The sequence below is a fragment of the Centropristis striata genome, chromosome 4 (genome assembly GCF_030273125.1).
Source record: "Centropristis striata isolate RG_2023a ecotype Rhode Island chromosome 4, C.striata_1.0, whole genome shotgun sequence".
Classification (NCBI taxonomy): Eukaryota; Metazoa; Chordata; class Actinopteri; order Perciformes; family Serranidae; genus Centropristis; species Centropristis striata.
Window position 1 is genome coordinate 21,684,860 of NC_081520.1, and position 60,948 is coordinate 21,745,807.

A 60,948-nucleotide genomic window follows, 5' to 3' on the forward strand; every position below is an offset into this window, starting at 1 on the left:
AATGTTCAAGATCAGAGTGTGAGCAGCAACATTAAAACTTTTCAACATTCTCACTTTGTAATACAATTTAAAGACAGATCACAAGTGCATGGATGTTTTCAAACATCAGGGTTTTAAAAATCATTCACAATCACAATCACATTAGTAAAAAAAAAAAAAAAATCAACTCAATTGAATGAAACTAATGAATCAGAGTGTAATATAATCCAGGACACTAAAGACCTGAGGTATGCATTTATTGATCAAAGGCCTGAAAAATACATGGAGAAAAATAGAATGCCTCCTTATAGGACACAATGTGTCTTCACAGATCTAAAGCCGACTGAACATTATGGTGGAGTGTGTTTTTTCAGCTACAGGTGAGACAAAAAGTCCAATATGCATAACAGATGCCAACCTTGTCTCCTAAAAATTACTTACCCATGTGTTGAAACTAACTTTGTGAAATGGCTGCAGTTCGGTTAAGTTTAGGTACCAAAACGAATTGATTAGGTTCAGGAAAAGATCATGGTTTGGGTTTAAATAAGTATGTTTGTTACGTAACTTATGTGACGTAAGTTACACACAATTATAACAAGTAAAAGTCGACTGCCACCGACATCTATTTCTGTCATCATCCATGGCTAAAAATTATTATTATCATTTTTGCTATTTTGTTGTGAAAGTCCTAGATACATCAGAAAACCAAACACGGTCATGTCTGTTTTTTTATAACACCATCTGGATCACACAACTCAGTGAACTTCACCGCCTTGTCGAGGGGACCTGATGTTGCTGTTGCAGCAGTATAAACCAATAACAAACATATTTTTCTGTGATTGAATGGTAATAAACAGATGTAATGGATGCCAAAATAACTACATCATGATACCGATTTGTAAAAGTCTAAATTAGGCCAATAACCAAATGAGGGAATATCTTTTGGAAGAATGCAATAAAGTTTCAAATAAGAAGGCTCAAAATCAAACAACACCTTACAAATAAACTTTTTGTTGGATTTCCCTTTACTTTGTCATATTTTAAGATATAATAACATTAAAAAAAACTCAAGTAAAAGATTGGCTTATGAGTAGTAATGACTACTGTGAACTTGCAGCTCTGGTGCAGCTGGCTCTGTTCAGATTGCAAGAGAGAAACATTTTGCCAAGAAAGACCATGGAGACAGATGATACCACTGATACCTGAGGAATCAGAATAAAAGGCTTTGCCCATGAGCCTCTCCCACTGTTTAACCGCAACCTTGTGTTTTTCTGCAGGACTTTAAGTAATCCATACTGCTCAGTGGTGACTCATTTTTGGTTTCTAAAGTTGCCTATTAATGGCTTTACATCTTATATCATTTAAAAATGTTTTTTGGGTCATATAAATGATACAAATCTATATTAACTCCACAGTAACTACTACTTATTGATACTGTTCATGCTAGAAATAAACATCTCAGTGTAAGAGAGTTAGCATATGATAAAATGTAAATGTTTCCTGTTAACATGGAAGACAGGAAGCACTAATTGAGACAAGTCACATCAAGATCTAGTGATAAGAACAACCCCATCAAGAGCAAAGAGCAAAGACCCATTTCACAGTTAACAAAATATGTGACATCACACAGGAGGTAAGGTTGTTATCTTTCTGCAGGGCGTGTTACATGCCGCACAATCTGGGCGCAAAGTGTGGCGCAGGAGGCAAAGGGGGGTGGTATTTTGCCTCATAATCAGTCATAGGCTTGTTTTGGGCATAATATGAATCAAACCAATCAAATTGTTATCTCCCATTCCTTTTAAAACTACATGTACCTGCACCTGGTGCAACGATATTTATAGTGGATTCTGCAAACTGGAGGAGCAAGCGGACCTCTGCCTCCACCATCACCCAGTCATGCAAATGCACTGATAACCTATTTATCCGAGGAGCTGCACGTGTGGAGTGGATTGGACATCATGAATCTGCGAGTATCCATAAATCATCCACCTGTCACATGCAAATTAATTATTTTGTCTGATTTAGAGACCTGCACCCACATGTACATTTCACTCCCCCTCTACTAGTCCCTGTAGGCTTTGTTATGTATGTAATTATGTATTATTTCTGTATGTTTCCATGCATGTCACGACAGCAATTATAGTGGGACATGTAAGCAGAAAAACTAAAAACTGTAGTTATACACTTGACAGAGGAAACAGAACTATACTTGACAAGACTCTGACATAAGTTTCTTGTTGATCTTTCCATTTTAATTAATATTTAATATTTATTATGTTTTATTTCACCCACCCATAACTATGAGGAGCGGTATAGGCCATATTTCATTCTTCCCTGTCACATACACAGGAAATACCACTCACGTTCACAATTTTATCTCTCACATACACAACAAATGTGGGAATGTGAGAGATAAAATTGTGAATAGGGGAGGTAAAATTGTGAATGTGAGAGGTAAAATTGTGAATGTGAGAGGTAAAATTTTGTATGAGAGAGGAGAAACTGTGTATGTGAGGGGAAAGAATGAATTTTGGCCTATACAGCCTCTCATACATAACCTAATCACTATTAATCAGAATGTTTTAACGACCTGACCCATGGTGCCCACAGCTACAACTGCAGTCTCAGAGAACACACATTGTAAACCCTGTAGCAGATACTGCGCCATTGACTTTAGACCAGGTTTTTGTTGGTTGGTAAAGTCAGTGCAGCGAAGGATCATTTTCTGGCACTTTAACATAACAATGTCTCAGACCACCCCACATTTCACATTTGGTGCTAAGCATGAAAATGACAACTGCGTCAATCAAAAAATAGCAATGACAGTCTCACTCTGCCGCTTTGCGCTGGGTCCATGGGGTGTCTCACACTTTCGGCATTCAGAAGTGAGTTTCACCAGCTGAAATTTTATTAATACTATTGGAATGTGGATCAAAGTGTGGAGAACTTCTAACATGATTACTGAAATTACTGCTTAGAGACCCAGAGTGACCAGAGCAGCACAAATCTGTCAAACGCCAACATCAGACTCCACACATATCTTTCATCTGTCTCATCTATTTTTGTTGCTGTCTTGAAATTGCACAGTGAGGGTGTTTCAATGAGTTTTGATTTCACTGGTCCTTTGAAGGACAGCATGACATCAGAGAATATTTCCAGATGTAAAAGGAAAATCTGGGACACAATGATCTAAACAGGTCTTATGCCATTACGGTACATTCAATCATTCTACCATCAGTTTTAAATTCTCATTTCACTGTAATGTAATGTATATATGACCTGGACAGATGACATAGCATTACACTCATCTACCAAACAGCAAATTTAGAATAAAACTACATGAATGGAGCACACAGGAGACAAAAATCATGAGGATCAATGCAAGAAACCAGGAGAGAATTCGGATCAATGGTTCTTTAGGTCCTTTAAGTAGGACCTAAAGAACAGACTCTCAAAAGCAAGAGGTGCATTCATCAGATTTAAAAAGACCTGGAGCTCCAACAGCATCTCAATAAGAACAAAGCTAAGACTGTAGTGGCACCAGTATTGATATACGGATGTGAAACATGGAAAATGAACAAGGAAGACAACAAGACAGTGTTAAAATAATTGATTATTTTCTATATTGGTAAATGATTTTATGCTTGATTTCTGCTTCTCTGTTGTTTGACTTCCTGGTGTCTGTCCCTGTGTCTGTCTCTGTTGTCTGACTCTGTGTCTGTCTCTGTGCATGACTATCAGGTCAGCCTTGGTAAATATCTCTATGCATTTATATTAAATCAGGCAACATGATTTTGATACAATGATTATGTTTGTGTGTTAATTTTGGTTTAGAAAACTTTGACTACATATATTTCATTGTCTGTTTCATATTTTTTTAGACTTTTAGAATCCATGTTAGACAGTGAAAATCCTTTGACTCTGTAAGACATGATATCTTTGTAAGACATAACAAGGCAGGAGGTTTTTGTTGAATGTTCTGGAGAAGAGGCCAGGGCAGGATCGCCTTGTCTGGGGCAGCAAGCAACCAGGTGGCATGACGTGCCGTTGTATTAATTAAAACTGGCGAATCAGCGATCAAGAAGGCGGGACTTCCTGGAAGAAATCGACCAGCATGTTTTGTAAACAAATGTTAGTATTTAATGGGTTCAGGGAGAGAGTCGTGGTTCAGACTTCACGAACTGAAACCCGTCTGTGTGTATCAGGGACATGAGTTTTTGAACCTGGAGATCTCTGTAAAGTACACATTTTTTGACATATTGTAATAAACTTTTGTTAAACTGAGAACTTGGACGTCTCCAGCTCTTTATTTCCCCATCAACGATCTGCGCAGAAAAATGGTGAGGTTTTTTCTGTTGGTGACAGATTATCAATTTTCAAGGTTTCCTCATGCAATTTTTCTAACAACAGTTGATGTGTTCCATAATAGGTGCCTACCAAGAATACTCTGTATAAGTTGACAAGATCATATCAGTACTGAAGAGCTGCTAGAAAGAGCTTAGATGAATCCGCTGAGTGAGAAAGTAAAGTTGCCTAGATGTAAAATGATTGGACACATATCATATGACTTGGGCGCCATAAGGAGAAAGAAGAAAAGGAGGACTTTGATGGTATTCTCCTTTTCCCTTTGACACGAGGTGGACATTTGTGGTTATGACTGATATGTGTCAACAGCTATTGTAAGGATTGCTATGAAAATGACATATAATGTCGTGTCTAACCACAACGTGGCTGGTGATTTTCATTTTGACTAGTTTTTGTTCTATAAGTGACCTTTTACCTCAACACCTCAACCTTTGCACCTCCTCCCATAGGAGATGGGCATTGTTGGACAGCACACATTTCCTCCCATTTTCCTCCCATGACTCCCATCCGTTCTCACACTCCGGCAGACCCTTGAGTAAAAGTCTGCAAGGGATGCATTGTGTCAGCAGCTATTTTTGCCCCCATCTACCTCTAAAGCGCCTAAATGGAATATATGTTATACCATCTTGAATGAGGAGGAATCTCAGATTCAGGAGAAGAAACTAGCGGTGATATAAATGGCATGCCGCCCACATCTCAAAGGAATGCAGTCACCACTCATTTCCACACTGCACTGTTTCTGCTCTGCTGTAAATGAGTCACATGGGAAATATGAACATTGGCCAAACTATATATAATCAGAGCAAACTATTCAATGTAATTGCAATCAACACTGTATGACACTGACCATCTTATGTAATGGTCTAAAGGTGTCAACTGCCCATTGATTGAACAAATATTTGGTCAGGATGGATCGATAAATGTTTAAATATTTAGATAAATATCAGATATCAAGTCATCTGATATGATGGAGGTTCCTGCTTGACCACAGCTGCAAGCTCCTTTCCTGTTTTATTGCTCTATTTCTCTTGGTCGATAATGATTTTAATTAATATAAAACAGGTTGTGAATCCAACAATTTGGCAGTGGAGATTTAGTGAAGATGTTTAATGTTTTAAATGCTAGTATCAGCCTTGTTCAAACCCTGATATTTGTTCTCAGTTTCCTCTGTGTCTCCTCATATCAGTTAACATCCACTTTTGAACTCTGGGTGCTGGAGATGCTGAGTGCTGGTCTCTGCTGACCGTTCACTGTGACTGAAACCAGAGCGTCCACAATAATGGCATCATTGATCACTGGCCATCTTTTCTCTGTCGCTACCTTCCACCGCCATGTGAAATAATTCCGAAACAGCAAAGCAAACTGTATCTTGGTAAGAGGCTTTATCCTGTCATCTCTTACCCTATGACGAAGGCCTAATGTACTTTTAGTCCTCATTCTTTCTCTGACCTTCAGGCAAAGATAATGTGTCTGCTTGCTGAGGGGCTTCTGTCTTCTCTCTGCGATACAGCAGCTGCTTCATTTACCAGTATGAATTAAATGAGAATCCAGCCCCTTTCAGTGCTGCATAGTAGCACAGTGTTAATGAGCTAAACAGTTAGCACAGTACAGTATTAAATATCACGGCTTGAAACAGCAGTCTGAAAGGGGTTTTCAACCGATATACCAACATAGGAGGCTGTTTGAATCTGCTATACAGAGTCTATTTTTCTTATTGTAAGGTATGAAAGATTGACTGTATACCACTCACCATGGTACCCCTTGTAGACGATGGTCGCAAATTAGCCTCAAACCTTTTCGATCACATACATGGAAGAATTTCAATTTCAAATTTAATTTCAAAGCCCTGTTACAGCAAATGTGTGTGTTTAATTACTATTATGACCAGTTATACCTAATATCACTAATTTGTATCATACCTACATTTATATCCATTATACAATAAAAAAATATCCACAAAATTTAGCATCTGCTTGAAAGCAAAAACACAAATAATTATTATTATTTATATAATTGTAAATACATTTAAGCAGTAAGTGGTTTATCCAGACAAATTCAAGCTATGAAAACCAGTCCTGATAGTGTCTGAGTCTGATTTTTTTGCTGTTTTCCTTTTTATTTTCCGGTTTATCTGTTCTGAAAGTGGCAGAGAAATTACAACCAACTGGGCCACTTCCCTGGAGCCTCAAACCCCCCAGGGCCATTAAGGCTCAATTTTAACTGCTTTGTACTAATTTAATGGAAAATGGGTTTATAATATGCACCAAACCTCATGTTGCGTGACATGATTAGGGGGACATGTCAAAATCTAGTTTTCAGTTTAAGCTTTTAAATGTGTTTTTTGTACATTATATACCTTTGAAGTAGTCAAAAATAATTGTGGTGTCTGGTGACCTGCAATTCCAACTGTGGCCACTACTCTAAACTATGCATTGTATAGACAGGTTATTTGGGGCCCAGCAGGCCATATTTGCAGCAGGGCCCTGTAGCAGGTTAATGCAATGTTTATTTATTTACTGTATATTGTAGTGCAATACCAATAAAAAGGAAAATAACAAAAGCTTACATTCACAATTGGTCTCTCAAGTACTATACTGTCTAAACATTAGCACCTTTTTAAAGAAGATTTTCGTTGAAAGATTTTTTTTCTGTATAATCACATCAGATTATGGCATTGAAACATGCAGGGCTGTGACTTTATCACATTCATAGGCCTTTGTAGCTTTGATGTGTAGGTACAGACCGTACGCTAACCTCAGACATGCAAATCTCAGATAATTTATTTTTTTCCATTGCAGTAACTAGGCCAAATGTCATGTGTGGCAAGCTGGGGGCTCTTGGTAAGAAGTATTTCTTCTAACTGTGAGAGATTAACCCAAATATTAACCATCTCAATTATTTTGAGGCAGTGTAAATGAACACCAGGGAGCAACATCATATTTAGATTTATATACAGATGCAGGGATTTGACTGGATATATTACATAATGTATAATTTTGCATTCAGATGATTAATTATGTATTTAAAAAATAACTATTTAAAATAGTTTACAATCACTACATACAGAAGTTATTAATCAGTGGTGGAACGTAACTAAGTACATTTACTTAATTACTGTACTTAAGTAAAATTGTACTTTACTTGAGCATTTCCATTTTATGTAACTTTATACTTCTACTTCACTACATATTTAGGTAAATATTGTACTTTTTACTCCACTACATTTAGCTGACAGCTTTAGTTACTTTTGAAATTAAATCATGATAAATTTAAAGTGATAAGATGTTTTTAAAAAAAATTAAACCTCATACCAGTATATTAAGAAGCTAAAATGAGCCCTATCTTGAGGAAATTAAAACAATGCTTACACAAATGCATCAATACAAATAATCTAATAAAATATTTAGAATACAGGTGCATCTCAATAAATTAGAATATCATAGAAAAGTTTATTTATGTCTGTCATTAAATTCAAAAAGTTGATATAACACGTAATATAAATCCATTATACACACAATTAAATATTTCATGTCTAAATTTATTTAATTTCTTCTAATTATAATGAATATGGCTTACATTTAATGAAGACCTAAAATTCAGTGTCTCAAAAAAATTGAATATTACAAAAGACCAATTTTAAAAAGTATGTTTAATATATAAATGTTGTCCTCTGAAAAGTATGTCCATCTATATGCACTCAATACTTGGTTGGGGCTATTTGACTTGAACTACTGGAAATGGACTTTTCCATCATATTCTAATGTATTGAGATGCACCTGTATGTAAAACAATCTGAGCGGTTGCATTCTGAATGACGAATACTTTTACTTTTGATACTTTAAGTACATTTTGGTGCTAATACTTTTGTACTAAGTAAGTTTTGAATGCAGGACGTTTATCCGTAGTGGAGTAATTTCACAATGTGTTATAAGTACTTTTACTTGAGTAAGGGATCTGAACACTTTTTCCACCTCTGCTATTAATGAAGTTTAATTGATCATTGCCTTCTTGTTGAACCCGAAATATGCGTCATTATGCGTGTACTGTGCCTTTAAATCTACCATAGATCCGCCCTACATCATACGACCAATCAGCAGCTATGACACAGAACCCTCTGAATAACAGACCAATCACAGCTCGCCTTTCAACAGCAGTGGAGCAGTCCAGTTGTAACAGTCTGCTCGGTATCAGCTCCAGTCTACCACTACCAGCGCAACAAGCCTGTCCACTGTGCGACTGACACGGTCTGTCTACACAGAAAATGCCTGGAAAGTGACCCGAGAGGACGGCAGGACTGTCCTTACATTGGCACTGGATTCCGTGGATGTTTTCTGACCGACAGACCCGAGTCTCCTGCGCCGTATCAGCAGCATTAGGTAGGTTTTTTTTGGCGCTGTGGTGTTGTTGCAATGTCCCCTCTTCTCTCCTTCCATCGGCCCAGGAGCTGCGACAATTAAACGCACATTTTTGGGCAGGGGGGGCTCGAGTAACTGTAATACGTCGTTTTCTAAAACCTTGTCACAGCTACTTTTAATCTTAACTTAAATGCGGTTTACGTAATTACCAGAGTATGGCATGTCTACTGTGGAGATTGGAAAGATTCCCCCGGCTGATACAATCACAGGCTACAAATAAACGCTAAGCCCATGTCAAATAAATACATTTAGCCGGGGATGTGTGTTGACAGACAGCGCAGTTACGTGCCGCCCTCGCAATGCCGCGCTGAGCTGCATCAAAAAGAATCTGCCTCATATCGACAAACGTAGTTAGGTCACACACCTAGAAGACCACTAAAGACATTTTTTACAAATGTTAAGAAGTAACTCTTTCTCTCGACATACGGCTGGGCCGACAGGCATGACGCACTATTTCAATTAAATACAACCAAAAAAAAACATCCACGGTGCTGCTCCTATTGCGCTTTCTATCCAGACAGTGATGGGTGCGGTAAATAGCACTTTTATCAAAATATAAAGTTATTGAAGTCTACAATTGAAGCCTCAGTGATTCACATACGTGTGTTAGATTCCATTGCCATAAATCATGCTCTTTTGGTGATGAACGAGGTACCTTTTAAAATTGTTTTGAGGTCACGTAGGCCTATAACATGAATAGATAATGGGTTGTGTTGGTGTTACATATATACATGTTAAGGCCTGTGAGTGCTGTGAAGGTTGGAAAAAATGATCCAGCCTCAGTTAATGCTACTGGGCAGAGTAGCCTGCACAATACTTGTTTTCTTACCTAACAGTCACCACTTATTCCACAACAGACTTGCTCTTGTGGACCAAAGAGATCTGGTCTCAGTGAAGTTTGTCAATAAATGGGTATCGGACTTTTTCTGTTAGGTCATTATTAGTTGTTGATAAAATTATAATTAATGATAATGATAATGATAATAATAATAATAATAATAATAATGATCAAATCCTATTTTGTGTGCTTATATGATTCTTTTTGCCATGGTATCTCAAATGTAAGTGTTTTTTTTTAAACTAGTATGTATCAAAGTTAACATTTCTGTCATCTTCTCAATTCATTCCAATGTAGGCCTAATACTGAAATTTTCCATTTTTTCCAGACAGCAGTGTTATTTACTACTGCTGTGTCCTGGACTGCTGATGATTATCACCACTGATAGCTCAATATTATTCTCCATTGCTTATTGATGATGTAAGACTAACAAGAAAATATAGGAAATATACTTGTCTGCCTGCAGGCTTACAATGATAAATTAAGATGTTTTGTACCAGTCTTAGAAAGCTGATAAAGCAGTTTCCAGTGACCAGCGAGGGGGCATATAGACTACCAGTGTGTTGGTAGTCAGGAGCACATCTGCTGCATGCAGGTGGTCCAGGGGGGGAAAAAAGACTCGTCCAGTGAATTCAGTGAATTGCTCAGTGCTGGCTGCTCTCAGTGGGCCAGCTTCCACAGCTGCAGAGCTGGATCAGTTGGACTCAAGCTCACTTATACTCTCATTTCCTTGTCTGAAAAAAACACCCACTGCTGCATCACAATTATTATATTCAGTCAAGCAGCTGTCTGACCGCTGAGCCCAGCCAGAGTTTCAACTGCAGAGCAGGGCCCATATTTATGAAGTTCCTCAAAAAAGCTGCTGCTGCTCAAGGACTTACTGGTGTGGGTGCCCGCATTTATAAAACCTCCAGGAATAGCAGTACTGATGGCCGAAGACTTCAGTAGATCTCCTTCACAGCTCATTTATACTGTAAAAAAATGAATTGATGGAGGAATAAGTCTTCAATGGTGCTTCTAGTCTGGGCTACAATGTCTAAAGACATGAGATGTTATGTTGTAATGTGGAACTTAAAGCTGGCCAAAAAGATCTCTAACTTGAACAGAGCATGCAGTAATGGCACTATCGAGAAGGACACTGCTGAGCCATCTGTTTCTGTGAAATCATGATGTTGCACTCCATAATTCTTTATTAATCAGTGATGATCTGAAGCCATCGTTCAACAATTTTGTTCACCAGGGACTGCACATTTTTAAGGGAAATGCTGGGTTATGATAGCAAATGATTAATTAGCTTTAGGCCTCAACTCCTCTGTTTTTGTTTACGGTCTCTACATCACTGGCCAGCAGAGTCCAATTGGCCAGTGATGTCTCTTGTGTCGTTAACAGTAACTAAAACTGGGCAACAGTATGCATCCTACATCATACCATTGCTTATTTTCATCCCACGGCAGTTAAAAACCTATATGTGCAACAGTCTGGTTTGAATAAATTCTGTTTTTGTTAAACTTAAATTTTTTTGTGATTCCCGCCCTTTTGCATGCAAATTTAAAAGAAACCACAAATGAATATAAATGATTAATGTTATCATGCAAAAATATATTGCAGAGACTATTAGAATCATCATACTGGTGTGATTGTATGCATCAAAGTATACGTCATGTTGATTTTTCATGAAGTGCTTTAAAAGAAATTGCAAAATACTAAGATATTTATATATATTGATTAGAGGTGGGGAAAAAACAGATGCAGCATAGTATTGTGATATTTTGCGTGCCAATATTATATTGATTCATGGCCGCCGAGCATCGATATTTAGCATTCCAACGGCCTTCAGTATTTCTGCCTTTTTTGTTTTTTCTGGATGACGTAGCGGGCTCACTTTTGGGAATATACTGGAGATACTTGTATCAGAAATAACGTTGCAAACTTTTTTGATGTTTCATGGTGTTTTTCAAAGCAGTCATGTGACCTCTGATGTCAGACTATCTCAATGAAATTAGGCTCTCTTCTCCACATGGCTGCCGCCCAATTCAGAACACACAAAGAAAATAACACAACCCAAAAAATGCTTAAAATCGCAATAATATATTGGGATAAAATCTTATTGTGGGGCCTCTGGTGATTCACACCTCTAATCATCACTGATGCTCATGCCAGTGGATTCTTCTTGTCGGTAGTCTATATGAAAAAAAACCCAGCCAAATCTGAATCTAATATTATTCTGACTCAGGTATACAGCTGGTAGAATGTGAGAAATCACCGCCTTCCTGGAAAACACAGTTCTGTATGATTTTAAGATATTCAGCAGTGAAGCATGTAGAATTCATTGTAAATACTGTAGCCTAATAACATGCAAACCCTTATTTGGGTCCTGGAAGAATCAGAGTAAAAACAGTCTCCAGAGCAACACTCCTACGCTGTAAACCCTGGCAGCCCAGATTGCGTCTCACTGCCTTACAAATTGTATTCATACTGGTTGACTAAAGGCTGCCCACTCAGTACACAGACACCCCACCCAGTAACACACTGTCTAGTCTTTGGCAGATTTACTCCACTGTTTTTCTCAGTCAGTCACTTTACTGATTAGTGATGTGTCATTCAATCTTTATAACCCCTGCACTGTGATAGTGTGCAGACTATCTGCTGGGTTCTCAGGAGAAGCTGATTTACCTGAGTGTTGCATTGCTTTAACAGGGGATATTGAAACAGACATATTCTGACGCATGCAGGACTGCGAAAATGTGACCACTTCCTGTGTGAACTGGAAGTAAGCATGTGCTGACATTGTGAATTTAGTGACGGTGAGTAGTTTAGTTGAATTGTGGGGGGTGACAGTTTACCCAATTTAACCCATGATCGAGGAAGAGGATCGAGCAGAGGCAGTGTGGTAGCGTATTGCAATTCTGCAATGATGAAACGTTGACAAAACAAAAATCAAGCAGAAGTCTACTCGGCGTTCACATTCAGATCAGAGCACACATCTACCATCATCATACAAATGGGTCAGGGGGGGACTTTAATGCAGGCTGGCCCAGAAAAACAGAAACTGGATGCCATTACTCCTCTATATCTTTTAGAGGTGTGAACCACCAGAGCCCCACAATATTATTTTATCCCGATAGTTGGTTGGTGTTAGCAGGCTAGTGTTAGCTTACAACAAAGTCATTAAAATCTTGCGTTCAGCGTGTTAATAAGAACGTAATACCCGTCCATAGCGATAAAAAACGAGCAGCACAGATGTGTTGTACATGTCGTGTTTGGATCCCAATGTGGTCTCGCAAAGTCCAGAGTAACATTTGTAAAGAGACAATGTAGTCTGCTGTTGTTGTTTTTTACTTGCTAACAGAGCAGTGTATACAGACGTAATCGTTGAAGTTCGCAAGTTGCACCAACTGCAAACCAGCACCATCCCTGCAAAAGAACTAGGTTCACGTTGGTGGAAAAGGGGTATAAGAGTAAGAAGTTTGTGAAAACAATCTATATTCCATATAGAAGTGGTGTACAACATGTGAAAGCTGGGAACATCAGCTCAGCATGGTGTCCGCTATCCTAGTTAGCATTTTGTCCTTTGTAGCGCTCAGCTTTTCTCCAAGGGTGAGCAGCCCATTTCTGCTGCTCCCTTGAGAAAGTTGCCCATGTGATGGTTATGCATTATCACCCTGGCACAACTAATGATTTTTATAAATGCCAACCTTTTGACTATAAGCTCAGGCACCCACTGCTGGTTCTTCCTTTTCAAATGAAACTGACTGTAATGTGATATCAGAGTTCAGTCTAAGTCAGAGGTGAACATTTGTCACATTTTGAGTTTAATTTGGGTCATTTGCAGCATGCGAGAGTTTTTCCATCACAAGTCGGTAATCTTACCCTGTGAGTAAATGACAATAAAGCAGCCTCTCCCTCTATTATTCAGCCATTGAGTCTTTATCCCTTCCTCATCCTTTACTTGTGATTTCATGGGTGTGTGTGATATTTTATGTGGAAAAAGGGACGCAGGCATAACATTACATTCAAAACACCTAATTAATTTGGCTCAAACATTTAGGCTGACTGTGAAGATAATAGAGCTCAAATAAGACAAATATTTTTCCGTGGCTACAGGTCCAGTGACTAAACAAACGTTTAAATCACATTAAAGGAGGCAAATCTTGCCAAGGGGCAGGGTTTTTCCAATCTATAGAAATGTCAGATTGTCTCAGCTTTAATTGCACACCATCCATTCTGCACACGCAGACCAGGTCCCTGCAGGTCATAAACCGTGTGACAGGTGCATAAGCAAATGAAATCTCTCGGGAACCCAAGGTTGACGCAAGGTTTGTACAAATAATGGGGGAGGAGGACAACTGTGTTTGCCCTTATCCCTAGTTTATTTGCAGTGTGTTCCCTACAGATAATGCTTGGATGCAGAATAACAGTAGCCATGCATAGAAAGCAGACAGTCACACCGTTGGAGTAGTTTGCACATGCCAGATCATGACTTTATTCCAACTGGAATGAGACTTTCTTGCCTGCAGGGACACTTCTCCCTGTCAAACAGTCTAGCTGGGGGTTGATTGTGTGTGTTCATAGCCTGTGATTTATGCCAGAGCCTTGGGGGCAGAGGTTGTGGACAGGGTAATGGCCACAGTCCTGCTGATTGATCCTGCAGTGGTGTGGAAGTTCAGGAATGTAGCAGATCCCAGATCTGACTGGAAACTTAATAAAGGATGGATCATTTGTCAGCAAGAGGACGGCAGTAGGAGAAGAGTCCTGCACAAACACAGCCACTGTAATGGCTTGTATCTCGTTGTAGCACTGCAATTTAGCTTCTTCTTCTTATTGTTGAATCTGTGTTGCATTTGTGTAGTGTTGGAATAATCAGATAAACAAGTTCCTGCCTGTGAAAATTCACATACACACCTCCTAAAGTTGGAACAACAGCTCAGAAAGTCTGTGAACATTTTTCATAGTACAGGCCCATAGTATGGCCCTGTACTATGAAAAAGCAACATACCCAGGGTATATTTTTGTTATTTGGCTTCACTAAATCTAATGCAATCACAGTGAGCACATGATAAGTCACATGATGGTGGTCGGCAACTAACAAAGCTAACCCAGGGTTTCCCAATCTCGTTATGGCATACAAGGACAAGTCTGTTTGCAGCAGAGCGGCAGACTATACAAATGAAGAGCAAACTATAATATTAGTAAAATATGAAGAAGTTAAAGACATGATGGTAAATGGACCTGCACTTATATAGCGATTTTCTAGTCGCTTTGCAACCATTCAAAGCGCTTTACACTACAGACTGCACTCATTCACCCATTCACACACACATTCATACTGGTGGCAGAGGCTACCCTAAACGGTGCCACCTGCCACCATTGGGAATTCATTCACACACACAGATGAACGCAGCATTGGGAGCAATGCATCCGTTCGGTGGACATACCACTCTACCACATATGATCCAGGCTAAAAGCAGCAACGACAACTGGAAAATCAGTGTGAGTCATAGACTTCATATAAGTCTACTTCCCGCTAAAAAAGTAAGGCAAAACCATGACACCACTATGCATACATTTCGTGGGATACAAAAACTGCAAACTAAAAACACTCTTGCTTTTGTAGTACAGGGCACAGACCAATCCAGTATCATCTGTTGTGCAGAGATTCAGCATCAATGTCAGACATGCACATGTTTAAACTGCAATCCCAGTTGTTTCTGTGCCACCTTTAGGCAAGGAAAGGAACAGTATCAGCAGGTGCAGCTATAGAAGCTGCTATAAAACATAATCTGGAACATTTATCACAGCTACACCTGAGCTGTCATGTCCAGCAGCCTTTACACACATCAAAACACATATGCTTATGCAGAATGCTGCTGGGAGTGAAAAATGTCATCTTTAAAAAAGGCTCATATCTTTCCAAAACTTCAGCTAATTTACAGTATATAATGGAAGAAGTGCTTTATCACACTGCATTTCTTCCTTCCCTTTTATTTATTCTGCCTTAACTCCTGACAAACCAACAGCAGCACTGCAGCAGAGCAGCCTATAAACAAAGTGATGGATCTCTCAGCTGCATCGTGTCTGTGAAGAATGGACAGAAGTTTAGAGCTGTCTCAGAAGAACTTTAATTACTTTAAATTCAACTTTTAAACAGATTCACTGCCAGTTTATCAGTTGGACAGTTTCTTGTGAAGACGTACAAGCAGCTCTTCTGTTCTTGTTGCTGCCAAGATGGCTGGCATGAAGTTTCACCAAATAGAGGGAAATGGAAATGGATTCACTGTGTGCTGGGATGGCTGTGCACGGTGAATTCTGAATATTGGAGAACTGTTAATGTTACAGTCATGGAAAAAATTATTAGACCACCCATGTTTTCTTCAATTTATTGTTCATTTAATGCCTGGTACAACTAAAGGTACATTTGTTTGGACAAATATAATGACAACAACAAAAATAGCTCATAAGAGTTTAATTTAAGAGCTGCTATCTAGACATTTTCCATGGTTTTCTTCATAATGATTTTGGTTATTATCAAGCAAACCATGGAAATTGGCTAGATATCAGCTCTTAAATTAAACTCTTATGAGCTTTTTGTTGTTATTATATTTTTCCAAACAAATGTACCTTTAGTTGAACCAGGCATTAAAATGAACAATAAATTGAAGAAAAGGGTTGTCTAATAATTATTTCCATGACTGTATATGCATGTTGGAGTCTTTGTGAAATAAGATATAGTTTACTGTCTACTTAATATAAGTTACTGAGGATTCGGCATTGGAACACAACACAGTAAATTAAAAATTAAGTCTTTAGTCAGCTACAATAGGTCAGAACATTTAATCAAAGAAACACTTTAACCTGGCTGTCATTTTTATTAAGCAATTCATCTCAGGTCAGGAATTATGAAAGTTAAGAATCCTGGTTTTTCTGCTGTTATTTGCTTTTCCTCTCTCAGCAGCGCTTCACGAGGTGCAGTCGCTCTCGTTATTAAGTGCTGATGTGGTTTGGTTTCACCGTTGCTCCGTGGAGAGCAGCCTCAGCCTCCACTGCTTCCCCTAACAGATCAATGGAAAAAATAATCTGCAAGGAGGATAAAATATCAGTAACAGTAGAGAGGAGAGCCTCAATTAATTTAACACAAACACATTTAAGCCCCTCTGCGAGATGTAACACGGCACTGCTCCGAATCTCAACTGCAGTTTGTTATCAGTCAGGCTTCACCTCTGAAGGGACTCTAGCTCAAATCTTTGGGTCCATTTCCATTTTTCCTTCACATATTTTAATAGATATATCAATAGTGCTACACGTTCTGATTTAAGACCAAAGTACACCAGGTGACCCTAATAAACCCACCACTTGTAATGCCCATACAGTTATGGGAAGTAGTTTAGGATAATGAATGAAAATCACGCTCATCCAAACAATAAATTCTAGGATAATTCTAGGAGCTGGATAAAAGAGATGGAGAAATAGAGTCTACCCCACCAATTAATATATATATGTATTTATTTTACCACTGAGGTGACATTTCATGAATCATGCTCCTCTTCACACCAGTACCATGTTGTTTTCTTTTTTGATATCTGAAATTACAACAATTTAATAATAACAAATGAGACACAAAATGAACATACATAAACATAAATAAACATTGATTTAACTATGTTATTGCATGCATTGTCTCATAAGTAGATCTGCACTTACTAAGTAGATGTTGACAGCTCATCAAAAAACTTTAAAATAAAAAAAATTTGAAATCCATAAGAAGCCTTTCTACTTATGGATTTAAATTGTTTAGTGCACTTAACAACTGCATTGAGCAACATATAGCAGCATCTCCTTGTTTTGTAAAGAGAACCGAAATTTGCAACTCACATAAGCAATACACACACACACACACACACACACACACACACACACACACACACACACACACACACACCATAGAGATCTGTGATGCCTTTTCGCCATAGGACATTCACACTGATTCAGGGACGGCTTGATATTGGGGTTCATTCACATGAAGTGGGAGGAGATTGTAGCAGCGTTTAACAGTTTGTGGTGGAATTCAAGGAAAGATTCCTTTGTGAGAACTGAAAAGTGTTTAAGAACTTGCTTGACTAAGTATTTTCAATACATGATAATATATTGAAAAGATTATAATGAGTATTCAAGTCTGTAAACAGAGTCACGTCATACTGTACAGCTGAATAGGGATGGTTCAATCACCATTAGGCTCAAGAAGATCCGACAAAGTCCTTTATACAGTTGACTGAGTCCACTCTGTGCTGGTGATGCCAGTGCGTAGGTGCACATCTGTATTGAACCATGAGTGAAACAAACACTGCTGATGTGGCCAACACTATTCAAGGTACAGAAGTTCAGAGTTTAGTTGTTACAGAACACATTAAATTACTTTTTCTCCAATACAGAAGCACAGTGCAGCATGCAGTACACACACACACACCCATCCCCCACCAAATGGATGGCTCTCTCTATGTTCCTGTTCAGACCTGATGATAACATGTGATGATGTCACAAACCTCAGTGAGAGTTAGCTGAATTGCTCTCAGCCTCCCAGATTGATTGTATCTTGCTGCAAAAGTGAATCAGAAGGTGTACTTCCCCTTTAAGGGCCGTTGCAGCAGCCTTGGGGTAACGGCGGGTCCTTCTTGTACTCCCACTAATAGACTAAAGGTGTTGGCAGCCTGGCATGCTTTGTGACTTCCCCCTCCCTTTTAACAATGAATCACCAATGAGAAGATACAGAGATGTGAGAAAGTGTGGGTGGGCTGAGAGAAAAGGTGAAGTCTGACGACAGGAAAACAAAGAAATAAGCGTTGTCAGAATCTGCATTGTAAGAGCCTTTTGTACAGTATTTACACATTTTCTGCATTCCTCAGGCCATGCATAGGTAATACTTGAAGCATTTATCTGCAGCTTAGTGTTGCATGAGCCCCCTCTCACAGGGAGGCAATGCAAAGGAGTTAACAGTTGAGGATGTTTGCTTAATAGCAACAACAGCCACTTGGCTCATTAGGTACAAGAAAGCCAACAACATGGTGTCAGAGGGAAACAGATGGTGGAGTGATGCATTGGCTGAAGAGATTCAAATACAATACAGAAAATATGGATTTATGCCAGTTAATACCATCAGCACACTGACTTAATGATATTCAGCCAATTACCCAGATTATTACTTACATTTAAACTATTATTTTGTTTATTTAGATTGATTTTTTTTTGCCTTTTGTTGTTATTTGGATTCAGTGTTCCATGGTATTTTATTCAATGTTTCATTTGTTATCTTATTTTGAAGGGCAAACATCCATTAGTGTGTTGTGTTGATAAACTGTTGAAGGCGAGCGGAATAAAGCGTTTTTTTTTTTGGCTTCAATTCTACTTAAGTTCAGGTTTTAACAAACTAAAGATAAGAATAACCCAAACTCAAAGATATGTGTTCACCATTCACAACCTGTGGCTACATCCAGAAAATGAGATAAAGCGGATCTAACATGTAGCTGGTTATTGTAACCTAATCCGAACTGCACGGAAAGACAGTGGCCTACATTGTCAGCAATCCAAACATTTTTTTTCAGAATTTCCCCTTCAAAACGGGTATATTCCATTCATTTGGATATTTTCAGGAAATACAAACACTTTGCACCTTTAAAGACTGAGTAGGATTGACTGATCAGGAGTTTTGTGAAAATTCCCTTCAGGAGAAATGAGAAGGATAATCCGTGATGAAAAAGCAAGTCTCTTTTCTAGAAAAAGGTTTGACAGATTATGCAGGTCAATACCAATTAGGGATGGGAATAATTAATCGATGATTGATTAATGGTCGTTAAGAATTTGGTCGATCACATGGAATTTTTAATCGATCTGTGTGCTTTTTTAAAATTTTATCTATGACTGCTTATCAGTACTGAACTGTGGCCGTACGTCAATAAACCAATGAGCTGAGAATTAAGCTGGATAAAGCTAGAGTTTGCAAACTGAAAGCTGCAATAACAATTATGAAACACACAGAAATACAAGAGTATTAATTTGAGCAAAACTAGCTTACTGTATCAAACCTTGCTAGCTTGAATTACTGAGTTTAATTTGATCCAAAACTTATTTAAACACAAAACACATTTAAATATGAAGATTACTATGAAAACTAACCTCATGCCTCTTCGGGGGCTAAAACATAAAACATTGAACTCCTTGACGTTATCTTTACAGTATAACCTCAGTTGATTTAGTTTTACGATTGACAGGATCAAGTCTCTTTTTGTCAAAACAGGCTTTTGCATAGTACTGTATATATATCTTTTATTTTGTCCATGTATGCATGTTTTTACACATACTGGAGTATGTGTAAAAACATAGCAATTCATCCATTAATTGATCATTAAGTTATAGATAGATCCAAAGGCCCATCTCTAATATCAATCTTAATTATTTTTTGCCATCTTTAGATGTAGCCAAATTCATCCAAATAATATTGAGCCTCCAAGCATGTATTCTTGTTGGGGCAGGAAAAGCCTCTTCAGTAGCATTTAGATGACAGTACGGTATCATTGGCTCATGTGATGGAATGGTGATGGAAGTATAAGCTTTGTGATATTTAGTAAATCCTCTCTTTGCATTTTTGTGGTACCATCACCATCCAAACCTGCAGGCTTCAGATATTTGGACAGTTAGTCAGAATGAGTCTTCTGCATTTCTATTTGTCATAGTCCTGTCTTCAAGTTTTGTGTTTCAGTCAGTGTGTGGTTTTGTCAGGGCTGGGCACAGATGGTAAACGTTGTTTTCTGCCTTCATCAGCAGTGTCTGTTGCCTGCCAAACATTTACTCTGAAAAGCATTTCTAAACATAGCAGTATGTGAAGACCTTGGGATCTCTAAGTAACTTCAGACTTTCACATCGTCCCAGCAGGGCATTAAATGCCATTGTGGGTTATGTATTTGTGAGGAATGAATAGTGTTCCTTATTTAAATGCCACGAGAACAAAGAAGATGACAGAGTCCTGCGTCACTCTGTTCTTCTCAGCCCAGACGAAAATGCATCCAAACAGTCCCTGAAATAGCACGACGGAAGGAGTGGGCTGCACTGGGTTCACTGCTCTGCTGTGATGAACAGCAGCCTGTCACATTGTGATGCCAGAGTCCCTGTTGTAGCACTGCTGCAGAACAACGCTGACAGAATCTGTTAATCATCATGCTCATGGAGACGTGGACCATGTGTAAACAGACAGCAGAGTAAATAAGGATTGTGAAGCTACATCATGTAATTCTTAGACCATACAAGTCAAGCTATACCATATCTGTTTTTGTATGCTAAAAACGGTCCTGTGTGTCTGACCCATCCTGTTGATGGGCCAAATAGTTGTTCATGAATGATGCATTTTATTATTATTTATTATATCCAATTGGGCTAGGGGTGGCAGATATTGCCAAAGATATAAAATGTTATATCATGGTGTATATCATTATACAGCAATTGTTTTGTAAATTCAACTAAGAAATGGTTTAAAATAACCATATCAAAACATTATCACATTTAATAAAAACAGTACGAGTGTGTGTAAAAAATAATGTGGAGAACCACTGGAGTGGAAGACCTTAGTGACCAGACAGTAGAGGTGGGGAAAAAAACGATACAGGATAGCATTGCAATATTTTTCGTGGTGGTGTCATAACGACTCATTTCGCCAAGTATCAATATTTAGCGAAAATACTGATGGCGAGCCTGGCATCAGAATTTTTAGCAGTTTTTTTATATGAAACTACAAACTATCTAAGGAATCTATAGGCACCATGTGCATTGGGATATCGTGTCAAGAAGTTGTGGAAATAACGCTGCAAAGTTAGGCTTTTTTGTTTCATTCAAAAAACAGTGAAGCTTAAAGTTGAGGAAAGTTTGATAAAATGCTGCAGTTGTTGTCGTCCATACATGTTTGATATCAGTTCAGTTCAGTGTGACTGAATACTTTGTTGGTCAGTCTGTGGGTTTGATTCTCATTGTGGAGAAATAAAAAGACTGAAGTGAGATGAATAGACTGAGAATTTTCTTTTATTTGACAAAACAATTCTTGATTTAACTTAATTTTGTGGACGAAATGCATTTAAACAGTTAAATCCCAATATATTGTATTGCAATACTCAACGTAACGCAAAATGCTTAAAATTGTAATAATGTCGTATTTTGACTCAAGTATCGGGATAAAATCATATCGTGGGGCCTCTGCTGATTCACACCTCAACCAGACAGTAGGTATGGTGGACTGTAACTAAGTACATTTCCTCAAGTACAGCTGCTAAAGTACAATTTTACAGTACATGTACTGTACTTGAGCATTTCTACTTTCTGCTACTTTATACTTCTACTCCTCTACATTTATGTGACAGTTTTACTACTGTAGTTACAGATTAAGATTATTTATACAAATTTTGTAACTCATAAATAATAATGTATTAGTATAGGTTAGGTTAAATTAAGTACTTATGTACTTGAAGTACATATTGATACTTTTATATTTGGGAAAAATGTTTTTTGTCCAGTGAGAAAGGGGCTTAAATGAGGCACTGCTGCACCGGCCTGACCTGCTGTCCGTTTGTTCAGGAGGGTGACTGCGGCTGCAGAGAAAACCCTTTAACAAATAAGCTGTCGTAAGCCTGTAGCTTTTACTTCCCAACAGCAGAGGAAAAGCTGTCAGTCAGCCCACTGTGGTGTGTGGAATTTATGTGCGGCGTGTGTGTGTTGTGTGCAAGCCAAGTACACATTGCCCTATCTACAGAATGAGTTTGCGTGTATGTCAAAATTAAAAGCTGAAGGCTAAATGTCACAGATGATGTATAGGCTACCTGAGAATCAAAGCCAGACTGACGTCAAGCAAAATGAAAAATAGAGCCACCCTCGGTTAAATGCATAGATTTGTTGTTCTACATTCTTGGTGTCTTGTCAGTGGATAATTTTAGTCGTTTATCTTTCAGTGAGCATTGTATTCTTTCCACTAACTCTCCATAAAATGCCTGGGAGACAGAGTTCATTAGTTTTTCTGGTGGCAACTCCATTGTCATAATTGTGTTCGAAGCAGTTTTGTGTCAACTTTGTGATTCAAGACTCTTCAAAGTAAAATAGAGCGCAGTAGTGTTGGCCCGAGATCAAAAGGCCCATGTGGAGAATGTGGTGATCAGTCTTCTTGACAAATTTCTCTGTAGATTTATTCTGGGATGTTTGATGTGCATGCCACAATGACAGTGGAGCATCCTGGTGCCTGACATCTGTCACAAGTTTTTTTAGAATCTGGGACATGAAATGGTACATTTGATTAGGTTTTGTTGTTAACTTTGCTTGAGGAGTGTTGTCCTGGTGTATAATCAGAACTGTCTTTTTGTTTTTCCCACTATTCAGGCCTCATGGAGCTGGGAACTCGAGGCCTGCTGTGCACCAGGGAGCTTGATCCATGCCCGGTTCCCAGTAAACAACCATAAAGGGTGGGAACCTTGATTACCCATCAGTTCCTTTTCCCCCATCCCTCCCCCTAAATTGCCCCTGTGGCGATATTGTCCTGCAACATGATTGGCAAGCTGAAACAGAACTTGCTGGTGGCCTGTCTGATCATCAGCTCGGTCACGGTCTTCTACCTGGGCCGCCATGCCATGGATTGCCACCATCGATTTGAGGAGCACGGCCAGCCGGGGGGGATCCTGCCTTTGTCAGCACTGGGAGGCAGCATGCGGACCACCTTACGGACAGGCCAGAATCTCAGCACGCCTTTTGTTTACAACAAAGACATGCCACTCATTTTCATCGGTGGAGTGCCCCGCAGTGGGACCACGCTCATGCGAGCCATGCTGGACGCCCACCCTGAGGTGCGCTGTGGTGAGGAAACCCGCGTCATCCCTCGCATCCTGGCCATGAAGCAGATGTGGAGCCGCTCAGGCCGGGAGAAGATGCGCCTGGACGAGGCCGGTGTGACAGATGAGGTGCTGGATGCCGCCATGCAGGCCTTCCTGCTGGAAATTATTGTCAAACATGGAGAGCCCGCCAACTTTCTCTGCAACAAGGACCCTTTTGCCTTGAAATCTCTTTCATACCTGGCCAAAATCTTTCCCCGTGCCAAGTTTGTACTCATGATTCGTGACGGCCGGGCTTCAGTTCACTCCATGATCTCACGGAAGGTGACCATTGCCGGCTTTGACCTGGGCAGCTACCGGGACTGCCTGACCAAGTGGAATCGGGCCATAGAGATCATGTACACTCAGTGCCTGGAGGCGTCGGACAAATGCCTACCTGTGCACTATGAACAGTTGGTCCTACATCCTGAGAAATGGATGAAGACACTGCTGAAATTCCTTGACGTTCCTTGGAATGATGCTGTCCTTCACCATGAGGAGCTCATTGGGAAAGCTGGAGGAGTGTCCCTCTCCAAGTAAGTAATCCTAGAACATTTCCATTTTCCTATGCCCTAGCCCAAAACCCAAACCCAGATGTCCTGTTCTGTACTCATACTTTGAGACTGTATCAGGACATCCCTAACTTACATCTTTCAAAGACTCTGTATTGGGGCGAATCACAACATTTTTAAGTGATCTATATCGGCCAGAGTAAAAAGAGAGTAATAAGCACAATTAACCAACTAACTACTAATCAGTGGAAGATACAGAGGATGAAATTAAACCCACAATGCAGTTTATTCAGGTAACTAAACCACATAAACAAACACTGAAGGACAGGAGAGAAATGTCTTTGAGGCAGCAACAATGCCAAATGGTTTGTTATATTCTAAATGATAAAGAATGAAAGGGAAAAAAAACAAAACATTTAGGAATCGCTTGGATGCAAAGTATGGCTATTCAGTTGTTGATCATATTACATTGGAATGATTTGATAACTGTAATGTAATGTATTTTCTCAGGAAGTATCAGAGACTCGATATTGGTAGATAATAAATATCACGATTTTGAATGGGATCAGTAGCAAAAAAAACTTGATCTGGATATCAAGACTCCAGTGGACCTTCACCATATCTCCTGTTAGTCTTCCAAGGTTGAAGTAGAAAGGTAGTGAATTATAAGTGATCCTGTTTAATGAGAACTGTAGACTGACTTTGTCGACTACTTTGTTTTACGTTCTGTTTTTTTCTTACGCAGTAATTGTAGTGATTGTAGCCACTCTGGCTATTGTCCCTGTGTCTTTGATCTATCTCGTTAGTAGCTCTGGGAGAGACTTGTCCATGTCGTTATATCCAGAAAGAACTCTTTAATTTCAGAGTAATTACAATGTAGGCCCTTGCAATGCCCTTCAAGAATAGATTTTCCCTTCAAGCAGTTCCCTTTAACTGATTCTGACTACCTCTACTGTCGTCTTCTTGTTCCTTCCTTCCTTCTATCAGGGTTGAGTGCACTCCTTTGTTAAACGGGGGTCAACAGCCTCTTGTCTGTCCCACTGTATGTTTAAACTAAGCTTCGGGCCATTTAGGATACTTTCCACACTCGTAGTTACTACTAGTGAGGAATCTGTGAGGAATCTCAACCCATCAGTGTGTCATGCTGTGATTCTTCTTCACTTTCTTTTTTGTCAGAGGTTCCTTAACATCTTGGAAACTTTTTTGAATGCAGTTTCAGAAAGCTGCCTGCTGCCTCTGTGATAAGAAATGTATTCATGTTTATGCGGATAATAAGCAGCACAGGCTTCATTTTGACAAGATGCTTCCTCTACAGCTACAGATGGATTAAATAACTCATTGCTGAGGTAATGGTGGTTAAATAAATATTTGCTATTGCAAGAAGATGTGATTTGTGCCAGCCTCCAAGCTCCCCGGGGTAAGCTGGGCCCGCCATACATCACATTCCCAGTGCAATAGAAATGAGCTTGGACGTGCCCATGTCTACTTAGCTTTTTACTACTTGGCCTGTAGGGGAGAGAAAGTATGGATCTGCTTTTAACGTGAAGAAAAATTACATGTAGGTAGCAGTGTGCCAGGTTGTAGATATCACTTTCTATTTAATATCACTTCCTACAGGTCTTAAAAATAAGCATTTGCCTCTGGCCTTGAAATATATCCTACCCATGTTTTCACAAAGCCTCCAGACTTTCCATTATTCCATTTCTTTGGAAATTAAACATCCTATGGCTGCGCACAGCAAGGAACCCAGTCATTAGTGAACTTGTGCACTATGGCACTGTAAGCAGGTTTTCCTAATGGCCCTGCCTGATGTCAAATTGTTTTGGTTTCAGTGAGTTGGGAGCTTGGCCTCTGGAAGTCATTGAGGAAACGCTGAAGGGGTGCAACCCCATTCCTCGCCTCTGTTTACCCCCCTCTGCTACCACCCTCTTCCTGCCACGTAGCACCAGAACATACTCTGTTTCCTCTCAATACGTTTGGGCCACGTTTTGTTATTGCCTGCATATGAGACACTCATGCTTTGCATCCATTGAGTCATTGCCCTGACTGCAGTTCTTTATGAAATCATCCCACTTCCTCCGTAGTAAAAAAGGGAGGGGAGATTTCCTTCCTCTGGTTGAAAATGTCTAATTGGCACCATATTTCATTTCTCATTCCTTCTGTTTTCCTTCTTCATTCCGGTGACTTTAATCTGTTTGACTATGAGACGAAGAAGCAGAAGTACAGTGCAGAGGTCAGCATACATATGTTCAGTCATGGGCCAGTTTTTTTTCCGAGAAGTGTTCAATTTATGGGAGGGGAGTCAGCGTATTAAAGTCACTGTAAAGCTATGAAATGATGATAAATTAAATAGGAATAACATTAACTTATAAAACGTTTGTTTAATGTTTTGCATTCAAGACATTATACATTTAACACATACTGGCTGATAACATTGTCGATTTAGACAAGGCATTTATTTGATGTATATTTAAAAAACAAAACAATCAAACATTGTTAACAATATTAATTGACATGAGCCTTGTATTTGCATTCGTTTCTTCAGAAGGGGGTCAAGATATTTTTATTGGAGTGTGGGATTTAGCCCATGGGACACAGTTTGCCTACCACTGATGAAGAGTGCGAGCTGTGTGGCCATGTCCAGCTCACTTCATTTTAACAAAGTCAAGCAAACCTTCAACTGATATTTGATAAGTAAGACCTTGATAAAAGCTAACGTCAATACACTGCTAGACTCTTAAACTAGGAGGTTACGAGGTTACCTTTCCACAAAGTATCATGGAAATTGAACAAGTAGATTTTCCATAATCTTGCTGACCACCCAAGACTAGATTATTACCCGTTTGGTGGTCTATCCTGATAGAGGAAAGCTATTCTCACCAAGCCTTCTCTAGTGAGGTAAAAGTACCGTGATTCTCTGTCAAGGACTCTTCAGAGTGCTGATAATTGCTGACACGTGAGCTTGAAACTACTTGTGGTTGAGCAAATGCCTTCCTGATCCTGAAACCCATAGAAGAATAGCTTGACCAGTGTCACTATACCAACATCCAGACAATAAGGATGAAGCACCAAATAATGACACAGCTACAAGGTTGCTGACCTCTTGAGAATTTTCTTTGAGTTTATATATTGACCTCTGACCTGGAATGCCCTAATTCTGTAGTTCTAGATGAGGTAATGGGAAAAGAAGGGGACCAAAGAATGACTTATACAAGGCAACTGTGGCCATATCAACCACAAATCTAGTAAAAAAGTTTAACAGATGTACAATATATCCAACTAAGCATGCTTGGCTCCTTCTTTTTATGACTTCATACATTTTCATCACTCTGTTTGAGGTCAGTTTGGTCTTTGAGTCACAGCCTAACTCGCACTGAATGTTTAGACTACAGAAACATTCTGCTCCACTTGTAGTGATCATAACCTCATAGGTTTGGCGGGAAATATAACTTAGAATGTGATGCATGGCAGGTGGGTTTTACAGTTAAGAAATTATGTCAAACACTTAGTTTTGTGCTGTGATGCTTGTACCTGCTGTAGAACCCAGTATACCCAGTGAAACACCCACAAGTGTCAACTTTTGAGTGAAGCTCAGAGAAACTTGCAGCTACAACTGAGTTCAGTCTTTTGTTGATGTTGCTGGTAACAGGGAAGATATTTTGAACACAATTCACACCACACCAGTTATCCTTTTTTGCTTAATTAAAGGTACATACAAGTCATTACTATTGACTGGTTTATTGTGCAAGTTTCAACAATAGGGCATCTGTTCAAAAGCGAGCCAGTCTGCAGAGTGACACTCTGATGAACTCAAAATAGCGTTTAAAAAATAGTGTGAAACTTTTTACTATACAATGCTTAACCACTTGAAATAGAACAACAAATTGGAAGACAAAATGTACTAAATGTCCCTGGAACGGGGATGGAGAGTGGTGAGAGCTCTTTGGGATGTAGATGCAGATCTGTGGTCATTTAGTGCTCACGTCACCCCTCTTCAAAATTGATCCGATTAAAAATTAATGAATGGGGACCTTAACCAGAGCCCTCTGAGCTGAGCTGCAGATAGACATGGAGACACTGCCTCGTCCTGCATGTCTACATCAAACTTAACAGGCAGAATCGGGGACGAAGTCCAAGATTCTTTCTGATCCAACATTGATTTCCAAGCCAAACAGATTCACTATCAAACTGACCTGATGTGGTAACATCTGCTGTGATACTGAGTGAAATCTGCAAATGCAGTGAGTTAGTAAAATGGACTCTATGGCACATAATTCAATACCAAACTTCCACGCTGCTCGCCCGATATATAGACTGAGTTGCCAATTCACCTTCACCTCATTATAGGGCTAGGCGATATGGACCAAAAGTCATATCCCGATTTATTTAGGCTGAATATCAATATATACGATATATATCCCGATACTTTTATCGCAAAGTGAGAGCAAATGTTCAGTCAAAGTCAAATATGACATGTCACAAGTAGTTTATTTAAGTGAACATAAATACTGTATAACAACAGGAGTAACTTTTTTTTTAAATCAAAGCTCCATAAAGTGCACATTTAAATAAAAACATATCTTAAATAAAAATAGCCTGTGAAACAAAATAGGGCAATCTTTTTCGGAAATAAATATATTTATATGAGAAAAGGATAACAAACATTACAAAATAACTAAATATGAAAAAATTTAATAAGAGTTTGAACTATATCAATATATGTGAAATGGTCTAATCCCATATCACATTTAAAAATATATTGATATATCTTCTATATTGATATTTCGCCCAGCCCTACCTCATTATTTATCCTGAATTTGTGTTCTAGTGATCTATTCTTCAGCGTCATTTACAGTTATCACAAAATGTCATGGACCAAAGAAATTCTGCTAATTGAAGAGTTGTCTTTCTGTAAATTGACTTGCCACAATCATTACAGCTGCCTCAATCTCATCAACACATCGCCCTTTTATTATATTTGCTATATTTCTTGGTTCAGGTGCAGGAAGATGACCTTCTCACTCTTAATCTGGTTTATAAAGCTCAAATTTTTCCAGCCGAAGAAGACAATTGCAAAACCAGCTTCTGACCCAGAGTCCAAATCCCCAAGATATTTAATTTACAGTGATTATAGAAGAATAAATCAAGTCTTTGTAAATTTTGGGTAGAAAGTAACTGAAATGGTTAACTAGTGATCAAAATTGTTGCACATTTATTTTTTGTCAGATGATTGAAGTCAATTGAGTATTTGACCAGGCCCATTTTAATGGCTGAAAATATTGATTTGGATTCAAAGGTTTGGAACCAGGCAAATATATTACACTGCTTTTATAACTTACAAACAAGAAAAGAATGACTATGAAGAAAAAAGAAAATATGCAATATGAAATTGAAGGCAGCTGATATTGCAAAGGATCCAGCTGTGTGTTGGAGTGCTGTGCTGTGCTTTTGAGAACCATTTCCCCTTTCACAAAGGCAATTTGCACTGATTGCAACATTTTTACATGGTGTATTTTTCTTTTTACAGTGCGACTTTAGGCGAAATGTTTTTTTTTTTTCTTGAATGTCAAGACTTTCGGGACAATTCTTGAAAACCTTGTTTTAGTGACAACCAATCTCTATTTTCTTGTGTAATAATTTAGTCTTTATTTTGTACATAATGTTTTTACTTAGTGCACAGTCCTGCATGTCTCCTATTAGAGGCTTTGACCAAACATTATACCTCTCTCCCCTAGATTGGCCCTGATACAATTTGATGTACGAGGAGGCCAGCCACAAGTAGCCTTTAGGGCAGCACAACTACCTTTTACCATCATAAACATTTTGCCCCACCTCCTCTCAAGTACTTTACCCACAGTGCATTAAAGTCAACCCCCTTGACACCTGGCAGAAAATGCCTCTTACCCACTACAACCACCAGCACTCCTCCCTCTCTAGCATCCCACAGCAGCGGGTCTCTATCTACATGAAAATCTCAATCAGCCAGCAGCCAGGCCCCAGAGCAGGACCTTGTCTTAGCATTATCATCAATTACCTGACCTTGATTTAGTGGAGGCCCTGCCTTGCTGAGCGACTTGCTCCATTACTTATCCCAGAACAGGGAGCCGTTCCATCCCTCCTCCCTAACTCTCCATCCTATTTGTGATCTTGATGCCTCTATCTGATTCTCCCTTATCAGCCGTTGGTGATACAGAACACCACCTTGGGTAAAGGAGGCCCGGCAATGAATAATTGACAAGCTGGAGGCCATTAAGAGCATCAGCCTGAAGGGAAGTGGTCATGTGATGGGCGGAAAGGTTTTTTGTCACATTACATTTAAAGCCAAGAGGAGGGATGCATGGGTATCACTTGTTCAAAAGTGTGCAAATGAGTTTAGATTAATGAATGTGGACTGTGAACCCACAGCTCAAGGGTTTTATTTGTGTTGCCATTGTGTCAATGCTTGTTCTGCCTCAGTGTACCTCAGTACATCTGCAACCATGCCCAGCTAAACGTTTCCGGCCAGAACTCGCACTTGATCTTTGGTTCTACATTACGTGTGTCGATATTGTGTATTCTGCGTGTGTTTTAGTGCATCAAACCATGACCTTTGTAACATAGTGGTTAGAGGTTGGGCATGTCGGGGCCAGTTTCCAGGTCCTAATGGTCCAATTTTTGCTCCAAGACCAAGCAGGGCTAACCATGGCCTATGGTGAAGTCAAGGGTCGGCAAGGTGGAGTCAAGCAGCAGCTCATTTCATCAGGTATTGGTAAACAAAGGACACTCACTGTAGGGTCTGGATAAAGAAATTAGTTGTTTTTGTGAATGACCTAACCCTAACCCTAACCCTAGTGGATAGTTGAACTGCTATTTTCAGAAATCTCCGATGTTTATGTATAATATATTTAGTTTTTTGGAAGGTCTCTTTTACTGGGGCGGCATATCTAAATATATCATTACAATTGTTCATTTTTTGATAAAAGCACCAAGTTTGGCAGATGTATTGATAAATATATTGGGACCAAAACTGGATATTGGACCATCACAAACTCAGACTCTGGTTGCCGTGGCAGCCATTTTATCAGATGGTGGTCATTAGGTCTGTCAAGATAATCAATATATCGACTTATTGTTCAATATATAAAAGTGGACACGACAGTTTTTGTGGACTCGATAATTGTTGTTTACATGCGTGTTTGTTTATATAAGCCATCAACATTTTCGCCAGTCGCGCTGCTTCTGTCCCTCTTCTGTCAGTCAACCTGCTCTCTGTGGGAGGCGTGGCTCACACACACAGTGCCGACGCTAGCCAGCTGAAGCATAGTGAGTGTGTTACAAGAAGTTAAGTTTCCTGACGGATGTACAACTCCAGAAAGTTTGGTGAAATAAATGGAAATGATGCCAAAGCCAGTGTGGTGTGGGAACATTTCGGATTTCACTGTTTAGCTTAGCAGCTGCACAACAACTGCGGCCGTCATCGCTAACTGCACAGCGGGTGCTGCTTATTGTAAACAAACGAGCATGCTAACTGTACATGTGGTGTCCGGTGCCTGTTAAGTCACGCCACTCTTGTAGTGGACGCATTATAACGCTGACTTTTTGTGCTTTTTTAGTAATACTGCAAATGTTTGACAGGCAGTAGGAATTGCCCAAAAAATATCTGAAACAGCTGTTTATATATTATTAGGGCCTCGGGGCAATCGCACCGAGCACTGGTCCCATACAGCAATAGCTGTAGGGACCAGTGCTCGGGGCTACTGAAGATGAACTGTTTAGTGCTTGACAATAGGCGGGTCTCAGGCCTACACACGAACTTCCACATATACTGATATGCATACATCCCCTCCCCCAACCACCCCCCAACCCACGCCTTCGACGCTTCATACCCCCAGCGAGACAGGCGGGTCTGAGAGCTGCGCCGGGTGGCTGCGGATCCGGATGGCCGCCTGGCTATGCTGGCCCCCCCCCCCCCGCCCCCCCTGCACGTCATAAGTCTATTCATGTTGTGAAAGTGTACCATGCCTGTTGCTGAGGTTTTTTTCATGCTTTTTTCCTCCTTTCCTCTCCCCATGTGTTCTGTATTTTCTCTCTCTTCACACCCTGTCTTCCTGTCCTGTCTACCTTGTGATATTGTTTGTGGGTGTATTATGCGTTCTGGACGGGTTGATGGCTCAATTTCGTTGTACTTGTACTTGTACTCTGTGCAATGACAATAAAGGTTCATTCATTCATACTGTGGATTTCTTCTTCTTCCTCTTCCGGACGCAATTTCGTCCCGCTACTAGTCCTACAACTTGAAGAGTTGCAGGACAAATTATATATCAAAACGTGCGGTTTGATCGGGATCGGTGTGCTATTACTTTTCTCTACAGAATACGAATTTTTCGCGAAAAACTGCCCAAAATTTTGCATTGAAATGAATTGGACAGCCGACAAAAAATGAGCGAAAAAGAACAATAATTGAAGATTTTTATACGTCTACTTCTCCGGCATAATTTCACCTAGAGACTCCATTTAAACTTTAAACAGTAGACACAAGTCTTGTGTATCGGTGTATTAATCCACGTTTCGATAGTCATATAGTTTTTTACCAATCCCTGTTCAATGACCATGATCATTTTTGGAGAAATTCTGAGATTATAATGGGTGTGTATTGGACGGAATGTTCGTGTCACAGTGTGTGACATCATCGCCAGAGTGTAGAGGGAGAGAAAAAATTGTCAAAAAATTAATTTGAAAACTGCGCTCCAGGCCGCAAATTCCACTCTACAGAAATAATTTATACATAGAAATGTAGGAAAATTTGTCTTCTCACACACAATCCTCTGGTAAAGCTGTCAGAGTTATAGTTTGGGCGTACGACGCACAGATGCGCCACCAACACCACCAACAGCCTCATTGGGTCCCATATTAAAAACGCAGAGGATTTCGGAAACAAGGAAGATGGAACAGTTTTTTTAGATCGCTCTAACAAAGGTATTAATTTTTCTTTAAAAAATCATATGTAGACGTTCAGGAAGAACTCGGGACGCTCAAAGTGAAGTCGGATCAATGATAGGTATTATGGTTTTGCCAAAAATGCTTTCTGTTCGAGGTCAGAAATTCCAGTCCACCTCTGGACCTCTGTCCACCGGCTGCTGTCACTGTCAGGTGTCAGTTAATTCTGTTGATTGCTTTGATCTGATTGCCTTTGATCTTTGATGTGATTACAGTTGCAGATACACACACACACACATATGCGCGTAAGCGCTCACACTCCTCACACATGCATGCTTCAAACACACACGCGCACGCACACACACACACACACACACACAGGTAACTTTATGTGATTTTCGCTACACACACACACACCCACACACAAAGGTAACTTTATGCGATTTTCGCTACACACACACACACACACACACACACACACACACACACACACACACACACACACACACACACACACACATTTTGAGGTTAAAGGGCATAGTTTGAAATCTCTGAAGAATCTCATCATAGTGTACACACACTGGCAGTAGCCCCCGTGGCCCTTTCAAAATTTCCCCAGAGGAAATTTTCTAGTTTATAATATATAATACTATAATATTTATCTCAGTGCAATTTCTGTTAACAGAGCCTGAGAGTTTTGATTGCAGTTTATTTATTCTTCATTTACCTAGGATGTTTTAATGTTTATTTTCTACATTTCAATTCCAATGTTTAATATTCTTGAGATTTAAAAATTAATTGCTGTGGAAAAGGATGTACTCAACGACACTATCGTTTATCATGATAGTTTCTAAGAAAATATATCATCCTAAATATAATAATATGTATCCAGTCTTTTTCTAAATACATTAAGCTATATATGTACCTCATCTGGTGCTTTTATCACAAAATGAACAATAGGCTAGCTCCCCCACTATTTAGATGTGGCAGGGCTCTGACATGACAGACAAGGAAATTACTCATTTTCACTCTTGAATGCTGCGGCATGATTGTTGCTGCTGAAAAGGGGAGATCCTCCGTTCTTTGTCAATAACATTGCCTGCATCTAACATGATGGTGAGTGATGGTGAAGCTGGGCTGCGTTCGCTATACTCAGTCTTTGTCTTTATCAGTTTATGTTCCATGTCAACACTTAGCAGTCTCTTGGGTCTTGATGGAGTTACCTAAAGTGATTCCCTACCCATTTGTTGCAGAGTGGATATTTGGATCTCGGCCCGTCTCTCTGAAACCATCTTCACCATCCTCCTGAGATGACAAAACCAGCTCACTCTATTAATCATGCAGGAGACTATACCCTTACAGTGTAAAGATTCAATTGCAAAGTAAATGGATTAGAGGAAAGTGAATTGCCATATTGAGGTATAGATTCAGACAGGAAACATAGGGATGCGGAAACTAGACTGCAGACCGTAAATAGAGAGAGAAGAACCTGAAATCTCATGTTCTTCATACAGTTTTTACCATTTTAATTCTGTGTGAAATGACCGGCTTCATACTTCTCGATTATAACTCACAGTGCCTTTTGGTGCCTGGGCATAGTCTGGCTAAAAACCAAGAGATGATGCTGTCAGTTTATTGAATTTATATGGGGTGCACTTATATAGCACTTTTATCCAAGCGCTTTACACTACACACTACGCTCATTCACCCATTCACACACAATTTATAACTACTATTGTCAATGGTAATCCATAAAATAAGAATATGATTGCCTTTCAGCAATGCTTAACCTCAGGTCTTAGTAATAGACACTGGTAAAGTCGTGTATTAGAATATGTCACAATATTTGTTTTGAAAAATTACTTGGATCATAAAACAATTGCATAATACATGCTTCTACTTTTTTTTTTTTTAGCACCCTAGCTTCTTAGGAATCACATCAATATTCACCAGTATGACTATAATTTATGCTTTTACCACATTTGTTCTAATTTACAATCATGAATGGTGTCACACTGTCGTTTAGCATCCTTATGTCTAGGGTATCACATATTTCTGTAGAGTTGAAGACTTAGTATAGTCTTCATGAAAAGATAGGTGCCGTTTCCACATTAAAGCCAGTCTATGTAATTCCCCACAAGTGGACTGTGGACTTAACTTGCCTTGCCTTGAGACAAAATTACTTTGGACTTGACTTGCTTTAACTTGGTGCTTGTAGAATATCTTTTTTTTTATTATTTTAAAGAAAAGTATACGTAAGCATGTGCAGTTTTACAAAAACATGTATTCACACACATACACATTATGTTTATAGACAACTGCACGTGAATAAACAACTAAAATAAAAGTAAAAATAATAGTAATCAAAAGTCACAATATAACCCTCCCTGGATCCAGAGCTCCAAATCCCAGTCACATGTTACCTGAAACCCACAGAGAATAGTTTGAAGTGACCTCCAAGCCTTTATTGACAACTCTCTAGCTCCGTGGTCAACTCCAAATAAACAATGTCCAAATATGTCAAAAATCAATGCTCGGAAAGAAAGTGAGTGTGGCGGTTTCCAACGGTCTGGCAACTATTTTTTTTCCCAGCCAACAATGCTCTTCTTATGTCCAGTGTCAAACCTAGTCTTGACAAACCATTTAAAATGAGTGTAGTAGGAGAGCAGGGCAACCTGACCTTAAACTACAGAGATAGATTAAAATCTAAAACTTTTATTAACTTCTAAACACTTTTATCAAGTGAAGCTTCCTAGGAGTCAGATATACCCTATGTACATAATTGTAATATATTTTGTGATGATCAGGATTTCTGGATGCTAAGGTCACATTAACCCATACTTTATCCCAATCAAATGTAGGTTTCAGATCTGGAACATCTCTCCTCCACGGTCTGTAGGAGTGCTGCAACAACAACCATGAGAGTCTCGAAGCAAAACCACTTGTTCTTTTAACAGAGTGGAACAATTTATGAAGTGGGTGTAGTGTGAGAGGGCCCTGTAAAGGGACACCTTTTAAAGAATGCTCGTATAATATCTAAATGTATTTCATCTGTTTGTCAGCCAGATCCAAGACCGTTGGGCAGGTTAACTGTATTAATGGTACAACACTATCTGTGTGCCCTGTGATTTGTTAGACACTGAGTTTTATCTACATCATGATAGATCTGACATCAGATCCCTCCTGCTGGTCAGTGGTGGTAAATTTAAGTTAAATCCAGAATGCAGTCCAGCAGCTCCAATCCCATCGCTTGTTGAATATTTAATTTCAGACGGTGAATAATTTACCCCAGTACAACATAATGGTGAATTCCTCTCAAAAATGCTCCACAAGTGCTCCACAAGTGCTTTCCCTTCATCAGCCACGGGGCTGATGAAGGGAAAGCACTTGTGGAGCATTATTCATCCTCACATGCTAACAGACACCTAATTTCCCTATCAAGAGATCTGAAATTCTTTAGAAAATAGTAGTTGGAATAGATGTTTCTGTCCATTAAAAACAGTGTTTAATGCTCATGTGTTGCCACTGTGAAATAGTCCAGAAATCACCTGTGGCAAGGTACTTTGTTGCTTTGTCTTAAAACTTCCACTGTTAAATGATTTCTCCTTTGTTATAGGCAGCGAGAATTAACTCAAGAACACTGTTAAGTCCATATACTCATATGAGACAGAAAGAGCATGGAGGACTGAACTGATAGAGTGAAGGGTAATTTATCCTGCATATTAAACAGGGAGAGAGTAAGGCCAGGAAACCATCTTTAACATTGTCTCCTGATCAGATTACAGTCAATTAGATGAACTTATCTTAGAGATGGGCTGGTCTGGTGTAAACGGGGTCATTTGAGGACAAGCTATGCTAACAATGCTAATGCAATGACATTGATGATTAAGAATGCTAATGTCAAGCAGTGAGATGGTCAGATGGGAGATGAAGACCCACTTGGGATTGAAACCTGGGTTATTTGGCTTTAAGTGTACTATTTGAGACCAGAGCTGAAATCAACATTTTTCTGTCTTTTACCAGGGTGGAAAGGTCTACAGACCAAGTCATCAAACCTGTCAATGTGGAGGCCTTGTCCAAGTGGGTGGGGAAGATCCCAGCAGATGTGGTGAGGGATATGGCTGTCATCGCCCCCATGCTGTCCAGACTAGGCTACGACCCCCACGCCAACCCCCCCAACTATGGCCGGCCTGACCCAAAAGTCCTGGACAACACCAGAAGGGTGAGTTCTGGCTGAGTTTATGTTCATATTCTTATTCTTCAGTCAGTCTTAAACTTCCCATCTGGAGTTATTGACCACATTTGAGAGTTGGATGAGATGATTAATACCACTCTTTAATGTTTGTATGGTAATTATGAAGCTATAACTCACACATAACCCACTATAAAACCAAAACTTGACATTTAAATCCTTTGGTTTTCATTCAGCTTAAACAAACAATATATGATGTGTTAATGAGTGAACTACTAGTAGGTGGTCATGTTTACCTTTGAACAAAGCCTGGCTAGTTGTTTCCCCTTATTCTGATTTCTCAGATTTTTTTTGGAAAGCCAAGCTAACCCACTGCTGGTTGCAGTTTTGTATGTAGTGGATGGATGAGACCTTCTTATTAAACTCTTGGCAAGAAGACCAATAAGCATATTAATCTCTCTCTCTCTCTCTCTCTCTCTCTCTCTCTCTCTCTCTCTCTCGCCAAAAAAGAGAGAGGATGGATTATGGAGAGATTCTCCATAATGATGCATTCTTCAGTGAGTGCTGTGTTTTCCACTAAATGAATTTCACTCTACAATGAAATATGTGGAAACTAGTGGCTCTCTGGAAAATGAGATCAACACATTTAACAGTAATGACACCCTTTACTGATGTGTTAAAAAGAAATGCACATGCAATTAAAAAACATGAATGTTGAGTTAAATATTACAGCCCTACAGTTGCTGTGTGCTGTGTGCATGTGATTGAGGAATAGCAGATATTCAAGTGTACTTGCATGAAATCTTGTTTTAGTCAAGATTATGCTAAAATATATTTTCCCAACTGTTAAGGGTCAACCTTGATTTTTTATTGAAAATTCCCAATTCCTGGAATGTTGCAGCCCTACTTGCAATGCACTTCCAGGAACAGGACACAGACAATTCCAGTTGTGCATCTGAGTTGACTGAGCAGTGAAACAATACAACTTGGAAGTTTTTACGTAAGATCCCACAGGAACAATGTCTCATTATAAAACCTGAATATAAAGAAGCCATTTCAAAGTCTACATGCAGTCCTTATCATTAGGAGAACTACTTGCCTTGAGAAAACGGTTGTATCATATTGTCTGTGGCTGTCAGGGCTATCTCTGCTTTGGTTTGGAGACTACAAATACACCACAGAAAGCTAATATTGCAGTAACCAGTGGTATCTCTTAAACTGATGCTGACTTGCGTTATTCCCCGTAAGAGATTTGGTTTCCACTGTCTTGCCTAAAGATAGTTTGACAGGAAACAGGAGGAAGATCCTGAGATTCATTCACCACCCATACGATAAATGGCCAATCCACTCTTAACATTACATTAACTTTGTGCATGAGCGCGGTCTTCTTTGCTTTGGCATTGACGTCCTTGCCCGGCGTCAAACCTTTGGCTATTTTTGGAGCAGAATATGTTTTATTAAATCCTTTTCCTCTAGCTGAGCTATCAGGTGACATGCTCTGCAGCTCCTGTCTTTGGGTTGCATACTGTACTGGATGTCTGAGCTAGAGGACACAATTCTCCGTTTTATTTTTATCTCTCAAGGTCTGCAGAGGCCGACGTTTCAAGGTCTTCCTGGTGCTTAGATGCACATTTTCTCACTGTGTTGAGTCAGACACTAAGAGGTTCTACTACAATAAGTCACAATCGTACTAATTTTGAGACACTGATAAATGTGTGTGAATCATCAAGACCACTGGGAGGAAGATGACTTCACATTGCACATCGTCCCTGGAGACATTAGCTGAGGTTCTAAGAAAAGTGTGTTTCCATTAGTCTGAAATTCCCTCCTGTCAGGAGTGTATAGTTCCTTTTTGCTTGAGCAGTACTTTATTATAGACATTGATGATATGAGGACAAGATGACAAATGTTGAAGTCTTTATAAGTGTTGTTTTCAGTTGTATGAGCAGTTCAGTGGTTGTACAGACTCAAGAATGTCTGTTCATTGACTGTTGGCCAAGTTTTCCAAGTTTGACCTCACCAGTTTTACTGCTGTCCAAACATTCTGGCTGATCTGTTGCTTCTAAGCACAAAGCCTGCTAATCTTTCCAGGTTTTTGAGTATTTTTCTCAAACATCTTGTCTGTTCATAGTCAGAGCCTGTTATTGCCAACACTCAACGTTTTTTTGATTTTCCAAGTAAACTTGAGACATAAATTGTACAGATAGCGATACTAACCTTTGTTTATTGGCACCAAATACAGCTGAGACTCTTGGGGATGCGGTTAGTTTTACAGGTATTTGGTTATAAACCAAAGTATTGGAAAAATTACAATTCTGACCCAATACTTGGCAATACAAAACCATGAATGTCAACCTCATGGATGGAGGATCACCAGTCATTAAGATAACAACCTAGGAGTCTTAGAACCATTAGTGTTTGTGGAAAATGTTATGCAAGTCCATCCAGCAGATGTTAAAGTATTTCCCTGGATAAGTGACAATATTTACCTGCTGGTAATAGTGCCAGATGGAAATTCAGGGTCACCAATATTCATCCTCTGGGGAACATGAATATCTATATGAATGTCATGCCATTGTAATTCATCCAATAGTAGTTAATAGGGATGGGAATTATTAATCGATAATCGATTAATGGTCCTGAAGAATTTGGTCGATCATGTGGAATTTTTTAGCGATCTGTGTGCTTTTTAATATTAATTTTATGTCTTACTGAGTATCAGTGTCATTGAACTGCAACACGGCCGAGCGTTCAGTTCTGCGGCTGAACATCAATAAGCCAATGGGCTGAGAATTAAGTTGGATAAAGCTATAATTTGCAAACTGAAAGCTGCAATAACAATTATAAAACACACAGAAATACAAGAGGATTAATTTGAGCAAAACTAGCTTACTGTATCAAACCTTGCTAGCAGGAATTACTGAGTTTAATTTGATCCTAAACTTATTTAAACACAAAACACATTTAAATATGCAAGATTACTGTGAAAACTAACCTCATGCCTCTTCTGGGGCTAAAACATAAAACAGTGGACTCCTTGACATTATCTTTACAGTTTAATCTCAGTTGATTTAGTTTTACGATTGACAGGATCAGGTCTTTTTCATCCTTTCAAAATCAAAGTGTCCGTTATTACAACAGGCTTTTGCATAGTACTGTATATATATATTTTATTTTGCCCATGTATGCATGTTTTTATACATACTGGAGTATAACTTAAAACATAGTAATTAATCGATTAATTAATCGTTAACGTAACAGATAATTGAGTTGGCAGGATTCTTCCAAATGCCCATCCCTAATAGTTGAGATATTTCAGCCTGGAGTAAGGTGAAGATCAACTCTGCCAACCTGAAAAGCCTGAAACATGACGAGTTCAGGCTGTTATAGCAGCACATTGTTACACATAGATGTGAAACAACTTGGTTGTTTATTGATCAGAACGTCCACATACTTTTGCTATAATAAACTGCTTAATCATCTCATATTTAATATGACAACATTAAGATGATGCAACAGGTGTGTTTTTTAGCTTCTGTTTCCTTTTGTAAGACTTTAAAAAGAGCGATTGTAGGTGATTCTGTTGGTGCTAAACATTTTATGTAAACAAGAAAAATACATTTGATTGGAAGAGAAATAATGTCCTGACAATGACTGTTTTTAAGTTCCTTGTAGTAACGGAAAATAACTATTATTTAACTCATAAATATATTAACAATGGCATTTTAATGTTGTACTTTGTGCTAAAAAATAAGGATAACAAATAATGAAAGGTTTCCTATATTGTTTTAGACTAGAGATTGCTGTAGTTGGTGCTATTCTGTGGGAAAATCGTGTGAGAAAAAAACCTGTAATAACTTTTACTGTAGCATAACGTATGCTTAATGCACATTGCTTCATCCTACAGCCCATGCCTTACTATTCTCCATGTCTGTTTTCAAAAATGTTGTCTTGAATTGATGTTGCTTTCCATTTTCACAGTGTGCTAATTACTCGTGCAGCCACACGTACAGCCGAGAGCAAAGTATAGTTGCACTAATAAGCAGGTCTCTGTTCTTGTTAAAGCTAATATTACTCGGTCTCAACTGAACTGCATCAGTGTCGTGGTGTAAATGAAGCCAGTTATCTCATCAGTGTTTGTGCCATATGAGTGTTTAGTGGTGTGTGTTTCTGTGTCACAAACGAACCTTCTGTCCTCTTTTGGCCTGCAGTTAATCACGTAACAGTGATGTTTCAGCAAAGGATCAACACTATCTCCTGCTACATAAAGCACTGACTTATACTGTGCATCAGCACAACCACACAGCACCCAAGGGTGGCAATCTGCACACTCAGTGAAACCAAAATATCCAAGGCAGACTGTTAGCTGTGATGGGGGACCAGAATACAGCCTACGGTATGAAATAACAGCAGCCATATGGTGTTTTACAATCATTTAGATAATGTGAATTTGACTTCTTAATGTCCATACAGTGCTGATTTTATACGTGATGTGTGGTGGTATTTTGTCTCTGTGGAAAAGTTGAGAGGCATTGCTATATTGCTTGGTGGGTTTTTCTTTAACCCAGTTTGGAGTTTTAGCCAATATGCTTTTCAGAAGTATTTGGATTGCTTTTCCATTTGTTTGAAGGGAACAGAAAAGGGGGAGCGAGGAACCAAGGAAGAATGTATTCGGTGCAATTCGTCATGTTGTCAAGACCGATGTGACTCCAACGGAAAACATTTAGTGTGTAAGATGTGAGGCTAGAGGGAAGCCCCCCCCTCCCTTTTCTTTTTTGTTTTCTTTGGGTATTGGTTGGAAAAATGTGTCTTACCACAAACAGATGGAAACTTCAGAGAAGGTAGCAGAGCGGTGAAATGCATCCTCCCATGCATGAAAATGTGTCCTTATGTGACTTGATTCATACTCAGATTATAATACGCTGACCTTTTAATCAAAGCCATCAGTGTCATAACTTCTGACTCAATCAGAGAATATTCATCATCATTCCTATTCTATCACAACCCCATTTACTAAGTTGGGACAATTAAGTAAAATATAAATAAAACGATGCTCAAACTGAAAAACTTTTTGTTGATTTTGATAAATTCCTTTTTTATTTAAGTTTTACACAGTGTCACAACTGGAGTGCTTTATGCATCTAGCCCCATGAATTGAGGTTGCAGAGACATAGCAGGCAGCTGTTGTTGATCAATCACTCCATTGTGCTGAAGTCAACTGAATGTCTCATTGTTCATTGAGTTCAAATTAAAATAGTTCCCAAAATGTTGTTAAACTGTTACTTTTACCCTCCTGTTATGTTTGTTTTTCAGGAACAGCAATTATGTTCCAAAAGTGTCAGAAACCAAAAAATCCCCAAAAACATTGTTTATATTTCATTATTAACTCCATTACTAACCATCTCAATCAATATTTAGTGCAATGGTGTTCTTTTCCTCTCACAGATCATGGTTGAATGAGGATAATTCACTTATTTGCCATAAAAAATACACCTTAAAAAATGTTTTTTATGTACATCGAAGTGACCTATATATAAAATACAATAGTTTTACATGACATTGAGTCACTGAAAATTTTATTTTACATTTTTACATTCACCTCCTCTGTTCAGGGTCAGATTGACCTGAACCGTATCTTTGTAATATAAGCATGCAAATATGTGAAATGAACCATTTTCATTTTATATGTTGATTACACTTATTAAGCCAAGCAGAAGAAGTTTCATGTGAAAAATACTTAAAACAATTTTTTTTAGATTTAGAAACTTTGAAATGGGTGAATTTGACCTGCAACATAACAGAAGGTGTTAAAGCTGAGCTTACAAACTGTATGTAACCAGTTTTTTTAAGTGTCAGATATCAAATCATCAGGCTGTTGTGTCCATGGTATCACCACATTGTGCATGTTAATGCTTTTCAAATGTGCCTGTGGTCCTGTTTACATATTTTGGATGCAGTAAATATTCATGTCAGCGTGTTCCGGCTCCTCCTCCACCTCTGCTCTGTGCAATAGTTAACACTTTCCTCACAATAGACAGATGTGTCGATGACAACATGTGCGTGTTGAAACTCATTTACTCAGATTTATGCTGTGTACATCTGCAGCCATTTAGTGTTATTCCACTGCATCAAACCCAGCTGCAGGGTTTATATTATTGTTTGCTTGCCCTCCCCCCTCCTGAGTTGGATTTCAGGATCTCCTTCCGTCCAAGTGAACAAAAGGTTTCTCCCTGTGGTCAGTTTCCTTCTGTGTGTTGGAATCCTTCAGGACAACATTCAGAGCTTTGGAATCTGCTTTAACTCAGCAGCATCTGCTTTGTGTCTGCGTTTTGTCTTGATTTTTCTGTGGGTGGGGGTGGGGAATGAGGATTCATCTCCAGGCTGGGAAACCCAATATTCATCGTTTATGAGTATCCTTAAGTATTGAATAGACTGCTAATGATTTGGCTGTTTAGGGGCAGAAGAACATGTGGAAAACACAACAGCGACATATTGTGTTGTTATCAGTTAACATCCAGCAGACGTGGAGCAACATTCAAAGGTTACAGAGTCAGCTACTCAAACTTAATGAACACATAAAGCTGTAGAAAATGTATTTTTTTTATGCCTTTTAGCGTAGGAATCCTGAAAAGAATATTGTTTTGATATCTCTGTCAACTCAAGTATTGGTTGAAAAAAGTTCAATGGATACCATTGGTGGAGAAAGTATTCAGATCCCTTACTTAAGTAAAAGTACTACACACTGTGAAATTACTTGTGATGATTGATACCCAGCCCTAATTACCACCATTGTATTAGAGATTCTATGTATGTATGTTTTACATAACAACAATCTACTAGGGTTGCACATCTCTCTGTGATAAACAATTTGATTCGCATCTAGATACACAGATTACGATTAAAAAACAATATACTTATTTTACAAACCGATTCGAATCGATATAGTGTAAGATGCGATTTTATTTGATACTGTTAATATTTGTTGTATATATTTTATAGTGTATCACTCACAAGTTTTATATATTATTTTTTATATTTATATTTTCATATATTTATTTATCTTCTGATTCGCCATGGAGTTAAAAATCTATTTTATTGTGGGTCTGAACAACAAAAAGACCACAAACATCTTCCTACATTTATAATAAATTTTAAAAAAGATCGTTCTAGAAGCTTTTTTTGTCATTTTGATCAGTCCCACGTGAGGCTGATCATTCCTGAGTGTAGCTTTGATCTGATCTCATTTACATTTTCCCTTTATCATCTAACAATAAAAACAACAATAAAACATTGGCCAGTGTTCAGCGGACACAATCATGTTCTGGGATGTTAAATAATGAATTTATCAGGAGGATCGTACAGACGCAAATAGTAGACTAATAACTAATATAATATAATATAATATAATATAATCGTGTGAAGCTGTTTGTTAAACAGAGAAAACACTTATTAGTGCATGTCTACAGCTGTTAAAGCCGACTGACAGCTGATCCAGCTGTGATCCGCTGCCGCCGTCATTAGAAACGGATGTCGATTCACGTGACGATTCGGAGGGAAGGTCGTCCCATGTCTCTTAAAACATTTTGCAAGGGAAGTAAGTGAACGGTGCTAGTGAGGGAAGCGAGGATGCAAAATAAGAGACTTGGGGATTTGCGCGAGAACAGTTTTGCGAGCAGCTTCAGCTCTCGTGTTGTTTTAGAGATGCTGACGCAAACTGTAAGTGTGTGAAGCTGCCGACTAATTCCAAGTCTCGCTATACCCGATCCATGACTCTACAACCAATTAATCTAGGAATTCATGGCTGATTTGTATGTACTGAGGAGGCTGCTACCTACGCAGCCGTATCTCTCACTTGTTAAACCGAATATCCGGTTGCATTGGTTTATCGTTTACAACCCTACAATCTACATTGTCTTTTTGTTTTTTTAGCCCTCTTTTCCTCCCAAAAAATGCATGGTATTTCAATTCTCCTTATCTAAATTTCTCAAGCACAAGTTATTTATTAGCAATTTTTCTCTGAATACAGAGTCCCTTACTAAATTCAGGACCACACTTTTGTATGTTAGCACCCCCACCCTCAAATTCTGGTGCTGCATTGCATAAGACATCTGGCATCCAGCCCTGAACTAAACTAAACCACTGTATGATGAAGCCACATGTGGAAATGCTCAAGAGATGCTGTCTTGAATTTGCACCCAGCCCCATCCAAATATTTATTGTCCGTCTCATCTCTTCCCCAGCCCTGATTTCATCACAGTCTGAGTCGAGCTTCTCACCGCAGAAATAGTTTGGAGGCAGCCATTAAGTTTGTGTTGTGGAGACAGAGAGATGTGGATGATTGAGGAAGCTTGACCTGTTGAGAGCAGCCTTATCTCAACGAGGCTTTGTTGTTTTTTACTGAGAGTGAAAAGCAGTCTTAAAGGTAATCCTTCAAAGCATTATCAGCCCAGTGGTCCAAGCAGTTAATGGAGTCAACACATATCTCCCTTAAACCACTGTGTTTGTATTCATTTAGCCCAGAAATGTTCCAGGGATTCATTTATATGAATGCATGCAAAGGGCAAGAAAGGGCCTGGACTTTGTCGAAGTAAAGGTGTCTTTTTGTTCATTTTAGTGTTATACCCCTTATGTGTATGAGTACTTACTGCGTATCAGTATCACTGAACTGAAACACGCCGAGCGTTCTGTTCTGCGGCCATACGTCAATAAGCCAATGAGCTGAGAATTAAGTTGGATAAAGCTACAGTTTGCAAATTAAAGGTTGCAATTACATTTATAAAACACACAGAAATAAAAAAGGATTAATCTTAGCAAAACTAGCTTACTGTATCAAACCTTGCTAGCAGGAATTACTGAGTTTAATTTGATCCAGAACTTATTCAAACACAAAACACATTTAAATATCAAGATTACTGTGAAAACTAACCTCATGCCTTTTCAAAGTTTGATAAAATGCTGCAGTTGTCGTCGATTGTCGTCCATACATGTTTGATATCAGTTCAGTTCAGTTTGACTGAATACTTTGTTGGTCAGTCTGTGGGTTTGACTCTCATAAAAAGACTGAAGTGAGATGAACCTCTTCGTCAAGTTCGTGGACGACATGACTGTGGTGGGTCTGACCAACAACGGCGACGAGACCATCTACAGGAATGAAGTAAGCAGGCTGGCTATGTGGTGCAGGAGCAACAATCTCCGTCTGAACGTGGAGAAGACGAAGGAGATTGTTGTGGACTTCAGGAGAGTGCACACCCAGCATGCTCCACTAACCATCAAATGGTAAATGGACCTGCACTTATATAGCGCTTTTCTAGTTGCTTTGCGACCACTCTTTACACGCTTTACACTACAGACTGCGCTCATTCACCCTTTCACACACACATTCATACTGGTGGCAGAGGCTATCCTAAACGGTCCCACCTGCCACCATTTTGACATGTAGGCTGCGACGGTCAGGGATCGAACTACCAACCCTTCGGTTGGGGGCCAACTGACTCTACCAACTGAGCCACAGCCGCCCATCAACGGTGCTGCAGTGGAGAGGGTGAGCAGCACCAAGTTCCTGGGTGTGCACATCTCTGAAGACCTCTCCTGGAGCCTAAACACTGCATCACTGGCCAAAAAAGCACATCAACGCCTCTACTTCCTCCGGAAATTGAGAAGAGCTGGAGCCTCCCCCCCATCATGCTCACCTTCTACAGAGGAACCATTGAGAGCATTCTGACCAGCTGCATCACCGTGTGGTACGGCGCCTGCACCGTGTCCTGCCGAAAGTCCCTGCAGTGTGTCGTGAGAGCAGCCGAGAGGATCATCGGTGTCTCTCTCCCCCCGCTGCAGGACATTTACAACACCCGCCTCACCAGCAGAGCCAGCAGAATTGCAGGCGACCCCACCCACCCATCTCACAGCCTCTTCAACCTTCTGCCGTCGGGGAGGAGACTGCGGAGTCTCCGGGCCAGAACCAGCAGACTCGGGGACAGTTTTTTCCACCAGGCGGTCCGGAGGCTCAGCTCCCTCCCTGCTCTGCCCCTCTTCCCTCCTCTGCCCCCTGCCACATCTCCCTCCCACCACTACTCACAACCCTGACTCAGGGACTGCACATTTCACTTTATTATATTATTTTGCACTATCTACCTCACTTTGTTTGCACTATTGAATGTCTGTATTGTTGTTTTGCTTGTTTGCACCGTGGGTCCGAGAGGACTGCAATTTCATCTGTGTCATGTGTTCACATGTGGCATACTTGACAATAAAGTTGACTGAACTGAACTGAACTGAGACTGAGAATTTTCTCTTATTTGATAAAACAATTCTTCACCATATCGCAAAATGTTTAGAGTAATAATAATAATAATAATAATACCGTATCGTGACTCAAGTATGGGGATAAAAATCGTATCGTGGGGCCTCTGGGGATTCACATCTCTAGTGCAAGTCAGGTTGAGCGGTGTTGGTGTCGAGCTTTATAACTATCACAAACTTGGAGCTAAAAAAATGATAAAAGGACAAATTGCAAATGCCCTCCATTCATGAGTTTGTTAATCTGGACTTGTGCTCTGTGGAAGCTGGTCAGAAGAGGCGGGTCGAGCTTGCTGTAAATGAGGCTCGTCGGGCCTGCCTCTGGAAGCCGCAATCAATAGCTTTTAAGTGGCTTTGCAGTTGTTCTGATCCCTGGTGAGAAATGGATATTGGAATCAATAAGTTCTCAGTTTCTCTACAATAACAATAAGCAGTTGGTGTCTGTAGAGTTCCTTGTCTGGCGTGCTGTGCTTTGGCTCTGCGGCTGGACCTTTTCCTTCATATTAATGCAAGGACAGTTAATGATGTGCAGGCTAATCATACCATATTGATCCGGAGCCGTTGTCAGTTCTCCGCCATTGTGGAGCTCTTTGGCTCTTAGACCTCAACAGAGACATTGGCTGGATGAGCATGGAGAGAAGAAAGTAGCTGAAAGATTTACTAATTAGGATCTCACATTAGGTGTTAATTGATCCATAACGTCCTCCTCCTTAAACTCCGATCTAGATATCTCATTCAAGACTTTCTTTTTTGTGTGTGTCTTTAGGATCTTTCTGAATTTACCATAACCCTATCATACAATCAGTTCCATATGACTAGGGTCAAAGATACAAAAGACACATCTGCCTTTAGACACAAATGGTACAGTACTGTGAACTGTTGGCTGCTGTAAGGCCACCAAAAAGTCCTGTATAATCAGTTAAAGACTGGTATGATAAAATTACTTTGTATCATCAAACTCTAAGGCTACGTTCATGTTGATTTTTTTTATGACAGTCTGAACAGCACAAATCAGATTTCTTCAAATCGGATCCAGTTTCAGATGTGGTCCTAAATCGGATCCATAATGTTTTCCAATGCGACTTCAGTCTGAAGGGTCATGTCGCAATTCATCTGACTTTTTCGTCACTCTAGCTCCCCGACCGTGGTCAGAAAGCCTAGGGGAGATGTGTGTTGTTGGCTTAACCCCCTTCACTTTAACAGCATGTGAAAAGCAATGCACGGGAGCTCCACCTGATCTTGAGAAGCTGCTGGCTTTATTAACTTATAACTGCACATTTACTGCTTAAATGACCACTTTTACTCCTTCCTGCCGACCCGTTTCTCTGCTCGTCTCCTGCTGCATATCACCCCCTCGCTCTCTCTCTCTCGCTTGTCCACTCCGCTTCTTAAAGGAGACACGCCATTCTTATAACCCAAAGATAAAAATGTTGCTCTTCTGCGGATGCGGGTCAGTTTGGGGCCGTTCACTGCAGTCTGATATAGGCCACATTTAAAAAAACTATGTGAACAGCCAAATGAAAAAAAAAACAGAGTCGAACAAATAATCTAAATTGAGCATCAATGCCTGCAGTGTGAACGTAGCCTAAGTCACTCTAATATGAGGAGTTTTATTTTTAAAGCCTCTACAAACAGCAGAGCGTGCATACACGCCCTGAAGCCTCCTGCAGAGTTTTAGTGTGCACATTCAGATAGAAGCATTTTGTTCGAGGTAACAATATCCCTGGAAACCTTCCACCCAGATTGGGTGGAAGTAGTCTGCTGTGCAGCTGAAACATCGTCCCCTGCCGATTGTGGCTCGACACTGGCTGCTTTTCAAACGCACTGGGCTGTTACTACATTTAACCCCCCGGGACTGGGGCTTAGTCACAGGGAGCTCTGCGGCTCAACCACTGCAGGGTTACGTTTGGCTCTCCCCCACTGGACCGACCCGCTGCTTGTACCAGCAGGCACCTTGGCTGACCCGACTCTCCCTCTGCTGAGGCGTGCTGGGGAAGCTTTTCAGGCTTCCAGCTCACAGCTGTTTTTAGGGCTATCACAATCACAGTTTAACTCTCGTACAAATCATTTTGATTAAATATTATTTGAATGTTTTAGGCTACACAGTGCTGCTTCTGCAGATCCATGTTAATTTAAATGGTTGCTCATCAAAATGGTGCAGTTGTTGTCAAAGGAGAATCGGTAAATCTTCAAACAGTTTGTTATATTAATTATTATTATTATTAGTATTACTATTTTGAAAATGCTTAGTTTTTGTTTAGTTTTTATTAGTTTTAGTTTTTTTGTAATGGGGTTTTTGTTGGATGTGATATTCAAAAAGGTCACAAATTCTGCCTTTATTTCCTTATTTGAATTTCAGTTAACGAAAATGTTTCTTTTTTTCTTTTTTCAATTCTAGTTCTCGTTATTTAGTTACTTAAACTGTTGTGTAGGCCAACCTAATGTTCAAGACAGTTAATTCATGCAAGATGAGGCTTGATTTTATGTTAAAAAACAAATACACATACCATGGTCAGGAGGCACAGGGGAGATTTCAAGGCTTACTTGAGGTTACATTGTACACTTACTACAACTTGACAACTTGCACTGTTAATTTCCTTTCTGCTCCGGTTGCCAACACTTGTCTGATTTGAGGGTACTATCTTTCTCTGGACCCCACCACATGCTGAGGAAAGCTATGCTACTCTTTTAGCATCATGTTTCTATCCAAACAACACTTCCAGCAGAAATTTCTCCAGCTGCACCTGAAGGGGCGACCCTGTGCTATAAATGAAGAGACCCATTATCAGCATTACCTCTCTGTCATCATTTTGCTTCTGATGTTCATATGAGCTTAAAGCAAAAGAACAAGAGCGGTAAGATCGAAACAATCAAGCCAATGGCAACTTTATTGCCATGACAACAGATTTTAAGAACTTTTTAGGTTTTAAGAACTGCAAGACACACAGGACACTTTCTACTCAGCATTAAACCATTATGTGAGTAAAAATAATGAATACAAAATACAATTTCGTAGATTATAATGCCAGTAAATATATATGAAAACTGACAACAAAAAAAGTAGAGGTGTGAATCAGCGTATCAGCTCCACGATACGATTTTATCCTGATACTTGAGTCATGATATTATTGCGATTTTAATCATTTTGTGATATGGTGAGTATTGCGATACAATATATTGCCAAGTATTGTTTAGTCAAATAAGAGAAAATTCTCAGTCTATTCATCTCACTTCAGTCTTTTTATTTCTCTACAATGAGACGAAGAGGTTCATCTCACTTCAGTCTTCAGTCAAACCCACAGACTGACCAACAAAGTATTCAGTCAAACTGAACTGAACTGATCAAACATGTATGGACGACAACAACTGCAGCATTTTATCAAAAAGTTTTACTCCTCTGATTTTTTTGGAATGAAACATAAAAATAGCCTAACTATCCAGTGTTATTTCAACTTCCCCCACACAATATTTTGACGACTTTCTAAGTATTTCCAGTATATTCCTAAAAGTGAGCCTGCTACGGCCTCGGGGAAAAAAAACAACTTGGTGGCCAAGTAAAATATCGCCTACTATGCTGTATAGATTGTTTCCCCCACCTCTAAAAAAAAAAAAAATATACATATGTCCACTGAATGGAATTGAAATGTGGTATATTACATCATATTATATACAGTGTAGACATTGAGTTTTAGGCTCATAATACAAATCAGCAGCTGTGTTGCTAATTAAGAAGTAAAACATGCTTTTGGACCAGATAGAGGCTGACTTCTTGTGTAATGGAAAGTCTTATCAACAGCAGTGTGTTAAAGCAAAAGTCACTTTGTTGTCATTGAACCCCGGGATAAGACAGGATCAGCACAGGATCACTTCTGTCAGTCAGAGCTCCCAGGATTTCATCCGGCTTTATCTGACTCAATAGAAGACGCTGTAAATCTTCCCCCATATGAATATTCCTCCTTTCATGAGCATTTGAACAGATCTCACAGAGGTAATAGACCTTGAGGTTAGAGTCTGCTGGACAGGAGTGGGCCGGCTTCATGTTACTGTAGTGCAGCCGTCATGCAGCCATGAAGTCTGGCCTTTTTATCAGTCAGCCCTTCATCTGTGTCTCTGTCCTCCCTCTGAAGGGCAGATTGATCTGCAGCGTACACAGCAGACAGTTTAAACCTCTTCTGTACATTTCCTCATCGTACACCACTTCTACCTCAAGCGTCTGACCTAGTGCACAACCAGAGGGCATTCTGCTCCACTTGTCCTTTGCATGCTCTCTTTTTCCTGTCTGAGCAGAAGGTTTGGACTGGCTCTGAGCAGTCTGGCCCAGAGCCTCTGTACACTGAGGAGGAAAGCTGCAAAATGGCACCCAGGAGGAAATCAGAAACATGCGCTCGCCTCTCTGTCTCTGGTGTTGGAAATAATTTTAGATTACGTTCAGTTTCTGGCCTTGCATCCACTTCAGGCAAACACGCGAGCATGCATGAAGGCACGAAGGGGGTTTAGGAACTACATTCTGTGTTTTGGGGAAGTTTTAATCTCTAGACACATGAGGGGCATACAGGACTTTTGACCCACACTGTGGATGTCCTGCACAGTTCTCAATTGATAATCTGATTAAATTAAACTCACATTTGCCAGTGGCTCTATGATGGAAACCCATTATGCATCAAAAGGATGAAAAGGAAACATCCAGAATGGCATGGTGCAGTTTTTAGAGACTGACATAATTAGTACATACACATTTAGTATTTTATTAGTTTAGTTGGTCCTTGCACTTGATGTGTCCTGCAGAAAAATCCTCTGTTTGCCTGTGGTTGCCTTTGATGTTGGGGGTGTTCTGCTGCAGTGGAGGTTAGTGGTGACAGAGAGGGGAAGTCAGAGCAACAGCAGCAGCACAGCAGAAGCAGCGGGAAACCACCGGACTAACACAACACACAGCATGCAGAAGTAACCCTGTTTTTTATAATATATATTATATGTATATATGTATATTACACAAAACAGGGTTACTTGATAGCATTTCAAGATACACGTCTCATCAAGATGATAAGTGTTGAGAGAGAAGATGGGAACTGTAGTGATGTGTTACTCAAGGCATTTGTTATCTATCTAGTTGCTCTGAAAAGCTGCCGAGCTCCATCACCACCCTTACACTTAATCAGATAATAGTATGGAGGGTTTTTTTCCCAGCTCAGTAAACCAATGTGCACTGTGAAGCCAAGAGAACCTCATATCAGTCTGTGTTTGGCAGCTTTATTGGCATTGACCCATCACTGAGCCCTGCTCCCTGTAGTTGCTCTGAAAAAATGCATTACATAATAATGACAGATTTACCACTCACATTTCTTAGTAAGCAATGGAATATCAGCAAGCGGTAGAAATGTTATTTTCCTCTCACCTAATTCTGTTCAAATGCTTGATGTAAAACACTAGAGGTGTGAATCAGCAGAGGCCCCACGATTTGACATTATTGCGATTTTAAGCATTTGCAATATGGTGAGTATTGCGACACAATATATAGAGATTTAACTGTTTAAATGCCTTTTGTGTTGACAAAATTAAATTAAATCAAGAATTGTTTTGTCAAATAAGAGAAAATTCTCAGTGTATTCATCTCACTTCAGTCTTTTTATTTCTCCACAATGAGTCAAACCCACAGACTGACCAACAAAGTATTCAGTCAAACTGAACTCAACTGATATCAAACATGTATGGACGACAACAACTGCAGCATTTTGTCAAACTCTGAGAAAGGATGTATGTTAAGAGGAGGCTTGTGCGAACCCAGAGGGCCTATTTTCATTGAGATAGCATAACGTCAGAGGTCACATGAGCGCTTTGAAAATCACCATGAAACATTAAAAAAAGTTTAACTTTGCATCGTTACTTTGTTAAATTCTCGGCATGATATCCTAACATACATTGTGCCTATAGATTCCTTAGATCTTCTTTAGTTTCATATGATACCAGTATCTCCAGTATATTACTAAAAATGAGCCCGCTACGGCCTCCAAAAACCCCAGAATACTGCTCTGACAATTCTTGGCAGCCATGAATCATTATAATATTGCCACACAAAATATTGTAATACTATGCTGTATCGATTTGTTCCCCCACCTCTAAAAAAACATACAAGCAACACAGTGGTTAGAGTTGTGTTAAATGTTTGTACTGTCAAACAGTAGCTTCACCTTTATAAGAGAACAGTCTTTGAGGATGAGACTTGACTGCTGTAGGAGAAAGCTTGGGCTGGAGCTGCTGCAGTATAAACTTCCCCAAATCCAGAACAGAACAGCTAACGTTAGCCTCAACTATATAGGAACCCTCACAGACATTAAACTGTGTCATCCGTGACGTTACAGTCAGTGTGTGAGCATGTGTGGGCTCTGAATGAGTCTGAATGAGGAATGGGATAGCACTTTTTTAAACCATGCCACCTCCATGGAGACCTTTCTGTGGACAGTGAAGTGGGATAGTGAAATTTCACTATTAGTTTTGAAACCAGAGTTATTTTCCCTATGTCCATTCAGCAATGCTGTATGAAACACGGAGCACCGACCCGATGGGACACATCTGTCGCAGCATGTCCGCAGCAGAGTGTATCCATTATAATCAACTGAAGCTGCCACACTGACTGTAGAAGCTGCACTCACCTGCACGGGCACTGTGCTGCAAACAGCAGAGAGAGGTGAAGTGAAGAGAACAGTGTCAGTACCAGTTGTGAAACAGGCTAGGTAGTGAACAGCACACCAACATATGAAAAACTGGTCCATCAATTCCTAATAATGGACATCTGGTCTGATATCCCTTACATACAGTCATGGAAAAAAATTATTAGACCATTGTTTTCTTCAATTTCTTGTTCATTTTAATGCCTGGTACAACTAAAGGTACATTTGTTTGGACGGATATAATGATAACAACAAAAATAGAGCTGATATCTAGACTTTTCCCATGATTTTCTTGATAATAACCAAAATCATTATCAAGAAAACCATGAAAAAATCTAGATATCAGCTCTTCAATTAAACTCTTTTGGCCTAATTTTGTTGTAATCATTATCATGAACAAGAAATGAGAGAAAACAAGGGTGGTCTAATCATTTTTTCCATGACTCTATGCACTGTACAACACAACACAACACACTTTATACTTCATTACTACACTACATATTAAACTAATAAAAGGTAAATGAGTTGCAAACAACTTAATAAATAGAAGTCTGTCTCAGTGCTGCCCCCTGGTGGACTGTACTCACTCTACACAGCCCTGCTGCTGTCTCTTCCTGTTGGACATCTTTATCTGCTAAAGTCCTCTGATATTCATCACTCTGTTGCTACTCGGAGCCCACATGTTAGTAATAATCCTGAATGATCCGGGAGTAGTCTGTTTAGGTGCTGACTGTGTCGCTGAGGCCAACAAGAGAGGGAGAGCCAGAGCTCCTTTCCCAGAGCGCGCACACACACACACACACACGCACGCACACACACACACACACACACACACACACACACACACACACACACACACACACACACACACACACACACACACACACACACACACACACACACACACACACACACACAAACAAACCAGGGTATGTCCAATAGGATATTGACCCCCTCCTCCCATCCATCCCTCTATCAGCCCTGTCTCAGTCTGGTCCCATGTGCAGAACAGTCTATCAGTGGCTCTGTTTCTGAAACCTGGCTTTTATCCAATGGTTGTGTAGAAAGCAGGAGAAGGCTGTCCTCGCAGCTTGTGTCAGTTGTCAATCAATCAAGTGCACACGTGGGGTCAAGGGCTGGCCAACGTTACACCCCCACAAAATGAAAGCACAAGCTACCGGGATGCACTTTTTGGTGGAATATAAAAATTAAAAGATTTAACAATATCTACATTCATGGTGTTGGTATGACAAAGAAATACAGATGCAGCTACAGCAAAGTCTGGGAAGGTATTTACTGATGGGTGAAGCCAGTGGATGGCGATTCTCAGTACATGTTTGCAACATTTGCCAGAGTTTATTTTCAATCGCTCATGGAGGTCAATACGACTTGAAGCGACACACTAAATGCGAGACCCACAAAAAACGCTCATAAAGATGCATGTCGGTCTATGGATACATTCCTCCTGAAACCATGAGATATTGCCAAACAGATCAGGTGACAGCAGCTGAAATAACAAACGTTTACCACACTGTGCAAAATGTATCTGTTAAGTAATTTCTATACAGAATAAAGGCCAAATACACAACCTGCATAGTGTGAATGATCAAATAAACCTGCAGTGAAGCATTTTTGTTTCATCAGATATGTTTACTTTTTAGGGTTAGATGGACAATATGGCGAAATCTAAACCTCTCGGCACGGTAACATGTCCCACACAAACATAGTCTTTGTCCCACATTTGGCCTGTTGCGTGTTGACACAGTGTCAAATACACAATAAGCAAGGGATGCACTTATATAATAACCACTAATTGGTAATGTACATTATAATGTATTATTCTGGTTATCAAATTAGAGTCAATAAATCATTGGCCATTAACACAAAGCACAAATGCTTTTATTGAGTTAACAAGTGAATCTACACACTCCCTAGTAGGTGCTTTGCACATTTAAAGTTGGTTTGCAATTAGTTTTTTGGTGTACACTACTGAAAAAATAAATTAACATTTGAAAAGTCTAAGCTGTTTTTGTTCATGTTGTGCTGGGCGATTTATCGCTATAAAAGATATATCGATTTATTTTTAAATGTGATATGGAATTAGACCATATTGAATATATCAATATAGTTCAATTTTTTGCTTTCTTTATTAGGACCACGGGGCAATCACACTGAGCACTGGTCCCGTACAGCAATAGCTGTAGGGACCAGTGCTCGGGGCGAAGCACTACTGTTATACTGTGAATTTTTTCTTCTTCCTCTTCTGGACGCAATTTCGTCCTGCTACTAGTCCTACAACTTTAGTTGCAGGACAAATTATATATCAAAACGTGCGGTTTGATCGGTTGATTGCTTTGATCTGATTGCCTTTGATCTTTGATGTGATTACAGTTACAGATACACACACATGCGCGTAAGCACGCACACTCCTCACACTCCTCACACATGCATACACATGCATTCACATGCTTCAAACACACGCGCGCACACACACACACACACACACACACACACACACACACACACACACACACACACACACACACACATTTTGAGTTTAAAGGGCATAGTTTGAAATCTCTGAAGAATCTCATCATAGTGTACACACACCGGCAGTAGCCCCCGTGGCCCTTTCAGAATTTCCCCAGAGGAAATTTTCTAGTCTATAAATGCTGCCCTTACTAGCGTTTGTCATATTTAGTTATTTTGTAATGTTCGTTATTATTTTTCTCATATAAATATGTTTTTCAGAAAAAGATTGGCCTATTTCATTTCACAGGCTTTTTTCATTTAAGGTATTTATTTATTTAAAATTGCACTTTATGGAGATTTTTTTTTTTTTTAAAAAGGTACTCCTTTTGTTATACAGTATTTATGTTCACTTAAATAAACCGCTTCAATAAAACTACTTGTGACATGTCATATTTGACTTTGATTTTGACTGAGCATTTGCTCTCACTGTGCGATTAAAAATATCAGGATATATATCGTGTATCGATATACAGCCTAAATATATCGGGATATGACTTTTGGTTCATATCGCCCAGCCCTACAATGATTATGTCCTTTAGAATTAGTTCAGTCAGAGCTGTGGACCCTCACATATGCATAAACTACAGGTTATGCTACAAAACACAAAAATGTGAAAGTAGTAATATCTTTTCGATGTCAGCCACGGGAAGCCGGTAATAATCAGATATCAACATCTGCTGAGAAGAAATCCATATCGTGCATCCGTACATGGAAGTGGATTTGATCTGTTAGACTGTCTGTTCAGCTTGTAGTTTAAGCAGTAAAGAACATGTAAAATGATGCCTTAGTAGTGATTTAATAAAAGTGAACACATGATCCAGTACATCTTCATCAGATGATAAATTTGTGGAGCTCTAAAGCTGGTGTTTGTTTTTCCAGGTCTTTAAAGGTGAATTTCAGCTACCAGATTTCCTAAGAGAACAATCACAGGTACAGTAACATTTCTGCCTGTTGTTGAGCTTTTTCTTCCTTTTTTTTTTTTTTTTTTTTTTCAAATTCAGCCTTTTTTGGTGTCTGATTTGAGTTAAACCATCTGCAACTCAGTGGAAGATCTCGTTACAGATTTCCATCTGCTCACGTTTACCCATCTCCTCTTGCTTTTGACTTTCGTTTCTTGCCACACAATGCAGCCTGTTGTCGTCTGCTGGTCTCAGCTTCATGATTGTCTTCATGTTTTTGGTTTTTAGTGGTTATTTTGTTTGTTAGTCCCTTTGTGTTGCCTTGTTGTTTTCTGGTTTAAGAGCCTGACGCTGGTTGAAGGGGACTTCTGCCCTCTGCTGGTAGTCACACAAATCTGCATCTAGTTTGTTTTAGGGACACACATGTTTGTTTGCTTTTGAATTACTAAAAATGCCTCAACACCATTGGCCTCTTTGATCATGTAAGAAGGAGGAAAGAAAATAAGTCAGTGAGTCAGCTGACTGTAGTTGTCTTCTTGGTTGGTTCAAGTTGCACATTGTGGTGTTTCCTTACTGTGACTCAGATCTGCCGGTCATCCTTAGAACAAACACGGTAACTTCTGTCTATATGTTTTCTGCCTCCGCACAGATCCAGAAGTCTGCAGAGAGACCCAACCCCAGTTAGGAGCAGCAGGAGTGCCATCACCACAGCATACAGGTAAAGCTGAACACTATGTTCATCTCAGCTAATTATTTTACTAATTCATACTAATTCATATTTAAAACATACAATGAAGCGTGCCACTCTATAAATTAAAGCAACATTACATAGAATTGTTATGTTTTGTGATTAAACGCCCCTCCAGATTCACTGCTACATCTTAAATATACACAGCTATACATTATTATGATTTCTTATAATCAAAAACCAGTGAATAACTTTTCTTACAGCCAAACATCAAACAAGTGCAGCAACACAAGACATAGAAAGCCAACTAACATTCAAGGTTATAGTAGTTTTGGATTTTTAATTATTTTTAGTTTTAATTTTGTTGTGCATTTTTGTTTTCAAATTCAGTTACTTTTAACTAGTTTTTAGAGTGAGTTTGCTAGTTGTTTTTTTTTTTTTTTTTGGGGGGGGGGGTACTTAGTTTTAGTTTAGTTTTTATTAGTTTTAGTTGTATTTTTTGGGTGTCAGATTCAAAAACTCCCAATAAATGTTTATTGAATCTTTATTTCCTTTTATTAACCATCTCAGCCCCAATAAGGTGATTAACTCTCGCAGCTCCGGCTGTTTTGAATGTTGGTTGGAGTGAAGTGCTGAACTTTCTGAAGGCGATCGACTCACATAGTGGTGCAACATCCCGGTCTCAATAAACACATTCACCAATGTGTTCCTGCAGGTTCACTAACCAGCAGCTAATGAATAATTTCATATCAACCAAAAAGGTTTATGTATGAAAAAAGTCAACAAAGACGAAAACGAAGGACATTTTCACTATAATTTGAGTTTCAGTTAGTTAATACATGATTGGATGATAGATGATGATTTATTCAAAGTATTCAAAATTATAAAAATGATGCTTCACATCAACCAGCTTCAACAGGAGAACGCTGCTCACTGTACATTAATGCATCATTAAAAATAAGGTAATGATTGAAATATGCTAATACTACAGAGCTTTAAAACAGGACTTGAGTACTGCATGGTATTCATTGTGAGATTAATTTTCTTTTCTCTGATCTGAATTATTTCCTTTCCTGTGTTTATAACTAAAACTGGGGAAAAAATGTTTTTCCAGGATAATCTTTTCTACATTCCTTAAAGAGTCACAGTGGGAACTTAACCAACTCTGATCATTTCTTGCAACAGGAACATAGGTGCAACAGAACCGGAAATAATGGACATCGTCTAACTCATCTCACCATCTGTGTTGGGCCACGGCACGTTTCAAAGGTCACATGACCACAGCAGGAGCATCTGGCCCCTCCTCCTGTGGGCTACCACTCCTTGTTACAGAGAACTCTTGGCCTTCGATGTTGTACTGTAAAAACAAAAAAGAATACTAATACTTCTCACAAGCACAGAATGTCTGCTGATTGTTATTTTTCATGTCACATCACGCGCATTGAGTTTTAGAAATGATTTCTGGCTATTTAGAAAAAAACTCTGTGATTCTGTTGTAAGAAACTGCAGTGAACTGAAATTGCAAGAGGCATTTATGAATGGAAAATTAGCTTTTGGAAGATGCAATACCTATTTTAATGTTACTTTTTTTCATGCCTTTGTATTGTGCAATGTTATGGGTACTGATCAGTATCAACCGTGATAAACATTGTTCTTTTTGTAAACCTGTTGTCAGTCAGATTCTTTTTGTTTGAATGGTGACATTAATCTATTGTAAAAAGAACTGAACACTGAATAGGAATTTAAAACTTTGGGTGAGTTTCAGTAATTCCTGATAATTGCAGCTCAAATCCAAAAAATCATGACTCCTACCAGTGGTAAATACATTTAGATGTTGTCAAGACTGGATTATCAACCTGGCAGATGTATCAAAGAGCCTCAGAACCACAGGGGCCCCAAACATAGGTCAAGAGGTTCTATGAAATATGATTAAATATTAAAGGAATTTACACTAATATTATCAAATCAATTAAACAACATTTTAATGAAGACGGGACGTGGTGTGTCACTTTAAAATTACAGTCAGTGTACTGGTTGATTTCTGCTAAAGCTGCCCAGCTGGCTAAATAATGCCATGTATAGTCTGTATATAGTCAAAAAATGTGGTAATGCTTTATATTAAGGTCCTTGACATAACCATTAATTAACAAGTAATAAGGCCCTTGTAAGTCCTTACAAGATGCTTATTAACATTATTGTGTGTTTATAAGCTTATATAAGTGTTAATAATGGCATTACAAACACCCATGACCCACCCATTATGTCTTTGCCATGCCTTTATTAATCTTATTTTGTTTGCTTATTGATATTAAAATATACTTTATTGCTCATCTATTATAAGTTAACTATGCTTTTTGAAACTACCGGATCTAAAGCGAGAACAATGCCTTATTACTTGTTAATTAATGGTTATTCCTTAATAACCATTAATTAACAAGTAATAAGCTTATTATAAAGCATTACCAAAAATGTAAATGCCCCGATACTCTCAAAATGGTTTTATTTTAGTCTGTTGATACATGTAGTAGGCTGGCTTTTCCAGAAATATCAGAAAAACACCATATTTTGAGATGTCCAAAATTTGAATTTTGAAAAAAACAAGTCATACTACAGCATGTTGAAATTTTTTGTAAAAAAGTCATAAAAAATGTAAATGCCCCGATGCTCTCAAAATGGTCTAATTATAGCCTGTTGATACATGTAGTAGTATATTTTTCCAAAAGAAATCACAGAAAAGTACCATATTTAGATATGTCCAAATTTGCCTG

At 39.2% G+C, this 60,948-nt stretch overlaps 1 protein-coding gene across 2 annotated transcripts; it reads left to right on the forward strand.

Moving 5' to 3' along the window:
• The first annotated feature begins 8,515 nt into the window (after positions 1-8,515).
• tpst1 (tyrosylprotein sulfotransferase 1) lies at positions 8,516-59,838 on the forward strand. 2 transcript variants are annotated; one of them, XM_059331246.1, is made up of 6 exons: positions 8,516-8,720; positions 22,996-24,016; positions 36,932-37,130; positions 57,473-57,523; positions 58,142-58,210; positions 59,366-59,838. In XM_059331246.1, the coding sequence occupies exons 2-5, from the start codon at positions 23,160-23,162 to the stop codon at positions 58,175-58,177; spliced, it is 1,143 nt and encodes a 380-aa protein (XP_059187229.1). In that variant the 5' UTR covers positions 8,516-8,720; positions 22,996-23,159; the 3' UTR covers positions 58,178-58,210; positions 59,366-59,838. The 2 variants fall into 2 exon arrangements, with proteins under 2 accessions (XP_059187229.1, XP_059187230.1); XM_059331247.1 differs by lacking the exon at positions 57,473-57,523.
• The last annotated feature ends 1,110 nt before the right edge of the window (positions 59,839-60,948 follow it).

Coding starts and splice junctions, on each gene's coding strand:
- tpst1 (XM_059331246.1), top strand. CDS start 23,160: ATGATTGGCAAGCTGAAACAGAACTTGCTGGTGGCCTGTCTGATCATC. Junction 24,017..36,931: donor GGAGGAGTGTCCCTCTCCAA/GTAAGTAATCCT, acceptor GTCTTTTACCAG/GGTGGAAAGGTCTACAGACC. Junction 37,131..57,472: donor TCCTGGACAACACCAGAAGG/GTGAGTTCTGGC, acceptor TTGTTTTTCCAG/GTCTTTAAAGGTGAATTTCA.